A 60,948-nucleotide genomic window follows, 5' to 3' on the forward strand; every position below is an offset into this window, starting at 1 on the left:
TTTCTCAGCCGGAATAAAGAAATAAAACTTAAACATAAAAGGAAAGAGGGGGGGCTGACAGCCGGGGCCCACCCGTCAGCGACCCGGCCCGTCCCCTCCTCCTCTGTTTCGCCCGCGCCACGGCCATGGCCGGCGTGGCGGCCTGGTACCGCGGCGGCGGCGGCGTGCTCGCCGGTCGCGGCTTGCCGGCGGCGCGGCGCGGTCCGCCCGCGGCCCAAGCGGCCAGGCGAGGCCGGAGCCCGCGGCGGCGCGCTAGGGCGCGCGCGCAGTGCGGCTTGCGGCGGCGCAGGGGCTGGGCGGCGGCGGCGCGCGGCCGTTCCGGCCCGGCCGGCGGCGGAGGCGGCGCTAGGCGGCGGGGGTGGCGGCAGCGGCAGCTTGCGGCTGTGGGGCGCGCGACGGCGGCGCGCGGGGAGGCGCAGGGAGGGGCTGGCGCGGCGGCTCGCGGCGGCGCACGCGATTTTGAGCGGCGGCGCGGCGTAGGTGGCGGCGTCCCGGCCACTGCGGCGCAAGGCGGCGGCGGGAGCGGGCGGCGCTAGCACCAGGAAGTCCAGGCGGGGCTAGGGCGCGTGGAGGTGGCGCACATGGAGGAGCAGAGGTGGCTGGCGGCGTGCGCGCGCGACGGGCGGCGCGTTCGTGGCGGCGCGGCGGCGCTTCGACGGCGGCGGCCGCGGATTAGGGTGGGGAGAGGGTCGGGGAGCGAGAGCAGGTTGCGGGGAAGCTCACCGGGGATTCGTTTTGCGCGAAGGAAGGCCGGAAGGGGGTCGTCGACGGGAGGGGCGGAGCTCGGGGCGGAGCTTGACGAAGACAGCAATGGCGGACGGAGTTCTGCAGCTCGATTTCGGCCGGGGTAGAGCAAGGCCGCGCTCATGGAGGGATGGGCGAGCTTCTGGGCGAGGTGCAGTGGGTTGGAGCGCGAAGAATCGAAGCGGGGCGGTGAGCCGTGGCCGGTGCGACGAGCGACGGTGAGCTCTGCTCGACCTAGCTCCGAGCGAGCCGAGGATGGGGATGGAAGAGGAGGACGGGACGAGGCAGGAAGCTTCGAGGTCGTTCGCGAGGTGAAGAGCGGCGCTCAGACGCGATGGCCGACGCGTGGAAGCTCACCGCCGGCCACAGTCGCCGGTATGGCGTCGGGGCGTCACAGTGACGAGCACAGTGGAGACACTGTTCACTCGTTTAAATGATTTTAACGCGAGTTTGACCAGTTGAAACTCCCAATTTCATATGGGAACATGAAATTTGGCCAAAATAGAAGTTGTAGAGGATTAAAAGATCTACAACTTTCGTTTTGGGCGAAAATTGATTTGGAGCTCGGATCAAGGACAAAAACGAGATCGAACACAGCTAAGTAGATGTTTACTATGCAAACACGATTAGCGTTAACGACGAATTTGAGTCCACGATTAGTGAGTTAACGCTTGATTAGCGAGACGATTAACACAGGGGTGTTACAATGTATCTCATGAACTCGGTGTTTATGCCCGAGTTAGATAAGTTTGTCGTGGTTTTCATTGACGACATTCTTATATATTCCAAAAATGAAGAAGAACATGCTGAGCATCTTCGCATTGTTCTCCAGCGTCTTCGGGAACACGAGTTGTATGCCAAATTCACCAAGTGTGAGTTTTGGCTAAAGAAAGTTCCATTCCTGGGTCATGTTATATCAGAAGATGGAATTTCTGTTGACCCTAGTAAAATCCAAGATGTTTTGAATTGGGAAGCACCTACATCTGTTCCGGAAATTCGGAGTTTTCTTGGGCTAGCAGGATATTACCGGCGGTTTGTTCCGGATTTTTCAAAAATTGCTAAGCCCATGACTGAGTTGCTCAAGAAAGGGGTGAAATTTAATTGGAATGATAAATGTGATCAGTCTTTTCTGACCCTAAGGAAACTTCAGACATCTGCCCCTATCTTAGCCCAACCTGATATTACTCGACCCTTTGAGGTATATTGTGATGCATCAGGTACGGGTTTAGGTTGTGTCCTCATGCAAGACCGTCGAGTAATTGCTTATGCTTCCCGAGCACTCCGACGACATGAGGAAAATTATGCCACTCATGATTTAGAACTAGCAGCAGTGGTTCATGCTTTGAAGATCTGGCGTCATTATCTTCTGGGCAATCCTGTTCACATATATACGGACCATAAAAGTCTCAAGTATATTTTTACCCAGAATGAACTAAATCTACGCCAAAAGCGATGGTTGGAATTGATTAAGGATTATGATTTGGAGATTCACTATCACCCGGGTAAGGCCAATGTGGTAGCAGATGCTTTAAGCCGCAAGGCTCAGTGCAACTGCCTGTCTATTGTGCCTTTTAATGAGACCCTTTGTTATGAACTGGAAAAATTAAACTTGGGGATCATCACGCAAGGCAGTCTTGATAATTTAGTCCTTTCACCTACTCTTCGAGATCGGATTATTTCTGCTCAAAAACATAATGTCGGGATGGAAAAGATTCGCCAAAGACTTGCGGAAAATGACCCGGGGGTGAATTGTTTTCATTTAGATGAGGCTGGAATTCTATGGTTCAAGGATCGTTTGGTGGTACCTAAAGATTTAAAGCTCCAAAAATAAATTTTTGATGAAGCTCATCTCTCTAGGTATTCTATCCACCCGGGCAGCAATAAAATGTATCAAGATTTGAAGCAACGATTTTGGTGGACAAGAATGAAGCGGGAAATTGCTAAATATGTGTCTGAATGTGACACCTGTAGAAGGGTCAAAGCAAGCCATTTGAAAGCTGCAGGTCCTCTTCAACCTTTGAGTATTCCATCCTGGAAATGGGAGGACATCAGTATGTATTTCATAATCGGCTTACCCAAAACTTCCAAGGGGTATGACTCGATATGGGTTATTGTGGATCGCCTCACCAAGTCGGCCCATTTTCTACCGGTAAAGACCACACATACAGCGAAGCAATACGCTCAGCTGTATATGGACCGTATTGTGAGTCTTCATGGGATTCCAAAGACAATTATTTCGGACCGGGGCACTCAGTTCATTGCCCGGTTCTGGGAGCACTTTCACGCCGCTCTGGGCACTCAACTGATCCGTAGTTCGGCCTATCATCCTCAGACAGATGGTCAGACAGAGAGAATTAACCAGATTCTGGAGGATATGCTTAGAGCATGTACACTCACCTACAGTCAGAAGTGGGATGAATCTCTACCCTTAGCTGAGTTCGCTTATAATAATAGCTATCAAGAGAGCATCAGGATGGCTCCTTTTGAGGCGTTATATGGGCGAAGGTGTAGACCTCCATTGAATTGGTCAGAAGCCGGTGAAAGAAATATATTTGGCCCTAATATGGTCAGTGAGGCGGAAGAACAAGTCCGGGTTATACAGGAGAACTTGAAAATAGCTCAATCCCGGCAGAAAAGCTATGCGGACAAGAAACGTCAAGCGGTCTCGTTCTAAGTGGGAGATCATGTCTATTTACGGGTATCTCCGATGAGAGGAGTCCAACGGTTCGGTGTGAAGGGAAAGCTCGCCCCTCGCTATGTTGGGCCTTTTCCTATCATCGAGCGATGTGGGCCGGTAGCATATCGCCTGGAACTTCCTGCCCAATTATCCGCAGTTCATAATATCTTCCATGTCTCCCAACTCAGGAAATGCCTCCATGTTCCAAACAAAATAATGGACATAGAGAAGTTACAAGTGGAGCCCGATCTTGTCTATCCAGAGCATCCAGTGAAAATTGTTGATCACAAGACTCGGGTCACTCGAAATCAAACCAGCAATTTCTATAAAGTATAGTGGAGTAATCACTCAGAGCGAGAAGCTACCTGGGAAACGGAGGAATTTATTCAATCCAAATGTCCTGAGTTGCTCCAATTATACCAAGGTATATGAGTTTCCGACTTCCTTTCAATTCGGCACTTTTCTCCTAAATCTCGGGACGAGATTTCTTTTAGGGGGAAGGATTGTAACAATCCAAAAATTAGGGATTAAATGAAAATCAAACCTTACACGTGGACCCCACGTGTCAGTCTCTCTCCACCTCTCCCATACTTCTTCCTGTGCGCAACGGCCGCAGTAATGGAGGCGAGGCCTCCCGAAGCTCCCCGCCGTGCGTGTCGTCGTGGAGAGCGATCCCGTTTTTCCGGCCGGTGTCGTCGCCAAGTCGCCCACGACGTCTCCAGAGCTCGCCACCTGCCTTCACTCTCGTCGCGCTCCCGTTCGCCTCCTTCTCCTCCCTGAGCTCGCCATGGATCGCGTCTGAGCAGCGCGCGCTCGTCGACCGATTTCGCGAGTCACTCACCATGGAATTCAAATCCCTCGCAACCGAAGCTTCTCCATCTTCCTAGCTTCCTCCTCGACCTCTCCTTCGCGAGCCCCCTCGACCAGAGCACCGGGAATCCTCGATTTCGCGGCCGCCGGTCATCAGTGAGCTCAAGATCCACCTCGGCGTCGAGCTCCCTCGTCCAGTCATCATCTTCTCCACTTGACAGCTCAAATCGACCCTAGGTGAGCCACTGGTGCTCATGCTCTCCATGTTCCTTCGTGTTCACTAAGTTTCCGCGCTCGTTCCAAGCCTCGCTGCCGCCGGCCGAACTGAGTCGCCGCCGCCGCATGCGGAGCGCCCCGCTCGTGCCGCCCCCATCCACGTTAGCGCGAGCATAGGCATCGCCCGACCCCACTGAAGTTCACCCGCGCCGCTCCGCCGCCGCTAGGGCACCACCACCGCCTGGAACGGCGAGCGCCGCCGCCGCCGCGTCACTCCAGCGCCGCCGCCGCCGCGTCGCCCCCCTGCGCTGCCGCCGCCGCCGGCTATTCCGCTGCCCGGCGCCGCGCGCGCGCGGGGGCCCTGCCTGGGCCGCGGCTGCGCCCTGCTCGGGCCGCCGTTGGCCGCAGCCGCCGCGGGCCGTCGCCCCTGCGCCGGCGAATTATAAGAGGCAAATAATAATGTCTTTGCTAAGTCATATTTTGTTTTATAATAAATCATGCTCTAATTGATAATTTAGCTTCTAATTGTTCCTAGCACTTAGGGTTAAAGTTATTTATCACTATATTTGCACCCTTTTATGTAAATTGTTAATTTGTTAATTATCTTCTAATGGCAAATTCATGATTGCATTTACTCATTGTCTCATATGATGGCATTTACTCATTGTCTCATATGCATGCATATAGAATCCGCGACCGAGGAAGTCGTATACGAGGTGATCGCAGAGCCGCAGGAGCAGACGGAGCCAGCCCCGCAGGCGTTTCGTGACGACCCGGCCCAAAGCCCAGTGGACACTAGCTCTGAGCAACAGCCCGCAGGCAAGCCCCGGTGCATGTCCTAGTATTTTAAAATTATGACATCCATATATGTTGCTAGTACTTATGCATTACGTTTTAGGAGTTGATTTGAAACCTAGTTGCATGATCCGTAGTTTCTTGAGTTGTACTAGTATGTATAGGGCGATAGAAACGCTATGCTTAATAAGTATCGATAGAAGTCGAGTGACTGCTTGTCACTCGTGAGATATAGGATGTTTAGAAGACGAGTAATTTCCAGTTACTCGCGAGATATAAGTTATATGTATAGTTATGTTACAGTATCTGAGTTATTGAAAATGATATGGAATTGTGAGACCGGACGGGGAGTGATGATGTTTAGGTATGGCAGCAGGACAGGGTTCCTGGTTGTCTTAGCCCCGCCTGTGTCGATCAAGGACCGGTCGTTGTGGCAGTGCTGATCGGGGATTGAACTGTACTAACCTCATGCCGGGAGTAGGAGGTAGTCGAAACCGGTAAGCCGAGTACTGCCTTGCTTCGAAAGTACAGGAATCCGCACCCAACTCCTGGGGCGAGTCGAGTAGTCGCGGAGAATTGGGTTGCACATGTTTACTTTTGGTGGTCTCACGTTGAGCTCGGCTGACCATATGTCGTTGGGCTGGTTCCTATAGTTCGAGGCGGGGAGGGGAATGGTTGGCATGTATAGTCCGACGGGGCAAATACGTGCCGTGTTGGTTAGGTCCACCTTGCAAGGTTAAATCGGATCGATTCGCCGTGTCTCGCGGTTATGAGGGCCTTGATCTCTTTGTCGCCACGTAGAAATGTATTAGAAATATTAGGAATACATGATGGAACTATTTCGAATCATTATTGTAATGCTCCAACATGATTGTTTTAGTTAGGCCAACATTAGATGAGAGCCTCTCTACATAGAATATGTGAGCTAAAATATTGAAAGTAAGGATCCATCTTTAGACGCTTTTCTGCAATTAATCCACAGCCAGAAAGTCGTGCATGTCTAGATAGTGGGCTATGTATACCCATAGTCGGGTAAGTCTTGCGGAGTATTAGTATACTCAGGGTTGTGGCTCAAACTATTTCAGGTCAGGATGAGATAGACTTCTGTCCTTGTTGTGCTAAGTTCATCCAGCTTGGCGCGGATGGTTGGGAGGTGGCCGGACCAGATCCTTAGTCATTGCTAGTTTCCAAATCACACACCCGTGGGCTGAGTGTGTGATTCGATACGGCACTTCGTGTATTATAAACGTCAGGTTTCCTATATCGGGCTTTGTTTTAAAATAAAGTCGCCCTTGTATATTGTTTATGTAATTAAACCAGGGTTGTAGAATTTAATGTACTCTACTCGGTATTGTAATCGTATTTTCATGTACTCATCATGTTTGTACTGCCTGCGCTCACCTTCGAGTGGGACTACTGGTGTTTGTTTCGATCGGAATGTCGGTTTCGAAAGGACTGTCAAATTAAACCGTTAAGCCAAATGTGTCTGATGTGTTCAAATGATAGCCATTTAGCTTAATTTGAGTTTTAATTTGGCGGTTCTGTCACACGAGCGCGGTAAGGAATTATTATGCCGGCTGCCGGCCGGTCTCGATCTGCAGGACGGGGCCGAGAGGTTGTGCCGTGCACCATGCGTGAGGCAAAGGCGAGCTCCTCCGCGCGGTGACTTCGGTATCCAATTTGCTGCGCGCTGACGCAGACTGGACGTGCAGCCCGCGATGTGGTGTCGTTCTAAAACGAAGTTCCTTGTCCAGTCATCAGAAATCACGCAGTGTAGTGTCTGCATGCCATTGGTTGGATAACAGTGCTCCATATATACTTGCGTTCACTGCGAATGCCGTATGGCACGGTAAATCTGTAATTCTGCATGCATTGCCCTATTGCCCTCGTCTGCGTATATTAAAGCGAGATGCCTGATGGACGTCCAGACTCCAATATCATCTACTCCCTCCGTCCCAAAAAACCAAATCACTGTAGAATTCAAAATTTATATAAAAAACAAATCATCTTACCCTATTTAAAAAGCACATGTGCATACAACAATCAATTAGTACTAAATATAGGTAATAAATAGGGACAAACGTAGTAATTTTACCTTTCCGTTAATTTGTCCTAGAATTTCTAGGATGATTTGTTTTTAGGGATGGCGGGAGTATCTGGTACTATACAAATTATATGAGCTACTACATAGACATAATTTAGTAGTTAATATTTAATAGTCTGCAACTTATTCTCACGTAAAATGAACTAGTGAAGCTAGCAAGGTAGTAATAACTGACGGGATATCTCCATTAAAAATAAGGAAATACAAAAGCGATAAAAAACTAGGAATCATTTTCGTCATGTTTTCAGATTCCTTTTTCAAAAAACACAAAAATGAGTAAGTACAGTAAATGTATATAGAAAACAAAACTATACAACTTGTTCGGCCTGGTGTTCACCTTAGCCGCTTCTATAGTCTAAAAGCAAATATATTTTAGTTTTATCCAAAGTTTTTTTCTAATCTTATGGGAGCAAAACACAATAACAATTTAGCATCTGTAAAATAAAAAAATAGAAAAAAATCTCGACCGGGCTATGACAATCCCACCATATTTCATTAAGAGGATCCAACCAGCTTTCCGGTCAAGAAAACCTTCCGAACTCTAGCTGCGCCAACGAGCAGAATTTTTTTAACCCCAGCCAAATTCGTGAATTTGGACTCAGAATATGTGGAGTGCTATTAGTGCCACCTAACCAATTCACCTAGAAGCCCATTCGCAATATCAAACAAACAGATACGGAGTATATTTTATGGTGAATTTCTTAGATGGAATCAACGTAAAAAAAAGTTGGTTAAGAACAAAACTAAAACTATTACGGTTTAGAATTGAACGCATGTACTAGTGGCTACTGTTGAGTCTACTGGCACGACATATATATTAACAGGCTCACATGTGGAGGATGGTGTCACGGGAGGGCTCGTGAACGCACAGTGCAGGTCTGCTGAACCGTAGCAAACGACCAAAACATTAGATTCGATCGTCGTTTGTGTCGACGCTATTCCAACCAACATGCAAATGCATGCATGCATATGCATGGTCCCAGTGTCTAAATGTCCAATCACGTACCAGAAATCGTAGCACTCAGCTGATTGGCTATTTGGCTGACCCGGCAAGCTACGGAGAGAACAAAATCAAGCCAGGACACACACACACACAAACAGAGAGAGAGAGAGAGAGAGAGGTCCCTGAAGGCTGCAGCTAGAGAAGAGTACCATCAGGGCTGGAGAGAGACTGGGTCCACAGGGACACGGGAGCCCAGCCGCTGCCAGCCCTGTAACTACCAACGGTCATGGCGGGCCCCTCGGCTCCAGGATGGGGCCACGTGGGTGGGGCCTACCGGGGCCTGTCGGCGGTATCCGCGCAGCAACGTGGTGGGGCCGGCACGCGCTCACCCACCTGCTGCGCCGGGCAGCCCACCCCTACACCTACCCCGCGGCACCGCTGCTACGTGGCACAAGGGAGCGACGGTGCGGGCCCACTGTTCGCTCTGACGTTCCACGCCGGGTGCCGCCTCCCGCGCGCGCCCGGAAAAAAACTGCCAGATTTGGCACCACCGTTTCCTCCCGTGCATCATCACCCAGGGCGGCGGCCCTCAATCCCTTGCTCACTGTTGCCACGACGCGGCACATGCTCGGGCATAACCTGTCTCGTTACTTTTTTATTTTTTTTCGCCGGGGACAAGATTTCTGATACTAGTCACATGCGCCACAAGTTCCACCGCTGATACATAGTGGCATGAGCGTCGATATATTATAATTTATTTAGTTTGATAACACATTAAGGTTTTATAGTGCCGCGCCGCGCATAAATCCCCTAGCAAAAAACAAATTAAAGTGTGTACGGCACATTACTCTACACGACTACAAGTTTATTCTTGACAGCCAATCAGAATGCTAGCGATCCGGCCATGACTTGAGATTTTGGACGCGGACATCTTTACCTTTGGAAACTAGCGTGCAGAATATACGACGAGTGTACGGTGCCTCTTCGCTGATCAAAGAGCCGGATTTTTCTTGCCAAGTAATGTAATCTCTGAGCGCGACTGAAAAACAATCCAAATCGTGTGCTTTCCTGTAGTCAAAGATGAGAAGATCCGGACACACACACACACAAAGGTTTCGAGCTCGAAGAACCAAAACATAATGAGCGAAAAATTGGATCGGATTTTGCGGTTCTTTTTTTTGCAGTACCTCGACGTGACATGAGCGTGTGATAGAGAGCTAGAAGCAATGAATTCAGGTTCACAGTTTATAATACAACTTAAATCTATGCCTGATTTCTCAGAACGTCATCACCCTATGCCTCTATATATTATTCCTTGAGTTTTGCGGTGATTATTGATATTGAGCTGGTTAGTTTCATTCTAACCTTCTAGGATACTTTTGTAGCTCTTCAAGCTGGATCTAATAACCAGGTACGTATACATAGTGTGCAATTGACAAGCACAAACTACCTTGATTAATATTTGCACATTACTCCGTGCTCCTATTTAAAATTATTTAAATTTTAAGAAAAATGAATTTCAAAATTATTCTTGCTGAAGAATAGTTTGCACACACCCTCTCCACTTTTCCCCCTGCCTTGTGGAACTAATTAATTCGTTGCAGGGTGCTACTATAAATATCTAGATGAATAGTAAAATCTATGTATGACTATTTTTTTTTGTAAAACTCCTCCCAAGATATGCAGCCTGTTTGGCTGGGAAAAACTGGCTGGGCTGATTACATGCTCCAGCCAGCATGCAAGCCAGCCGGCCAGCCCTAGCCATCCGAACTGACTGATGATCATTAAGTTGTTGTACTAGCATGCAATCATTAACTAACTCTGTACACATTAGCTAGCTATTTCTAGTAAAACTCCTCTTCAACTTACAATACCTTATTAGCTTTTCGTGCGTGAAAATGACTAGAACAAAGAAACAAAAACGTCATAAACTGAAACGGTTGGGAGTAAGGCAATGTTATGGTGGATTTTATTCAACGTTGAATTTTTTTGGAACACCGTAGTACCAACACTGCTGGCTACTAGCCAATACTACAGCCCGAACGTTGGTCATGCATGGCAGCTAAGCACAAAATAATAAAGCGCGCGCATATCGGATAAGGTGCCTTTCGACACTAGCTAGAGGGCTTGCATCACCCGTTAACCAGAGCGCAAGGAGCTCTGCGTGAGCACGTACGATCACAAGTGAGAATGCATGCAGGAGTCAACAATAGGCATCTCTCTTTCTCTCTACTTTTGGCACAAAGGAGAGTCAACAAGGTGGACGCATGTACTCCCGTTCTCTGATTCTTTGCTCGCCACTATACGGATATAACGGATGGGTACAAGTGCACGGTGCCAGATTAGGTTGACAACCAAAAAAAAAAAAGAACGTACGTGGCCACCGAAAAGCTCGAATTCCTTTGGCCGGAAGAAAGTGTATTCTCTTTAAAGAATGTCTTGAAAAGAAAAGAAGGTAGAGCAATAAGAGATTGTTTTGATAAATGTCTCTTATGTACTCTCCATCAAGTAGAATTCATTTTTAGTTCGTTCAAAGTTGTGATAAGTCATACATGTTTAATTTGACCAACGTCGGATTAAGCATGTGTGTTATGGAATATTCAGATTTATTTCTAAATTTGATATGAGCCGATCCTGACATTTTTGTTTGGAAAAAGTATGAAATAACCCGCATGACGGGGTAAAGTTGGCATAGTGCTAATCCTGCATGGCGGGAGAAAGTTGTGATGACTCATGTGCTGGTTATCCCACATTGGGAGAAAAGTTTGGAGTAGTTTTGCTATTCTAGAATTGATCCGGCACTTCTATTGTGTCACAGTGATTAAGCACTCAATGAGTTTAAGAAGAATGGAAAGTTACATACGAACCTCAAGATGAGAAAGATGAGGAAAAAGTAATGCCATATCGAATAAAGGACTCTATTGAGTTCTCAAAGTAAAATGAATAAAAGGTATTCCCATACGAAGTAACAAATTACTTGATTCTGCATGTCGTAATCATGTGGATGAAGCAAGTAATAAAAGTTTCCTCATTCACAAAAGTTGTGAATAGTTTTCGAAATTGTGGCAGAAAAGTTCATGCCACATTTCGAGGGGGAGAAATGTGAGATAGTTAGAAAAATACTCCCCTGTAATGTGCATTGAAAGCAAGAAATGATCTATTAAAGAATGAATGTGACTGTCAGGGGGAGTACAACGATCACTATACTGATACCCCTATGAAAAAAAACAGCTAAATTCCAGCATTCATGCTGGACGACCCTCAAAGATAGTAAGATTGTGCTTACAGAGCACATATGAAGTTTTTAATAGATGGAACCCAAACAAAGAGATTTATTGATACGCCATCTTTATAAAAGATGGCAAAATCTGGGGGAGCACAATATGTAGAGATCTAAGACTTGAAGAGAAGTAGGAATGGTGTCCACTTCGATATTTCAAGAACAATAAGTTTCTCATATGTGCTGATGTTGTGTACAACACATGTTGTTAGCTCTTAAAGAAAATAAATAAAGTAAAGAAGGATCTTGTTATACAGGATCTCATTAGTCCATTGCCATTTGGCAAAAAGGAGCAACATCATCCCTATACAAAGTAAAGAAAATCACATGGACGTTGATTTCACCCCATTTGAGGAAGTCACAAGAATTCCATGGGTTAAGACCATGGAAAAAGAAATAATTCCTAAAAGAGCCATCACAGTAGGTTATGATGGACCTACAAACACAATGTGACTCCAGAGGGAATGTTGAAAAAAATAAAGCAAAACTTGTGACAAAAGTTTTAGTCAAAGAGAAGAAAGAACATACAAGATACCATAATAGTAAATTCATTTATGGATTGAAGGAAACCACGAGACGGTGGTATCTAAAGTTTAAATGAAACAATATGTTTTTTTTGGGTTTTTCCAAAAGATTGGGGAGGACAATAGCTTTTAAAGGAAAAGTAAAAGAATGGGAAATCTGATTTCCACATCTTAAATGAAGATAACATCCTACTTTCTAGTGGTGGTGTTAAAATATTGTTATAGATAAAGAATTCTTGTCCTCAAATTTTGATCTCGGTGATGGGTTTTCATTCTACGAATTGAAACTTATCGAGATAAAAGGAAGGGGTATTATGGTTACAACAAAGGCATACTTGGAAAAGATTCTAAAGAAATGAAGTATGCATATGAATAAACTTATGCCTGTTCCTATCGTCAAGGGTAATAGTTTTAGGAACCTTAGTGTTCCAGGAACCAATGTGAAATGGAAATAGTTCCAAATGCTTCAGCTGCTGGAAGTTTTATAGGCGCGCAAGTAAAGAACTTACCCTGACATATTTTGTGTATCCGGGTTATTTTGGCAAAAGTTCAATCCGGATATAGATCACTAGAATAAAATTGAGAATGTCGGCCTCATGCTAAGTTGGAAAGATCAAGTACTCTCAAAAGATTGTGAGTACAAAAGTAGAACATGTGAAATATGTAGCGAAATCCACAATTGTCGCTAACTTTCACATTTGGAGGTTTTGTGTGGAAAAGCTCCAAAACAAAGCAATTATGATCAATGTGATGCAAAGATATAGTCTAGCATGATACGAGGCCGAGGGACAGGCAAAATGGTAAGGGAACTTGTACCCGGAGTTGATAATGGTTGACAACAGCAATGACCATTAAAGTAGTTTGCTCCTATGACAACGAGTCAACTGTGGTGCCAAACACGTTGACACAAAGTTATACGTTGTAAAGGAGAAAGTTCGGAATCATGATTGAAATGGATTGTGAGTTTAAATGACAGAAAGTATTTGCGGATCCGCTTACTAAAGGCTTGCCGCCCAGTGTGTACAGAGAACACACAGTCGACATGGGTTTATGGTATAGCCTATGTTTTCCGGACGATAAAGGGCCAAAGTTAAAGTATCTATTTCAGAACCGAGAGGTGTATTGTAGCTGTTAAGTCCATCGGCTATTGACCGTGACGATGAGGCATGCTCATATGCACTAATCCGTGATGGAGTAGGTAGATAAAGAATCAAGAATGAAGAAAGTAAAAGATTGAGATAAGTTAAAATACGAGATGAGATCAAGGGGGAGAATGTTAGTGTTGATCTCCACCGTTTGGGCCCAACGGACCAAACGGGCCTTGACTCGCGCCCTGATCGGGGGCGCCCAGCCCGTGGAAGGCTGGTGGGCCCCGTCGCGCAGCACACATATAAAAGGAAGAGGTGGGGGTCTGTGGCATGTAGCCAAAAGATCGCCGCTCATTGCCCCACCAATGGTAACCCTAGCCGATCGGGGTTGTGCTGAAGCGACGGGAAGCGCCACCGGCCCGCCGTCGCTGCACCGCTCCTTCGTCGTCCGTCGCCCCTGCCCCACGCCGCCGCCGCCGCCGTCCTCGACTACTTCCACGGCGGCACTGTGAAAGACGGTGACGTTTTTCCTTCTGTAAAGCTCACTCCTACTCGATCTACTCCTAGATGTTTAAATAGAGTCTAACACGTTGGTCATGCATGGCAGCTAAGCACAAAATAATAAAACGCGCGCATATCGGATAAGGTGCCTTTCGACACTAGCTAGTGGGCTTGCATCACCCGTTAACCAGAGCGCAAGGAGCTCTGCGTGAGCACGTACGATCACAAGTGAGAATGCATGCAGGAGTCAACAATAGGCATCTCTCTTTCTCTCTACTTTTGGCACAAAGGAGAGTCAACAAGGTGGACGCACGTACTCCCGTTCTCTGATTCTTTGCTCGCCACTATACGGATATAACGGATGGGTACAAATGTACGGTGCCAGATTAGGTTGACAACCAAAAAAAAAAGAACGTACGTAGCCACCAAAAAAGCTCGAATTCCTTTGGCCGGAAGAAAGAATCAAAGAATCGAAATCGATCGTCGTCTGGTCCTGTCGGCACCCGTACGTGGCCACGCAACACGATTGGAGCAGCGAGGCGGGCGGGTTTGGGCGGCGCGCCGGGCTAGGGGCCATGATGGAACAAACCGCGCGAGTTCCAACCGAAACTAGCGACCCGTGGTCGCCCATGCATGCAAATAAGCGCAGAAGCGCTGTGGCGACGCGGTCCATATTCTTACGTGCAGCGGCTTGCATCGACGCGTACTACCGGCCGTCGTACCGCTAGCTTTGATAATAGCTTGATTGGTTGATGCTTCTTCCCTCCACCGTCCAAGGAATCGAGACCGGTTGTAGTTTAAGAGAAAGACGTAGGGTTGCTATATTTGATCCCAGCATCTGTTTGTTTAGCCATCTCGCTCGCACCTTTTCTTTTTGTTTGGCTAACACTTCCTCCTCCATCAATTCGAGATGAGACCCTTCTTCTTCGGCTTCATTATGTTAGGGTTCGGGGTTGAGTTGTTGACTAATTGAAGTTTATAGCGTGTGGCTAAAGGGAATGCCATCTATCGGCAGGTTAAAGGAGCATTGGTAGCTAGCAAGGAGAAAGAAAAAGTGGGTAGACCGTTAAATGTGTGCGCAGAGCGATTGAAAACTTGGGCGCGTAGGAATATATTGAGGCTAGGCCCTGTTTAGTTCCAAAAAATTTCCAATAATATCCGTCGTATCGAATCTTCGGACATATACATGAAGTTGTTCAAAAAAAGACATATGCATGGAGCATTACATGTAGTTGAAAAAAATAACTAATTACACAGTATAATTAGTTTATATGAGATGAATCTTTTAAACCTAATTAGTCTATAATTAAATATAAATTGTCAAATAACAACAAAATATGCTACAATATCAAAACCCAAACATTTTCGCGAACTAAAAGCATTTGGCCGGTTGCCCAGTTGACGTGTTGTCCAGACCGCAGGGGACGTCCATTCAGTGGCTTTGTCTGCCAGGGAGAAATGAATACCGTTTTGGTCCAGCAGAGTACGCCCACAAGCCCGGCATGTGCCTTGTCCCTGTGCTCCTAGAATTATTGGGGCCGGCACATCATTTATATCGTATCGAAAAAATAAGGTTTTCCCCCCACCTTAGCACGTACACTTCGACTTCTCACGCCATGCATGCAGAAAAGAGGAGAGAGAGAGAGAGAGAGAGAGAGAGAGAGAGAGAGAGAGAGAGAGAGAGAGAGAGAGAGAGAGAGAGAGAGAGAGAGAGAGATCATGCAGACCTGCAACGTGGAGCTATCTGTCTGGGCAAATGCAGCTACGCAGGCCATCTGAGCCGGCCGGCCACCGTGACGGGACGAGATACCAGTATGAGAGTAACCGCCAAACCGGCCGGGGGGCCCATCGATCGGCTGCTCCCATGAACAGCTAGGCAAACCTACGGCCCGATTAGGTGGTGGGGCTAAGGATAACGTGGATGCGGATGGTCATCGTCGTCGATCTCGACGTGTGAAAGGGGATAACGTAGGTTTAGTAACAATAATATCCACCATGGCCCATGGTGCGCAAGACGATTTAGGGCTCGGTCAGGATAATGATGACCTCAGCGCCATTGACTTTGGAAGGTAACGGTGGTGGTAGTACACGCTGTTTTGATCGGTGATGTGCTTATATTAATGAAGAAAGACGAGGGGAACTGTTCGTACGTGTTAGGTTTTATTGGCGGCGTAACCAGCATTTCAACTCATGGTTAGTTCAATTCAACTTGACATGCTCATTGGAACAAAACGTCTGTTGTGACTTTATCAATCTTTTGGTATATATGCTCGCAAAAAAGTCTTTTGGAATATATGCAGCTGATCCAATTTCTAGGAGACGTTGAATGTATGTACGTGTCTATGAGCGTTTTCGTATGTACTATATCTGTATTTCAAAAAAAAATGTGAGCAGCAAATAAATTCAGGATGACACCTTCGATGGATATATCTGACGGATGACTCCTGCCTGCTTGCAATTGTTGTCGGACTAGACGCGCTGACAGTAGTGAAACACTAGTGAAGACGTGAGAGAATCCTAATCATTCTTCTCAGTCGGTTTAAAACCATAGCTCCTCACCAAATCAAATCTATTTTTCTAGATTGTTATTGATGGACCGGTTTAAAATCATAGCGATCGAGCTAGCTTTGCAAATTGCAAATTATATAACGTAAAGCCTTTTGTAATAATCCGGGTTAGAGAAGACTAGCTACCTTTTTGATTTGGCGCCAACTTTCAAAATTCAAATGATGATCACTTTTTTTTTCCCCGATCATGGACAGAGCCATAACCACTTCGTTCTCCCGATGATCGCACTACCTACTTCGCTGTCAGCCTCACAGCAAAGAGGTTTCCGTGTGCTAATTAACTTCACTCAGAGGCGATCATGGCATCACTGACAAGCATATGTAGCGTGAAGAGCTATCTGCTTACTGAAAAAGATGTGTGAGAACCTGCAGATGACTGGGCCTCGTCATCGCGGGGTAGTGAGTGTCCGATTGATCAAAGAGTAGCATCAAAGCAAATCCGAGCTGTGAAACGGCTGGCGTATAGCTGATAGTAGGTAGCCGGCCTGTACGCGCCCGGATCACGAACGTACTCCTGCGTAAATTCGATCGATCGGGCCAGAGAATTCAACGAAAGAGATGGCCGGAACCCCACCGGATCACGACGTCGTTCTCGCGATCGACAGCGGAGCCGATCGAACAGCGCGGCACTGTTAGTCGGCAATACCATACCATCCATATGATAGGTAATTTATTTTTCTTCGCAAAAAAAGAGAGAAACAGATAATTCATTTCCAGGCCGGCCGGGGCCGCGCGACAGCTGAGCGTCTGAACGCCACACGGCTTGTCTGAATTCAGAAAAGAGGACAGTTGCACGTACTAGAAAGAGCTCAGAAACACAATGGCTGTGCTTTACTAGAATCTGATGCTCGCCTTGGGAACAAGCCTATAAATTGCACACTGATATGGTATGATTATTCGACGACTGCTATTTTATTACTTATTACCGGCTATTAGCTCATCAGTAGCAAGGGAATAATCGCTAGCTTTTGCGCTTAATTGTTAACGTTCGATCGATGATCAAATTAAAGCGAAAGCGCACGCAGCGTGTGACAGTCACTAGTGAGGAATATAACCTAAGCATTTCTTGTTAATGCCCGACAACCAGAAGACATTGGACTTCTCCAACAGGTCGCCGGGGGAACAGATTCGGTGCGTACACTGGGTCTTCCAAAGTCAAGAGACGGGGAAGCTTAATTGCTCCGATCCGTCATGCTAAATCTGAACGTACGGTTGCCAAGTGATGATGGCCCATCAATTATATATGAGAATAATATAATATTATATCTTACAGTTTGTGGCCAACTTTAGGTCTCACCGGTTATGTATTAGGTTGATTTTGTTTGTGGATATTTCACAGGTTCTCCACGGTCCTTCAGATGCAAATGAAGCTTTTGTTTTCGCTTTGAAACAGGGAGTGGGGCCTAATTTGACTAATAATTTAAGTGAGGAGGACGAGTTCAAATACAACACCGATCCACCATTTTGGATTAATTGCTGACTGAGCTTAATAATGACTACAGTAGCATATGAACGTACTGCTAGATAATTTAACAGAAGGAAAGAAATGTAATTTTTAGAGTATATAGAAGCATATGTATGGTGGCAAAGTTGGATGCAATCGTATCAGATAGATCACAACACAATCAATCCTATAAAATGGTTATGATTAAGGTCGGTAAGAAACGTCAATGCTCGAAAAAGATTTAGAAAAGGGCACGACAAGTCATCATCCTGTTTCATCCAAATTGCTCCTATTCGACGAAGAAGATTAATGGCAAAAAATGGAAATTTTTTGGGCTTGGCAAACTCTCTTGGCACTGATTGGATGACCCATATTATTTGCACAAAAATTTGACTATATATGGTGCCAACCTCTCCTACCGGCAATTTAAACTCTTGGATGAATTGGTAGCTAGTTCAAACTTCTATCCGTTTAAATTCTATTCAATGACCAAGAGTAGCATTCTTACTTTCTTAGCCTTTTACTGTACATTTTATTTTTATTTTTTGGGGTAAAAATAGTCCAAAGTTTTGAAACACAGGTACCGACTTAGAAGCACCAGATGCAGTAGGAAGCAAACCCAACTTTCAACCTGAACTTGCGGCCTTGAGCCCTGAGGGTGAGAGTGGTGACAAGTGTGGTCCAGTTGCTTAATTAGATTTGTCTGGATAAATTATACTACCGTACAAAAAAGCTTGTGTGTGTGTGTGGAGAGAGAGACCACTGGGGGGGGGGGGGGGTTTGCAAAATTTCCGCGGTGGCAGTTTGGGAGAGCCACAGGCGCACTACAGCCATGGTCGTCTCCTCTCCGAGCCTCCGAGGGCCGACGCCTATTTAACCCATCCCCCACCGCACTCCCAAAGACCCAACCCTCCCCTCGCCCCCAACCAAAAAAAAAAAACCCTTCCATCTCCCACCTCCGCCTCGGCAGGCACTGCCAATCACCTCTCCCCTCCCTTCCTCCTCGATCCCAAGGCGCGAGAGATCCGGGAACCCGCGACGACCGCGCGCACGAGCCGCTGCAGTGAGCGACCTCGCAACCCGCGCGCGCTTGAGGGGAGATCGAGCAGAAGGTGCTGGGACCCGACCGAGCCGAGGACTCGAGACCATGAAGTACGTGCTGGTGACCGGCGGCGTGGTGAGCGGGCTGGGGAAGGGCGTGACGGCCAGCAGCATCGGCGTCCTGCTCAAGGCCTGCGGCCTCCGCGTCACCTCCATCAAGATCGGTAAGCCCGCCGCCGCCGCAGTCCCAACTCCCACCCCCGTTCGTTTAATAAAAAAACCCAACCCCCGCGTTCTCCGGGCGGTTCGTTTCTGATTTCTCCCCGGTCAAAACGAAGAAAAAAAAGAGGAGTAACGTCCGCTTCGGCTCGCCTCGTAATGGCGGCCACGTGATCGCACAGGCCACGAACACCCGGCCTCCCCGTACAAAAGCCATCCAACTTTTTTTTTAAAAAAAGTCTTCATGCGTACGTGTGCCATTTCCGTTTGGTTGTTCAGCATAAACTAGTCGCTCCCATCTCTCTCGAGATCACAAATTGGGGTTTGCCTAGGGTGCCTGCGTTGCTAGGACTCCATTTCAAACATGGGTAGCAGCGGCATTTCCATCGTAATGGGGGCCATGATTTGGGTTTCTGATGGTCTACTGGTCTTGGATATAGGTGGATAAGGCTTAATCTCATGTGGCATCTTTGGGCACCTGTATCTTTCCCTGGTTTATAACCAATTTTTTTTCCTTCTTGTATTGTTGCTACTACCACTATTACCTTGTTGGCTTTCTTCCCTGCTTGTAGTCGTTGGCCGTGTTCTACAAAGCTGTTCTGTTTTTTCTTCCCGATGTCCAGCACCAATTAGCTAGCAATATTTGCGTAGTCGCCGGCCGCTCACTCTAGCTTTCCGTTTAAATAATCGCCCCATGTTTCGTTTTCCTTTGCAACCGCAATTACTCGTCGCTGCTTTGGTGAAGTGGGCATCTGATACTGTGCCAGCGTCACTGTCTCGGTTTCTTGGAGCACATGAACTTCTCAGTCGTGTAGTAGTTTTTTATTGGGGCAGTAATACAGGTCAAATTTGTCATCTCGTGCTCTGAAAATTTTGTCCTCACTTGGGAGTTTTGTCCCTTCATCCCGGCTAAGTGCTGTGCGCCTCTAAAAATTTCTCTGGGTGTGTTTAGATCCGCGAAAAGCTGGTAGAAAAAGTCACATCGGACACTGTAGCATTTTTTGTTTGTTTGTGGTAAATATTGTCCTACCAAGACCTAACTAGGCTCAAAAGATTCGTCTCGCAACGTACATCAAAACTATGCAATTAGTTTTTTATTTATCTACATTTAGTACTTCATGCATGGATCATTTCCTATATGTAATGTTTCGATGTGATTTTGATGTGATGGAAAATTTGAGGAGTTTCGAGGAAGTGAACACAGCCTCGATGTCTTGGCTCTAGGTTTACAGAACCATTTTCTATCCTGTCTCGTCACGTCCCAGCAGCTTCCCTTACTTGTTTTACTACAGGCTTCTCTGGTATCCGTATACGTGTCTTGTTTTACTGATGAAGTAACTTACAATCTTCTATGCCATTTTTTCTTTCGTACACGCACTGAGTTAATGCCGTCGAGAAGTTTTTTCTGTAGGGTGCTTGCAGGGGCGAAGCTGTGGTTCCCTGGTGCACATGCACCATGGTAAAAATTTATTTTTCTTAATAGATCACTAAATCTTACCATATAAAGTATACTAGCTTCCATCTTTGCAGTGAAGAGTGCACCAGGGTCAAATTGACCTTGGCTTCGCCACTGGGTGCTTGGGATATGATATCTGAATTTCTTTCCCTGTCGCTGGTGTGCAGATCCATACCTCAACACCGATGCAGGAACCATGTCTCCGTTCGAGCATGGTGAAGTGTTTGTTTTGGACGACGGTGGTGAGGTACGATTGACACTGCATACAAGTAGTTCTCTTCTAGTGCTCTGTAGTCTGTACACCAGTCGCCACCCCAGTTTTACATTAGACTATTGGAGATTCTAAGGCATCAATTTTTCTTAGACCAGTACAAAGTACACGCCAGCAGCTGCACGATAGTGCCACATATTGTCCTCTGTTTTAAAACTAGAACTGTCACGGACTGGTCTTCTGTACTAGCTCTTCATACAGTTGTCCTGCTAGGGTTGAAAACGGTCGGAAACGGTAATTATTCGGTAATCAGTTTTTGGTCGTTTTTCTTTGATTGCGAATAAATAGGATATAGAATCTTGTATACAAATTTGTATTCTTGTTTTGAGTATTGAGCTTGTAAAGATTCATAAAAGGTAAACCTCAAATTCATCCTATATTTTCTCAAATGATAGATATAAAATTCGGTATGGATTCGGAAACAAATTCGGTATTTTTTTCACTTTTTTTGTTGTAGGGAGCAAATAATGCATAAAATAATTTATGCAAAATTTTATTCTTATTTGTAATAATGTGCTTGATAATATAAGAAATGATCACCATCCAATTTTATACATATCTATTTTAAAATATTAAATTTGTTCTAACAGTTCAGATTACCACTTTCATCCCCTGCTGTCCATTCTTCTCACCTCCAACGTGTTAGAACTGTGCTATATTTCTGCAATGTTTCTTTGCTGGGCTAATGAGACTTCATTTGTTCCAACCCTTATTGTCAAAGGTGGACTTGGACCTTGGAAATTATGAACGGTTTCTGGACATCAAGTTGACTCGTGACAACAACATAACCACGGGAAAGATCTACCAGGTGATAGGAGTAAACAGTCCATAGTCCACACGAGATTTTGAGCTATCTTGCTAGTATATGTGCTAAAAGTTGGGGTTTATACTCACCTTGACATTTACAAACTGGGAATATTCGGTGATTTTTTCTTTTACAAAACACAGATTGGGTGCTTCTTTACCTGAATTTTTCATGGAGCCCACAAATCTTTTTCCATGTTGTTTCATTTACCTTAAGATCTGCTGCGCTTCAATAATACATGTGGACAATCATCTGGGCCTTAGTCGGTCACTCCTGTCTGGAACAAATGGTTGGTGGAAAGTACATCATGTTAATAGTGCACCAGTCATAGGCTTGGACTCATTGTAGAACTAGGTGCTTCCTTTACTGCTGCAAGTTCTTGCAGAGATTTACAAGCAGTTGAAATTCGCGCATGATGAATTTATCGTAAAATGGTCCCATAATGTTACTTAGAATAGGTAATGGAATCCTGGGACTAATATACAGTTTAAATGCGAAAGGGTAGCTATTGTCTATCACTATGTAGTTAGACAGCATTTAGAACTACTGGAGCATATATGCTTATATATATATACCTTGTATGAGATTGTCTTGGTTTCCTACTAATTGAACATAGTTTTCCTAGAATACAAAATAACTTCTATACTGATTGGTTTCTTAGTATAACCGGTAATAACTTCTTTACTAATGCTCATACTGCAGTCTGTTATTGACAAAGAACGAAGAGGAGATTACCTTGGAAAAACTGTTCAGGTGAGATCTGGTTATCAGAATATATGATTCAATGCATTCTGTAATAATAGAAAGGTGCCATTTTTTACACTGATGATCTCTTTATTAGGTTGTGCCACACATCACAGATGAAATACAAGAGTGGATTGAACATGTCGCAATGAATCCAGTTGATGGTACAGAGGAGCCAGCTGATGTCTGTGTCATAGAACTTGGTGGCACAATAGGTAAAAAGCCATTCTGTATCATTGCAGCCAATTATTTTGCAGTCGTAGCTTATTATTTTGCAAGAGTGGATTGAACAACATGTCGCAAAGTAGCTTATTATTTTGCTCAATCGTTCCCATAGCTGCAAGCATTCCGGTGCAGGAGATAAAATATTTTCGCCGCATAACAACAGTAGCATTCTTGATGCAGGAGACATTGAATCAACGTCTTTCATTGAAGCATTAGGCCAATTTTCATATCGTGTTGGTAAGGAAATTGCAAACTCCCATAATTTTCTTTTGTCTTTACATATGTTTTTGCATAAGGATGTTGCTTCAATGTTCATTTTGTTATTAAATTGCATAAGGATGTTGCTTCAATGTTCATTTTGTTATTAAAATCAATCTCCTACTGACGCGATTTCGTTAAATTTGTATGTCAGGGCCTGGAAACTTTTGCTTGGTGCATGTCAGTCTTGTTCCAGTTCTAAATGTAGTTGGTGAGCAGGTAAGTTTTCTACTGATTTGGAAGCACTATTGATACTTTATTTTTTGAAAAATATTATTACTTTCTGGAAACATTCTGATATTTTTCTTTACTGTCTAGAAAACGAAGCCTACCCAACATAGTGTCCGAGGACTAAGAGGACTTGGACTCCTTCCTGATATTTTGGCATGTCGCAGTACACAGGTATCGTCCAGAACTTGTCTCAGTATTTTCATTCGGTGCCTCCTCTGAATCATTCAATGCTGACAGTGGCTTTATATGCTCTTGTGCTTTTTGGCAGCCACTTGAAGAGCATGTGAAGGTGAAGCTTGCGCAATTTTGCCATGTCCCGGTAAAAAATTTGCATGTTCAAGAGTTCTACAAAGTTAGAATAATGCAACGCCAATGCTGACTTTTATTTTATTTGGCAGATACCAAATATCATTAATCTCCATGATGTCATGAATATTTGGCATATCCCTTTGTTGCTCAGGGTAGGTCGCATGAAATTAGTTATATGCATGACTGCCAAATTTTCATTTCGCATAGTTAACCATAAATGATTCTATTTTTTACAGGATCAGAAGGCCCATGAAGCTATTCTGAAGGTTTTAGACCTTCAGTGGTATGTCATTGGACCAAAGTACTATAAGCTCATCTGGATGGCTTTGTTTCTAGAATACTTACATGTATTATTTCTTCTTGCATGCAGTGTGGGAAACGTTCCTCGAGAACCAAAATTGGCCGAATGGACTGATAGAGCCAGCAAATGTGACAAATTGAAAACTCCAGTTAGTTTCTTGATCATTTGAGATTTTGAGCTGCTATTTATAAATACCAAATCGGCTACCTTAACTTATAACAACCAGCTTTTAATATTGTGGTGTAAATATTTTCAGGTTAGGATTGCTATGGTTGGAAAATATACTGGTCTATCGGATTCGTACTTGTCTGTTTTAAAGGTGACATTATGTTTCTATATCTTTGGCACAGATACAGTTCTGAACGAAATGTACAAATATGTTGGCCTTATCTTTTCCTCCCTTTTTGTCAGGCTCTTTTGCATGCATCAGTTGCTTTGAACAGGAAACTTGTGGTGGATTGGGTTCCTTCCTGTGATCTTGAAGATTCTACCGCAGAAGAGGTGAGTTTTATTTACGTTGACCAAATCAGTTCTGCTCTTCTATGTTAGAGAATTAACTGATAATTGGGGTCTTGTTTCATTTTCAGAGTCCTGATGCCTATGAAAAAGCATGGAAGTCGCTGAAGGTAAGCATAAAATTCATTCACTAGACATGCCTCTAGCCCAAAATACAGAGATCTGAATGAGTATTCCACCTCAGGGTGCAGATGGTGTGTTGGTTCCAGGAGGTTTCGGAGACAGAGGAGTCCAAGGGAAAATTTTGGCCGCAAAATATGCGCGTGAAAACAACGTTCCGTATCTGGGCATTTGCTTGGGCATGCAAATTGCAGTGATTGAATTTGCACGTTCTATCATGAAGTTGAATGGTGCTAACAGCACAGAATTCGATCCAACCACAAAAACACCATGTGTTATTTTCATGCCTGAGGTAATTTATTCGCTAGAGCTGCTGGTCTATTAGGTAATTCCTTTCTGTTGACAATTAGCGTGTGTTTAAGTGCCAATCATACCTGTGCTGCAGGGATCCAAAACCCATATGGGTGCAACAATGCGCCTGGGATCAAGGAGGACCTATTTTCAGGGCAATAAATGCAAATCCGCTAAGCTGTAAGAAGCATCCACATCTTCCAGCATTGATTTTGCTACAGTTTTACATCTGGTCCCTCTTCTATACCATTTTATTTACGAAAGAGATAGTGATTTGAATTCTGAACCGCCTTAGGTATGGCAACGCTAGCTATGTTGATGAAAGGCACCGCCACAGATACGAGGTGAATCCTGATATGGTCCCAGAATTTGAGAAGGCAGGGCTTTCTTTCGTTGGCAGAGATGAAAGCGGGAAACGAATGGAGGTATGATCGCAAACATTTTTCATCAAAATAATTAACGAATTGCTGTCCGCGATCTAATGTATTCGAATTACCACGTGCAGATTATTGAACTGCCAACTCATAGGTTTTTTGTCGGCGCACAATTTCATCCTGAATTCAAGTCAAGGCCTGGCAAACCATCTCCACTTTTCCTAGGTAAGACATCCTCAAAACCTCCACTTGAGTTGGCCTGAATAGGTGTTCTTTTCTTTTGAAAGAAATATAAACGCTTCAGCCATTATCGAAAACCTCTGTACGTTGGCAGGATTGATAGCAGCAGCATCGGGTCAGCTTGATCACCTGCTTCAACGCCCCTGCGGCGTTTTCAGTCCAACAGGCAGATGCAGCTGTTTTTCCAACGGAACTCAGAATCTTAAAGTGTACAAGAACGGGCACGTCATAAAGCCACTGAAGGGCCTGGTGAACGGGCACTATCCTGCAACCGGCAACGGCGCCATTCCCATCTAGCAGCACAACGGTGCAAGGCGCCAGGTTGTTTGAGATTTCCCTTCTACCGTTTCTGCTTGAATTTTTTTCCCCTTTCTCCCTTCGCGCGCGTTCTTCAATTCTACCAGTCCAACTAAAGAAAAGGGCTGTTTGCTCCAGCGACACGGCGAGCCGGTTCCGATGTTTTAAAGGAAGCATTTGGCATACAAGATGTCGCGTTGAGAGGCAAATTTAGCAGGTTACCTAGGGTTTGATTAGTAGTGGTTATCTGATATGCTGGCTTATTCTGTTTGTTCGTTTGTTTGCTAAGATTACAAGGGCCGGTGATGTGCAACTAGCTGAAGTGGAGCCTGCCATCTCGCCTGATTGTACATTGTAAAACAACTGCTACTCTCCATGTACTGTATCGATGGATGAGTATAAAAAAAAAGTTATGGGACCAACATGTTGTGTTCAGACCTATACTATATTTGCTGCTGGGGATGTGCAATTCAGTCTGGCTAAGTGGCTAACCAGCTGGCCTGAATCGTGTCTTGGTGCGACCGTACGAGTGTGCGGCCGCGCCCGCCTGGCCGGATGTAGGACCGAGAAATGCGATCAGAGATGGGTGAATGGGAGCCTTCGAAAAATTATCGCAATGAAAACTTTGGCTCTAGATTCAAGAGTGCATCCCAACCCCAGAGTTCTAGGCGTTATGTAGAGCAGCTACGAGGAAGCTACACTAACACAAAACTATCCTAGAAACAAACGTGATCGAACACGGAAGCAAACACACAAAGCAACGTAAGAAGTAAAGCACGGTATATACACCGGTTGAACCGACGTGCACAAGGGCACTGCGTCGGTCTAACCGGTGTACAGAGCCTGCAGCGATCAAAAGCAAACGCCGGTTGAACCGACGACGCAATTCAAATGGCGTCGGTTTAACCGACGATCAGACGTCGGATGATCCGACAAAATCACAGGCAGATGTCGGTGCAGTTGTCCAGAGGAGCAACAAAATGCACCAAAACACCCAATGAACACCGGTTAATCCGACGAAATTAAAACCCCATCACCGGTGCAGTTGTCCAGAGGGTTCACAACTCGAAACAGATGAACTCCGGTTGATCCGACGTTGACAGAAATCAATACGCCGGTCGAACGCCTAAAATTGCAGACCAATTAGCAACGCCGGTTAAACCGATGTCGATGGGAGCAAAAGCACCGGTGCATCTAGCAAGCAGCAGAAAACCCTAGAGGCAAGAACTTCAGTTCATCGGTTGAACCGATGATCACCTAGACAGGCGTCGGTTAAACCGATGATAAGACAAGATCAACACGTCGCAGAAGCTCTATTCTTGCTTGCGGCTTGATCAAGACTCAACGATACCCTGATCAAAATGAGTCTAAATCTCACCAAAATTTGCAGGTACGAACACAAAGACCTTGTGAACGTATCCACAAGAGGAATCGACGATTCACTCCATGATTTGAGAGGAATCGACGAAAACTCAAGCAAGAACGGGGTTTTCTCAAAACCAGAAACGCTCAAGAAATTCGATCCTAAGAAGCTCGTGAACTCTAGGAGATTAGCACTAGGTAAGAGGGCATGAATCCACGGCAAAAAGCTCTCAAGGCCACTGCGATCTCGGCACACAAAGACTCCACCACGAAATCAAGGCTTCATCACACAGAGCTCCAAAAGAACAAGAAACTGACCTTGATTTCAAACCCCGGAGGGTACAAGGAGGGATGGGCCTCCTTTCCCACGAAAATCTCCTTACAAGACTCAAGAATCCATCCCTAATTCTACCTTGGAGAAGGAGAGGGAGAAGAACAGGGAGAAGGAAGGAGAGGGCGCCAGGGACTTGTGCTTCTCTGTTTTGAGCGCCAGAGCATCCCAGGGAGGGGCGCCTCCCTTTTTACTAGCCAGGCCAGCTGCCCTCCCACTTTTCCTTTCCCTCCAAGCCATCCTCTAATGACTAGACTACCCCTAAGTGCTAGACTAAACTAGAAGGCCCTTAGGGGCAAAACTGGAAAAGATACAATGAAGTCCATCTGACGGCTGCGACGACTTGGAGTAGATTGCTTCGACCTGACGCAATTCCTCTGATGTCGCCACGCGTCCTTTTGGAATCTTCCGGGGGCAGTTTTGGGAAAACTGCCGAAACCGATTTCGGGTGCGGTTTTGGAGGAACCGCAAAACCTTCCCGCGTGATGTTTCCGGGCACACCCACCAAGCCCGATGTCACCACGTGTCCGACCTCCCGCCGGAACCCTAGTGCCTTCGTCATCCCTGACGCCATCGCCATCTCTCTCCGACTCGGCCGACGTCGACGCATCCCAGCCGTTGGTTTTTCCCGAGCTACCAACAAACTCCACGCCGTCCCGCCTTGGCACCAGGAGTGGATCGCCACGTGGCCCAGCAGTGGCCCAAGCATCTGGGCCGCCCTTCTCCACCGCACAGTCGTCCGGTCGGGCCTCCAGCGCCACCGCAAGGTCTCCTGCCTCCGCATGGTCGTCGAGCTCCCGCCACCGCAACGCCGCCGCATGGTACATCGGCACGCGCCACGCTCTTGTCCAAACCATCTCGCTGCCACCGCACCATCCGTGTACCTGCACACCACAGACCAAGAACTGGCACAATCTCCACAGAGTCGCGACTAAACGCCATTAGTCCACTCCACGTGTTGGCAATCACTCATCACACTAAGGAGCAGACCTCCACTGCCTCTCAATCTCCCCCTTGATGAGTGCATTGTCAACACCACACCCCACACGGGCACTGGTGAACACAAAGGATAACCAAAAAGAAATAGAAAACAAGAGAGAACTATCTCAGTGACCAAAAGCCAATAAAAGCAAGAAAAGATCACTTGAAGATAGCAGAGCCAAAAGAGTCAGCCCCTAAGACAAGGGCAACGGCTCGACGCACTGACTCCAAAACATGCTTGACCCCTCAAGAAAGAGGCAAGGCTCAACACAGCCAAGCATGTGCAAATCTGGTTCCTCCAGAAAGAGGCTAAGCTCAACGCAACCAGCAAAGAGCATGAAAAAGCTCAAAAACTCCCCCTGAAATGCAGCTCCCCCTCACTATGCAACTCTCCCCCGATGTGTGCACACTCAAAGTCTGAATCTCTCCCTGAGATCAAACAAACAAACTCTCCCCCTTTGGACAAGGATCAAGAAATTTCACCCTAACCCCTAAGGTGAGACAAAAAACAACATTCTCTCCCCCTTGTTGACAAGGCACACGTCAAGGAAACTCCCCCTGCCTAGATGCTCCCCCTGGAAATATGCCATGAAGTGCATGCGTGCCTAAAAGCTTCCAGGTACAGAACAAGAGCATTTGCAAGGGTCAAATCAGCACAGCATATGAGGGTGCATATACAAAGACAATGCATGAAGAAGCTCATAAGAATATATCTATACAGATCATGAGCAAGCATTTGTCATTTGTAAAAGAAAAGCATCACCATAAAGGACCTAGCATACTAGAAGGCAAGCAAGCATGCTAGAGCTAGCAAGAACATACAGGTGAGCTACCCAAACCATATCACAGCAACTGCCACTCAAGCAGCCTTGATACCAATTGAAAACTTTCAAATTTCGGTGCCAGGGGTTGAAAGCTTGCAAGCGCTTAACTTAACGAATGTGCCAAGCCTAGGTCAAGGACCATCAGAAGCTTAAGACACCACTCTCAGTCATCCACAGCCTTGTCCAAGTTCTCCAGAGGAGCAGTCTCGATACAAGAACAGTGGTGCAAGCAATCCCACCTGGATCTTTTCACTCAAAGCAACCCAAGATAAACCAATTTGTTGGACTTTTTGAAATTAGATACCAATTAAACTATTCCAACAGAAAAGAGGGCATCTTGTTGCATGTGAGAGCAAGGGACCTAGCCACTAAGCATGATCAAGATAGCATAAGCATACAAACCTACACATGCTAGTAGCAGACCCTGAAGGTGACCATGTTTTATGATTTTCAGAGAAGAAAATAGCTAAGCTCAGAGCCAATATACAACATATTCAAAGGAGCTAGCTACTCATGGTCAAAGCATATATACAACTCATAGCATAGCACAAGGCACAAGCAAATGCAGATATCATACATGAGAAGCTTAGTGCAAGTGTAATGCATGATGGTATGTACACAAAATGCAAGAAAAGCAAAAGAAAGAAAAACAAATCCTAAACTACAAAAATAACTACCCAACTCAAAATGGGTAGCACACGCCAAGCTCTCCCCGCAAGCGAGCATAGGTGGCTTGTTCTAGGGGCTTGGTCAAGATGTCGGCTACTTGATTTTCAGTGGACACATGGGTCAGCTCGACATCACCCTTCTCATAGTGATCTCTCAGAAAGTGGAACCTCACGTCTATATGCTTGGAGCGAGAGTGTAGGACGGGGTTCTTGGCTAAGCTTATGGCTGAAGTGCTGTCAATGAAAATGGGAACTCTGCCATAGGTTAGGCCATAATCACTGAGAGTGTGTCTCATCCAAAGGATCTGTGAACAACAACTAGCAGCAGCTATGTATTCGGCTTCTGTGGTGGAAAGGGCTACACTAGTTTGCTTGCGGGCAGACCAAGACACAAGAGAAGTTCCAAGAAACTGGCAAGTGCCTGAAGTCGACTTGCGATCAATCCGACACCCACCATGATCAGCATCAGAGAAGCCAACCAACGCAAGAGAAGAGGAAGAAGAGTACCATAAGCCAAACTCAGGAGTGTATCGAAGGTACCTGAAAATCCTCTTCACAGCGTTCCTGTGAGAAGTGCGCGGAAAAGCCTGGAACCTCGCGCAGAGACAGACCGCGAACTGGATGTCGGGTCTGGTGGCCGTCAAGTACAGGAGCGAGCCGATCATGCTCCTATACTCCTTCTGGTCCACAGCAACACCTTCAGTGTCCTCATCCAGCGCCGTAGAAGTGCTCATGGGAGTCGGCATGGGACTGAGGTCCCCGAAGTCGAACTTCTTGAGCATGTCCTTGGTGTACTTGGCCTGGTGGACGAAGGTGCCATCCCGGGTTTGCTTGATGTGCAACCCGAGGAAGAACTGAAGCTCACCCATTATAGACATCTCAAACTCCCTGCTCATGTCATCAGAAAAACTAGAAACAAGAGAGTGAGAGGAGCCACCAAAGATAATGTCATCCACGTAAATCTGAACCAACAGAAAATCAGCACCACGCCTGAGGAGAAACAAAGTCTTATCTACCGATCCCATGACAAACCCCTGTTTAAGCAAAAAGGCTCTCAATCTCGCATACCAGGCTCTAGGGGCTTGCTTCAGACCATACAAAGCCTTCTGAAGTTTGAAGACTCGGTCTGGAAACTTGGGACTCTCAAAGCCAGGAGGTTGCTTCACATAGACCTCCTCCTCTATAAACCCGTTCAAAAAGGCACTCTTAACATCCATCTGATACAGCTTGAACCCCTTCGAAGCTGCAAAGGCTAAAAAGATCCTGATGGCCTCTAAACGAGCTACAGGTGCAAAGGTCTCCTCATAATCTATCCCCTCCTGCTGGCTGTAACCCTGAGCTACTAACCTAGCCTTGTTCCTCACAACCATCCCATCCTCACCCTGTTTGTTCTTGAAAACCCATTTGGTACCTATAGGGTGACAATCTGGTGGAGGCTCTACAAGGACCCAGACTTGGTTTCACTCAAAGTTTTCTAGCTCCTCATGCATGGCATTGACCCAGTTAGAATCAGATAAAGCATGTCCAATATCTTTGGGCTCAAAGGAGGCAACAAACGCCGAATGAGCAAATCCAGAGATACTTGATACCTTGGACCTCGTGATTCGCTCGTTGAGGTCACCTAACATTTGTTGAGGTGGATGACGACGCTGAATATGTCGTGGTGCTTCTCTTGACGAAGTCGCCTCGCCGCCGCCCTCAACATGGGTCCCGGAGGAAGAACCTTGAGCTGGATGTGGATCGGCCGTAGTCGAAGCTGTGGGGAGCGGGCCGCCATCGTCGTCTGAACTCGAATCTCCAGGGAGTGGGCCTGCAGCCGGCGCAGGGACACCACCATCACCCTCAAAGGCCTCAGGCTCATCCTCATCCTCGAAGATGTCCTGCCCAAACTCATCATCACCTGCACACTCCAAAGAAGCAGACAAAGAAGGAGTGGACTCGTCGAAGGTTACATTACAAGTTTCGACGATCCGGTTAGTCTCAAGAATAAGAACACGATAGCCTCTGGATTGAAGAGCATAGCCAAGAAAAATGCCATCAGAGCTTCTAGACTCGAACTTATCAAGATTTCCCTCCTTCAGAACAAAGCATCTGCAACCAAAAGCACGCAGGTGGGACACTCTGGGCTGTCGACCAAACCGCAACTCATACGAAGTCTTTTTCATGAATGAGCGAAGGAAGATGCGGTTGGCAACATAGCATGCGGTGTTGATCGCTTCGGCCCAAAAACGCCTAGGAGTCCTATGCTCATCGAGCATCGTCCTGGCCATTTCCACTAAGGTCCGATTTTTGCGTTCAACCACGCCATTCTGTGGAGGAACATAAGGAGAGGAGTATTGGTGATCAAGACCAAAGTCACGACAGAAGTCATCAAAATGAGCGTTCTTAAATTCAGTTCCATTATCACTGCGGATAGCCCTCATGGCATGTGGAAGCTCGTTCTGTAACCTCAAAGCAAGATCACGAAAGTGCTGAAAAGTCTCATCCTTAGTCTCCAAGAAGAAAACCCAAGAGTACCGAGAGAAGTCGTCAACGATCACAAGAATGTACCACTTCCCACCGACAGAGCGCACGCGAGCAGGACCAACGGTGTCCATGTGAAGAAGCTCGCCAGGGTGCGATGTCATCACCTGATTTACAGGTGGGTGCGGAAGGGAAACCATCTTCCCGTGACGACACGGGTGACACACAAGGTCCTTGTCCATCTTCAGCTTGGGCAATCCTCGGATCAGACCAAGTGAGCTGAGCCTAACTAGTAGATCAAAGCTCAAGTGACCGAGTCTCCTATGCCACCTCCAGAGCTCAGAGGACTGACCAGTCACCAGACAGTGAGAAGTGCTCGAAGAAGATCCATAAAAGTCAATGCGAAACACACGACCAAAAGGAACAATGCCGCAAACAAAATCACCTCTGGAATCAAGAACACGCGAGCAACCTCTCTTAAAGCTCACCTCAAACCCATCATCAAGAAGTTGCGAGACAGAAAGCAAATTAAAACCAAGTTTGTCAACCAAGGCAACCTCTCTCAAGGTGAAGTTATTAGAAATCCGAATAGCGCCAACTCCACGTACCTTTCCTCTGCTGTTGTCCCCGAATGTGATATATTCCTTGATCGTCATCGGGGTGAGGCTGGAGAACCATCTGTGACTCCCGGTCATGTGGCGCGAACAACCGGAGTCCATGAGCCATATGTCCTCCAGGCCTCGAGTGTTCTGCTCAGTAGGAAGAAGAGCGGGCAAATGGCCCGACACTGGGGTTAGCACAGTAAGAAGCAAACCAGTGTCGTGCCATCTGCTCGAAAGCAGGGTAAGTATCCTCAAACGAAAACTGTGGCTGGCGATCACCACGCTGAGGAAAACGTGGTGCGCCTCCACCACCAAAGCCTCGGCCTCGCTGACCACCACCGAAGGCACGGTGTGGAACAGGGCCGGCGAAACCACCAATAGGAGCGCGGTAACCACCACCGCCTCCGCCTCCTCCACCTACACGACGTGGCCTGGCTTCCCGCCTCTGCCCACATCGAGCTGGAGTGTGTCCACCTGCAGACTGGTGGAACACCTCCAAAGCGCGCCCTCAGGCTGCCTGCGCTCAAACCTCAACCTCCGAAAGCAAAACTCTCCCAAGTGACCCTCTCTCTCGCACCACTCACACTGGTAAGGCTCTCTCCTGTGTGTAGGTTGTGGTGTAGAAGCTGGGGCTCTCTGAAGCACTCTGGGAGGCTGAGTCCTCACCTTGGGCTTAGGAGTAGGCTTGCCACTAGGAGGGAGTGTGTCCAGTCGGTTCCTGAGGTAGTTAGGTTTGTGAACCCATACTGGATTCTTGGGTGGAGCTCTGGGTGGCTCAGTCAGGATTCCATCCTTGACTGGTGCTGGCTTAGGAGCTGGTGCGGGCTTAGAAGCTGGTGGAGCTGTGGAAGAAGAAAGTTCACTCACTCTCGGCTCAAGCATCTCACCAATCTTGCCATAGGGTTGGACAAAGTCAGCAGGAGTGAAAGCAAACCCAACCCCAACACCATCAGGACGCTTGAACTGCTGAACCATCATGCCCAACTGAGGCTCGCGGGAGGACACCCAACTGAGAACCTCCCGAAGGTGGGAGTTCTCCTCCTCCAACCGGGTCCTGTCCTTCCGTGCCTCCTCAAGCTCAGAAATCAAGCTAGGGCACACAGTACAATCAGCAGAGAAAGAGCTAGGAACTGCAGACTTCTCAAACTTCCTCAAAGCAGCACTCTTCTCCTTAAGCTCTTCTCTAAGCGCTGGGCACTCCTTGCAAGCACCCAAGAGGGTAGGCAGGGACTTGAGCTCGTCCAAGGCCTTCTTGCCCTCCTCGAGCTTGAGCAAGTTCTCATCATACTTGCTCCTAAGCTCGGACAAGTCAGACATCAAGCCGATGCACTGACTGCACTCATCCTCCTCAATACAATCCTCCACTACGGGGGCAGACTGAGCAATCTCTAAAGCTAACTTAGCTTCCTTCAGCTCCTGTCTCAACGCCCTAAACTGCCTCTTAGCATCCTTAATGATCAAATCCTGATTATCTAAAGCAGTGTAAAGATCCTCCAACTCCTCAGGAGTGGGGTGCTCAGGACGTACCTCATAGCTAGGCTCTGGCTGAGGTGCAGGCGCTGCCGTAGTGGAAGGAGTCCCGTCGGTGTCGGAGTCGATGGCCATGGTGCAGAAACCGGCCGCCTTCCCAGCATGGAGGCAAAGACCGGTGAAGCCCTCCGTGGCCTTCTTCTTGGAGCTCCGCTTCTTCTCGCCGCGGTGGTGTGAGTCGGAGTCACTGGAGCTGGATGAGGATGAAGACGTCGAACTCTGGCTGGTGGAGGAGTGATCCTCGCTCTGGGCGACGAACGCCTGCTTGTCCTTGTACTTGCCGACGTTCTTCTTCTTTCGCTCGTGGTGCCGCTTGGAGCGTCCGCCATTCTTCTTGTGGGAGTGCCCACTCTTGTGCTTGTGGCGGTGCTCGCGGTACTCCTCGTGCCTGGAGCGGCCGTCATCATCCCTGGAACTCTTCTTCCTAGGGCACTCGGCGGCGAAGTGGCCGGTCTTGCCGCAGTTGAAGCAGGTCTTCGCTCGTGCTTGTCTGTTGTTGAAGGCACGCTGGAACTTGTGGATGATCAATGCAAGCTCCTCGCTCCCAAGCACCTCCAACTGCTCATCTGTCACAGACACAAGTGAAGACAAGCAAAAACCTCCAAGAGAGGAGTCAGGGTTAGCTCCAGAGTTGCCTACCAGGGCCATAGACTTGGAGGCGGAGGCATCAGCATGATTGCCTTCCATCTTAGCTCGAGAGAGCTTCTCCACCTCCGAAGCCTTGAGCTTACTGAACAGCTCATCCACAGTGAGGGTCTCATAGCTAGCAGACTCTATGATAGTCTGGACCTTCACCTCCCAGACCTTGCGATCAAGAGCATAGAGAAGCTTCATAGCCTTCTCATGATCGGAGTAGGCCTGGGTGCCCTGTGGCTGGTTCGCACGCACCTTGTTCACAATCGACTGAAAACGACTGAACATGGTGTCGATGCTCTCACCCGGCAACTGAGAAAAGTTCTCGTACTCCCGCCGGTGAGTCTCATACAGCCTCGACTTGACATGGTTGGTTCCTTCATGGAAATTGGCCAACCGTGTCCAGATCTCCCGAGCTGTGAGAAGGTCGCTGACACGATCGAACTCAGGACGAGAGAGACAGGCTATGAGAGCGTTGTACGCCTTGCTATTGACCTCATGTCTCCTAACCTGAAGCTCGGTCGTGCGGACCGCAAGGTTCACATAATCAGGGTCCACGCAAATCTCCCAGACCTCGGAACCTAGACTCAAAAGATAGGCACGCATGCGCACCTTCCAATAGTCGTAATCGGATCCATCGAAGATCGGGGGTTTGCCCGGTGAACCCATGGTCGCACAACGGTTTCGAACCGGAGAAGGCTATAGAGAAACTGTCCCGGCTCTGATACCAATTGTAGGACCGAGAAATGCGACCAGAGGGGGGGGTGAATGGGAGCCTTCGAAAAATTATCGCAATGAAAACTTTGGCTCTAGATTCAAGAGTGCATCCCAACCCCAGAGTTCTAGGCGTTGTGTAGAGCAGCTACGAGGAAGCTACACTAACACAAAACTATCCTAGAAACAAACGTGATCGAACACGGAAGCAAACACACAAAGCAGCGTAAGAAGTAAAGCACGGTATATACACCGGTTGAACCGACGTGCACAAGGGCACTACGTCGGTCTAACCGGTGTACAGAGCCTGCAGCGATCAAAAGCAAACGCCGGTTGAACCGACGACGCAATTCAAATGGCGTCGGTTTAACCGACGATCAGACGTCGGATGATCCGACAAAATCACAGGCAGATGTCGGTGCAGTTGTCCAGAGGAGCAACAAAATGCACCAAAACACCCAATGAACACCGGTTAATCCGACGAAATTAAATCCCCATCACCGGTGCAGTTGTCCAGAGGGTTCACAACTCGAAACAGATGAACTCCGGTTGATCCGACGTTGACAGAAATCAATACGCCGGTCGAACGCCTAAAATTGCAGACCAATTAGCAATGCCAGTTAAACCGATGTCGATGGGAGCAAAAGCACCGGTGCATCTAGCAAGCAGCAGAAAACCCTAGAGGCAAGAACTTCAGTTCACCGGTTGAACCGATGATCACCTAGACAGGCGTCGGTTAAACCGATGATAAGACAAGATCAACACGTCGCAGAAGCTCTATTCTTGCTTGCGGCTTGATTAAGACTCAACGATACCCTGATCAAAATGAGTCTAAATCTCACCAAAATTTGCAGGTACGAACACAAAGACCTTGTGAACGTATCCACAAGAGGAATCGACGATTCACTCCATGATTTGAGAGGAATCGACGAAAACTCAAGCAAGAGCGGGGTTTTCTCAAAACCAGAAACGCTCAAGAAATTCGATCCTAAGAAGCTCGTGAACTCTAGGAGATTAGCACTAGGTAAGAGGGCATGAATCCACGGCAAAAAGCTCTCAAGGCCACTGCGATCTCGGCACACAAAGACTCCACCACGAAATCAAGGCTTCATCACACAGAGCTCCAAAAGAACAAGAAACTGACCTTGATTTCAAACCCCGGAGGGCACAAGGAGGGATGGGCCTCCTTTCCCACGAAAATCTCCTTACAAGACTCAAGAATCCATCCCTAATTCTACCTTGGAGAAGGAGAGGGAGAAGAACAGGGAGAAGGAAGGAGAGGGCGCCAGGGACTTGTGCTTCTCTGTTCTGAGCGCCAGAGCAGCCCAGGGAGGGGCGCCTCCCTTTTTACTAGCCAGGCCAGCTGCCCTCCCACTTTTCCTTTCCCTCCAAGCCATCCTCTAATGACTAGACTACCCCTAAGTGCTAGACTAAACTAGAAGGCCCTTAGGGGCAAAACTGGAAAAGATACAATGAAGTCCATCTGACGGCTGCGACGACTTGGAGTAGATTGCTTCGACCTGACGCAATTCCTCTGATGTCGCCACGCGTCCTTTTGGAATCTTCCGGGGGCAGTTTTGGGAAAACTGCCGAAACCGAGTTCGGGTGCGGTTTTGGAGGAACCGCAAAACCTTCCCGCGCGATGTTTCCGGGCACACCCGCCAAGCCCGATGTCACCATGTGTCCGACCTCCCGCCGGAACCCTAGCGCCTTCGTCATCCCTGACGCCATCGCCATCTCTCTCCGACTCGGCCGACGTCGACGCATCCCAGCCGTTGGTTTTTCCCGAGCTACCAACAAACTCCACGCCGTCCCGCCTTGGCACCAGGAGTGGATCGCCACGCGGCCCAGCAGTGGCCCAAGCATCTGGGCCGCCCTTCTCCACCGCACAGTCGTCCGGTCGGGCCTCCAGCGCCACCGCAAGGTCTCCTACCTCCGCATGGTCGTCGAGCTCCCGCCACCGCAACGCCGCCGCATGGTACATCGGCACGCGCCACGCTCTTGTCCAAACCATCTCGCTGCCACCGCACCATCCGTGTACCTGCACACCACAGACCAAGAACTGGCACAATCTCCACAGAGTCGCGACTAAACGCCATTAGTCCACTCCACGTGTTGGCAATCACTCATCACACTAAGGAGCAGACCTCCACTGCCTCTCACCGGAGCTGAGATTACCAGCGATCTGCCCGGGCGATGGCTGGCGGGTTTCCGCGGCACCAGCAGTTCTGTTCTAACTCAGCTGACGAGTTGGGTTGCTGCCGCCCTACAGAGTCAAAGGCCGTCGCCGTCTGGACCGCCTCTGGGTTGCTGTTACGAGTTTACGACGGCCGGGCAGGTCAAATAGGTGCCAACTCGTTCCAAACACGATCACGAAACCGGGTACATACGAAGGGGCAATCAGAAACCATTTCGATCACACCGCAGACGTGATGAGGTCCCGGCTTCTCGCCTGTACAGCCGTGTTTTCGGCGTGGCCAGCCACGTGATTAGAGATGCTTGACTTCTCCGACCACGGTTACGAACAATGGGCCAACCACGTGACTAGCGATGCGTGAACCCTCCGATCACACGGTCAAGATGTATGGGCATGTTTGGTTTCCACCCAAACCTGTCATGTTAGGCATTTAGCCAAGCCAAATTTTGGACACACACATGGGCGGCCAAAGTTTCGGCCAACTTCCGCCACCAAAATGAGGAATTGGGTACTAAAACACGAAATCAAGAACTACAGGCACTGGAGGAATGCGGCAAACAAGTGGTAGAACCCATTCCAGCAACAAACACCAAACCGCAGATCAGGGAACAGCTAGAAATCATTCTGAATGGACACAAGTTCTTTATCTTTTATTGAAAATAATGGGCAATCAGGTACATGAGTTGCGTAATCGCGGAATCCAGGGCAATCTCAAATTGGTAATGATCTGTGACACTACTGAGGATATTCCCGTTCAGTTCAGGCCTTCAGGACTGGGGCGCCAAGGAAAGAAAATGGTGATGTATGAAAAATGACTCGAATCGTCGTCCAAGTAAGCATTGCAGCTTCAGCAAAGATTTCATAAGTTGGAGTTGGCCGCCAGCCTTGATCTGAGCTCATCAGCAACCGCGTCGATGAACTCTTCGGTGTTCAGGTAATGGCTCCTCGTGACACTGCAACAGACACCGGTGAGTATAAATTCCAGAACTGTATTTAGGCTGAAGATGCATGTGAATGGGGTTGTGAGACAGATAATGCAATCACATACTTTGAAGATCCATGAACAAGAAGGGCAAGGTCCTTGGTCATCTTCCCAGACTCAACAGCTCCAATGCAGGCAGCCTCAAGCTTCTGAGTGAAGTCAAGCAGTCTAGCATTGTCATCAAGCTTTGCCCTAAACAACACAAGGGGAAGGTTACAGCAACAATTGAAGAATGTGCAAAATTTGAAGGCCCAAATTGTGAATGAATCCTGAACTCACGCCTCCCAAAGCAGTACTAGAGCTGTAGCTAACAGTCATACCTGTGTGCAAGTCCTCTTGTCCACGCAAAGATTGAAGCAATGCTGTTCGTACTGGTTTCACCTCCTTTCTGGTGAACACGGTAATGACGGGTAACAGTACCATGGGCAGCTTCAGCTTCGATAGTCTTTCCATCAGGGCACACCTGGGATAAGGTTACATGAACCAGGTTAGCACCTTGTATTTACAAAAGTTACAACACTTGCGAAGTCTAGAAGCATCAGTGTAAAATACACTCATTTTCTTCTTCTAAGTTCTAACCAAATCAGAAACAGTATGCCTGATGAGCGAAGGGACATTTATCAGAAACAATGTACGAAAAGCAAATTTGGTGACCTACCAATACTGATGTCATCAAACCCAATGAGCCAAAACCTGCAAAAAAATCATGGGGTTAATACAACACAGGTTAACTAAGAACAAACATGTAGCAAGCAAAGCACTACTCAAAACTTGAGTCCAGATTGTAAAAGATGGCAGAAGGCAAATTATAACCTTGAGCTAAGAAATCGCTCTGCACATCTCCATCATAATTCTTGCAAGCCCAGACATACCCTCCTTCACTCTTAAGAGCGTATGCTACCATGTCATCGATAAGGCGGTGCTCATACCTAACAGCATCAAAGACAAAAATGAGAAAAAAAACTCTCAGGCTTCAGAAAATGTTAAAAGAGAGATGGAAGCTGGAATTATACCATATGCCGGCAGCCTCAAATTTGGATTTCCATCCAGCTTCATACACCTCCTGGAAAATGTCCTTGAACCTGTAAACAAATCAACTATACAAATAAGCATGCTGTGCTAAGGAAAAGGCACAATCAGTAAGAACTGAAAGTAATTTGACAAACAGGCTAGCAACACCCACACCTGCCATCATATTTCTTCAAAATTGTATTCTTGGTGCTAAGGTACAATGGCCATTTCTTCTCATAAGCAGTGGCCATGGAAGCCTCAGCAAAGGCATGGATGGACTACATAATTATACAGATGATAAGATGATGATTCACAAAAGGGGCACATGATATATGCCAAGTAATGCAATCACAGCAAATAACCGACTGTACCTCGTCAGTGTTGTACATGGACAATGCAACTCCTCCAGCACCAGTAAAGTTGAACACCTCCAGCTCGACTTGCTCTTCTTTTCCCTCTATTAATAGCAAAAACAAAGGACAACGTTCAAATTCTTCACATAAATCGCTCAACAAAAATAGGATGTTTTAGCAGGGAAAGCATTTCGTTGGTTCTCAAATGTAAGTAGCTGTAGACATACCAAAAACTAATTTAAGCTTGCCAGGTCCCTTGATAACAGCATCAGTTGCTCGGTACTGATCACCGAATGCATGCCTTCCAATGCAAATGGGTTTTGTCCACCCTGAATTTGGCAACAGTTTGGTTTAGAAGACTAAATTAGATAAACGAGTAGGAATACTTTTGTCTTTGCCTGATACCTGGAACAAGCCTGGGGATGTTTTTGCAGATGATTGGTTCTCTGAACACAGTGCCTAAAGGTAGTAAGCATAGGAATAGAACCGTCAGTTCCAAGGATTCTGGAAAAGGTTACCCTCACAGGCTGCACCAGCATCTTACCATTCAGAATGTTCCTAATCGTGCCATTCGGGCTCTTCCACATGGCCTTCAAGCCAAACTCCTTTACCCTTGCTTCGTCTGCCATGGATTTGATGCAACGTCAGTAAATCAGGAAGTCTAAACCATGGTTACCACGTGTCAGCAGAACAATAACCCAGATGTACCTGGTGTAATCGTGGCACACTTGATAGACACATTGTACCTACACAGAAACTGAGCATGAGCAATATAAAACATAGGTGCCCATTGAAGCAAAATGGTCAGCACCGCAACAGCAAAGGACTGAAGTAACAACCGACAAGTAACTGACTGAGTAGAAGTAAAACACTTAAAAATATTTAAATGGCTGATGAAAAAGATTAAAAGGTTGAATCGAATATGTATATTCCACCATGCAAGCTTTGTTTGACAACACCAAAAACGATTGCTGGATTGTATATAATAATATTGAGTAGCACAAAGGCTTTTTTTTTTCTTTGGTTCCCATTTCTCCCCGCTTTTTTTCCAAGTAATAGTAATGTGGAATTCTATATCTTACTTGAGTGTGGCCTCCGCAGCCTCCACTGTGACTTTATCATCAGTAGCATCACGGTGTGGAAGTCCAAGGTCAAAGTATTTGATGTCCAAGTCCAAGAACGGGAAGATCAGCTGCACGCAATTAATATCCGCAACAACCAGTGTAAGGGGAGGGGGCAAGTCTTCTCAAAGACCAACAGCGCTCGAAGCAAATCAGAGGGCGACGAATATGGAGTCAGATATGTTTCGATTACCTTGTCCTTGATAGATTTCCAGAACACCCTGGTCATCTCATCGCCTGTACACCAAGTTCAGCAAAAAAACGTGAGCGCCATGTTCCCGAAAGCAGACTAGTTGAATTAGTACGCGGTGTGGACCAGATTCCGGAAACTAAGCGAGCTCAGCATCTGATCCAAGTACGAAGGATCCACATCTAGCAGATCTAGGATATCTCCGGCGACGCTTCGACTAAAGCAAGCTCAGAACGATATGAAGAGAGGATGCGCAGCTCAAGGCGATGAGACCAGCAGATCTGTTGCGGGAAAAGGTGAGGGGGTCCTGCTTACCGTCCATCTCGACGACGGGGTTGGCGACCTTGATCTTGTTGAACGCCATGGCCGGCCTGGAGGGAGGGTACGGGGGCGGCGGAGCCGGCGAGCCAAGCGGCGCGGTCGGATTGGTGTTTGTCTTGGAGAGGAAGATGACGGAATGGGCCGGAGGATCGATGGAGGGTTTAAATGGAGGCACGGAGTGGGGCCCACCAGCCGACGTGGAGAGTTTTTTTTTTTCTTCTAGTCCTAGCCATCAAAATCGGCGTGCTGCCTACCAGAGTGTCGAGGAAAACTAAGATTCAAGAACAAGTGGGGTTTTCACTTTTGAGGATCAGATACTGTGGAGGACTAGATCAAAAACTTGCAGCAGTATGCAGAGGATTTATCTTTATTCTGAACGGGGATATTACTAGCAAGCTCAACATTTTTTCCGGGGGGGGCATGAGCTCATTTCTGATTCTCATGGTACTGTGTATTATGCCGCGGCTGGTTGCAGCCGAACAGCATGTTTGTAAGACGGTAAATTATGAAGCCACCTCACCTGAACATTAAAAATAATGTCAGGAATCTAAATCTAATATTCATCCACCAACCGCAACCACTTAAACAAGTTGCATGATAGAACTCGCAATATCTTATTGTCAAGTTGCCCGCACCATTACGGTACGATCTGCCTCATCCATCCTTAATATATTCTATGATTTTTGCCTTTGTTAAAAGATGAATAATGGAGAGCGGCAGGCGTCACTTCCTCACCTGCCGTCTCGTTTCGTTTGCTCACCAACTCCGGCGAGAAACGACGACGGGAGCGGGCAGCTGGCCGGCGGCCTCACGTGCCAAATCTTCCTCTGGTTTTTTCTTTCAAAAATAAAAAAGAATCTTCCTCTGGACGCGCACTTGGGCTTTCGCCGCTGATGGGCTTCTGGAGAATCAATCAGACGAGCCCATCCGGTTATTGCAGAGCCCATTGCGCAGCCGTCCCGGTCTCGGCCCATAGCTGCAAACCTATTTGCGACAGTAGCGCTGCCGGATCATGTCAGGAGGAGAAATGCAGTTCTCACGGAGATCGTGATTATATAAGGTCCCGTTTAGTTCGCGAAAAGTATGCGAAAAGTTACTATAGCACGTTTCATTGTTATTTGACAAATAATATTCAATCATTGACTAATTAGGTTTAAAAGATTCATCTCGTGCTAATTAGTTAGACTGTGTAATTAGTATTTTTTTCAATTTTATTTAATGTTTAATGTATGTGTGTAAAAATTCGATGTGATGGGTACTGTAGGAAAATTTTTGGGAAGTGAACAGGGACTAAGAAACTTTCTCACGATGTGAAAAATTTCAACATCACGAACGAATAAACTTTTGATTTTTTTGAACCCTCAGCATTTGGATCTCTCAAATCGGTTCGGCAGCAACGATAGAAACTTGAAGGTCACTCACAGCATCGAATCATCGACAGGCACAAAGCGAGAAAAAAAATTCAATAGACATCCACATGGTGATCCGATCATCCGACTGCAACGTCTGGATCCAAGAGCCGGCCGCCGCCGATAAAATACGCCGCCGCCACCACCCAGCCAAACCCTTGAGGCCTTGACCCTTTCCCTCGTGCCCGGTGCTTGGTTTCTCTTGCAATTTCCCCGCCTTGCCGCTTGGCTTGCCCGTATCCTTCCTTCCCCAGTTCCCGTCGTCCGTACGAGCAGGGGTTTTTTTTTCCAACCGGACACTCCAAATTGGAGCACTCCGGTTCCGGTAAACCGGACCGATTTCATCGGAAACCGGTAGAAACCGGTCAAATCCCAGTGCAAATTCAAATCGTCCGGCGCATTTGGGAACCGACCGGTTTGGCCGGTATACCGGTCGGTTTGACTGGTAACCGGTCAAATTCAATTTTTTTGGTTTAAATTCAAATGCCCGCAAAGTATACTAAATAAATGTTTGTATAACATATTTTAGTCTAAATGAACCCTCCAACCCTTTTTTTACTACTTTTACATTGTATTTGTATATTTTTGTATGCACATTTTTTTGTTCAACTTTAAATCCCCGCAAACTATACTAAATGAATGAATTTTTGAGAAAATTTGACACCATTAGATTTGTCGCACCTTGAAGTATTTTTAGGATTTTTTTGGATTTTTTCATTTTTTTTATTTAAATTTAAATTTTGAATTTGGACCGGTTTGGTACCGGCCCAAACCGGAACCGGGCCGGACCGGTTTGACCAACCGGTCAAACCGGACCGGTTCCCACCGGTTAGGTGAACCCTACCTACGAGGCTACCCGTGTGTTTGGTTGCGGGATGAATGGGTTGGGTTGGATCCAACCCGGATTTTTGGGGACGGAGCCGACCCATTTATTGTTTGGTTGTACTTCTGATTTTGGGGACGGAGTGAAACCATTTCATGTTTGGTTGAAGGAATTGGGAATACGGGTTGGATGGCATGATAACACCGTTAATAAGGATCTCACTTGCCACCAATGGACCCACCTGTCAATCTCTCACTTTTTTCTTTTTCTTTTTATTTTCTCTCTCTCCCTTATCTTCTTCTCAACCCGACGGGAGGGGGGCGCCTCCCGCCGCCGGCCTTCCGCCACCGGCCACGCTGCGCGGCCCCCGACGGCCTGCGCCCGGCCCCCCGCCGCCGCCGCGGCCGGCCCGCCTCCTCTGCTTGCCGACCCCGCCTCCTCCGCCTTGCCCTGCGGCCGCTGCCGTGGCCGACCCGGCCTTGGCCTTGGCTCGCTCCGGGAGGGCGCCGGGTGGCCGGCCCGGCCTCCTCCGCCCGCCGCCACCACGGCCGGCCCCACCTCCTTCGCCCTCCGCCGCGGCCGGCCCGCCTCCTCTGCTTGCCGCCGCGGCCCGTCGACGTTGCCCCGGCCTCCTCCGCCCGTCGCCTTCGCCGTGGTCGTCGCCCCGCCCGTCACCCAGTCGTCCGCCCGTCACGGAACCCAGACGGAGGAAACAGGGTTGGACTCGTCCACTCGATTTTGGCGGACGAGTCCGACCCGGATCTTAGCCGAATATTTCCCTCCGGGTCGGACTTAGCCCCCTCCAACCTCCATCCAAACATCAGTAAAAGGGTTCAATCCGTCCGGGCTGGACCCTACCATTCAACCAAACACACGGTACGAGTCGCACGACCCGAACGGCTCCCAGTCCCAGCTCCTCGGGTCTCCCCCCTCTCGTGCTCCGCCGGGCCTGCGCGTTCGTCGCCCGTCGCCTCCGTTTCAATTCACCCACGCCCACCTCCCGCCGGGCGGACGCCACGCCAGCCCACTCCCCTCCAGATCTCCGCCCGCCGGCGCGCGGGCCGGCTCGGTTGGACTCGGTCGTCGCGCTCGGGGCGAGCGTAGGTGTCGGCGGTGATGCGGTGGGGCGGCGCGCTGCTCCTGGTGGCCGTCCTCGCCGTGGCCGCCGTGGCAAAGGTGAGCCCGGACCCCGGATTTTTCTGCTCTAGTCTGCCCCCGTTCCCTCCCGCGTTGTTTGGCCGTGGCCAGATGGTGAGCTGCACTGCTGCTCACGCGATCTGGGGCGTGTGCTAACCACAGCAGTTCCAGTTGCCTTAGGTGTTTGTCTCTGAGGAGACTTCTGCTTAATCGGATTTGAATGGTTTCGAAGCGCGTATGTAGACCGAGCGTGATTTGGCACTGAGGCATCCTCCATTAGCTGACAAAAGCTGGACTAACTTTGATCTAGCGTTTTCATCAACACAAATACACTATGTAGATGAGGTTGGTGTAGAAAATCCATGTGTCCAGATCAAATAGCCATTGCTTTTGCTTTCACTGATCCCGAATAAGTTCCCAATTCTCGGCACGATTCTGCAAATTCAAATAGCCACTGAGAATTCTGATAGCCTCAGGTGCTGCGAGTCCAATGCCGAAACACATGTACGCCGCACTCAGTTTCAGATAGGCAAAGTACACGCGTCAGTTGTCCATTTGACTAAACTGGTGCTGCAATTTTTGGTTTTCAATGTGACACGTTTTCCCTCTGGATCCAGGAAAGTGCTGATACACTACCAGTTGAAACAAACGGTGATGGCTCTACTGCACAGTCTGGTGTTGAGAATTCAGAACACCATGATGAGACAAATCCTAATGAAGAGCATATAACCCACGAGAAAGGAGGAGTCAAGAATGATACAAGTGAGAGAAATAAGAAGGATAATTCAACAGAAGAAATCAGCATCAGAAGAGATGACTCAGTACAGCAGCCAAAGGACAAAGATAGCAGCACAATAAAATCTTCACAAGCAAAAGATTTCCTGCAAGATCCTCTTATCATGGAGTGTGATCCATCACATAGATGTATCATTGAAAATAAGAAATTCATCGCCTGCTTAAAAGTTCCTGGAGAAGGTGATCCAACCCCCCCCCCCCCCCCCCCCCCCCCCCCCCCCCCCCCCCCCCCCTCCCCCCACACCCACCCACCCCAGATGTTTAGTATTCTCCCTTATTTGTCATTGCAAACTAATCTTCTTGACTGAAACTTCTTTAACTTAGGGCTGGTTGGTATTGTGTTATCTCAGTTACTAATACCGTTTCCATTGTATACAACTTGATGTTCTAAAACTGTCATTTCCACTTTGCACTTGCATCTGTCCAAGAACTCATATGCAAGACCCTAGGAGAAATATTTCCAATTCAAGCATTGCAAACAAATTCCCAAAGAAGCCTCAAATCTGAAGGCCAAATACTTATGTCCAGCTAAAATTTAGCATCCAAGCAGTATTTGAACAATTATAGTTGAGTTTGCTGCCAATAACTTTTGAACTTTTTTACAAATTCATGTTTCATTTACAACACCCGTCACCTTATTTACTCCCAATAGGATTTTTTTAAAAAAAACATATTTATTCTCTATATGTGTTCTGGTGTTTGTTTCATATTTTAGTCTGGTTGTGTTCCTTCTTTAAAACTCTGACTATGCTCAACTTGTTATTGTTGGAACCAGATTCGCTAGCTCTATCACTTCTGATGGACAACAAAGGCATGGACCCACTTGATGTTAGTATCACAGCTCCAGATTATGTGTCTTTAGCTGAAGATACTGTCCATGTTGAAGCAAATGATCATCATGAGGTATAAGCAACTATACCATTGGGCTTTCTTGTCTTAATATGTCCATATGTTGTCAACAATACATATTTAAGTTGCACTAGCTTATGTATTTTTATAAAGCTATTGTTTTGCTATCAACTTTTAGTGACACATGCTGTTGGTTCGAGTGTCTTCAAATGTTCTGCTAAGCCTTTGTCTTCTGCTCCTTTTTATCGTTTTTATTTAGACACAGGTGAGCGTCTCCATCAGTGACGCTGCAAACAACACGGCAATAGTCCTCAAAGTTGCTGGTGAATCCTGTGCTGTTAACATTCACAGTGCAATCGCAAGGGAAGCTGGCCGAGTCATAAGAGTGCCGCTTACCTCAACATACACGCTGGTGCCTGTCTTTCTTCTCCTTGCTGTGGTGGGAGTGTGCATCAAGCTTCGGAGGATGCGCAAGCAAGATGGTGGCCCTCCATTCCAGATCGACATAGTAGAACTACCGGTTTCAATTGGAGGCAAGAAAGAACCCGATCAATCCAATAAGTGGGACGGCAACTGGGGAGATGACTGGGATGATGAGGAAGCGCCGATGACACCATCCAAACCTATCCCAAACCCATCGTCCAAAGGTCTCGCTCCAAGGAGATCTACAAAAGATGGCTGGAAAGATTAGTTAACAAAAAGATGCCAGTTGGAGGAGCATTGTGGAAATAGTTCCAATGCCTATACTAAATTTTTGTCTTCCTTTTAAGGAAATCTAGTTCTGTTTTCCTTCTGATTAGATATATGTAGGGTACTATATCAGAGAGACAGAGACTGCATTACATTGATGCCACGCAGAAAATTTTGTAAAAGCTCTTGTGCCGATTTAAGTTACTGGTGAATATAGTTTTTCTCAGGTGCACTTCTATTCTTCTTTGAGGTTCTAGTTGTATTGCAAGATTTCACAAAACTTACGGAAATTCTGCAAAGTTCTTGTGAAATTTATACGTTTTAGATTAGACTTGTGGTTCTTTGTGGAGAGCTGCCACACTATTGGGTGTCGGCCCATCTATGCTTTAGCCCATAAGTACAAAGTTGACTTCACGAAGTGAAGGGATGTGGCTGAACCTCCAAACTTACATGGGCCCTGGGCCTCAAACCATTGAGAATATAACTCTGGCTCCTTACTTCCATTGTAGTTTTACAATTCCTCTAAACCTCTCTAGAGCCCTGCGCCCAATCCCCATGGCTAGCCCCGGCGGCGCCGCGCTCCAGCGGCACGCGGCCGTGGCCGTCCTTCGCGCGGCGGCCGCCGCTGGAGACCTATCCAAGGGAAAGGCGCTCCACGCCCGGATCATCACAGCCGCTAATTTCGACGTCGTCCTGCACAACAACCTCATCTCATTCTACGCCAAGTGCGGCCAGGTCGGGGTCGCTCGCAAAGTGTTCGACGCAATGCCCTTCCGGAACGCCGTGTCCGGAAATCTCCTCATGTCCGGATATGCTTCCTCAGGGCGCCATAAGGATTCGCTTGCCCTGCTCAGGGTGGTTGACTTTGGCCTGAATGAGTATGTTCTATCTGCAGCAGTGGCAGCATGCACCCATATCCGGAGCTATGATATGGGGAGGCAGTGCCATGCGTATGCTGTTAAGGCTGGTCTGGCAGAACAAGCTTACGTTTGCAATGCAGTGCTGCATATGTACTGTCAGTGTGCTCATATGGAGGATGCAGTGAAGGTATTCCAGAATGTGTCTGGTTTTGATGAATTCGCGTTCAACTCAATGATGAATGGGTTTCTTGATCGGGGGCAATTGGATGGTTCGGTTAGGATTGTGAAAGCTATGGTGGGTGAAGTTGAGAAATGGGATCATGTGTCGTATGTTGCAGTTCTTGGGCATTGTGCTAGCATGAAGGACTTGGTACTTGGTGGTCAGGTGCATGCCCAAACTTTCAAGAGGAGGCTTGAACTGAATGTGTTTGTGGGGAGTGCACTTGTTGATATGTATGGGAAATGTGACCGTGCCCATGATGCTCAATGCGCATTCGATGTCTTGCCAGAAAAGAATGTTGTTTCTTGGACAGCTGTTATGACTGCTTACACTCGAAATGAGCTGTATGAAGATGCATTGCAATTGTTCTTGGACATGGAGATGGAAGAAGTTAAGCCAAACGAATTCACTTATGCTGTGGCTGTCCATAGCTGTGCTGGTCTTGCAGCCTTGAGAAATGGTAATGCCCTTAGTGCCTGTGCTTTGAAGACTGGGCACTGGGTCCATTTGGTAGTTGGTAATGCCCTCATGAACATGTACTCAAAGAGTGGCAGCATCGAAGATGCATGGAGAGTCTTTGTTTCCATGCCATTATGTGATGTGGTCTCTTGGAATTTGATCATCACAGGCTATGCGCATCATGGCCTTGCAAGGGAAGCAATGGAAACATTTCATTCTATGCTCTCTGCAGGAGAAGTCCCATCTTATGTAACTTTCATTGGAGTGTTGTCAGCTTGTGCTCAATTGGGTCTTGTTGATGAAGGATTCTACTACTTGAATATTATGATGAAGGAAGTTGGAGTTACACCTGGAAAGGAACATTATACTTGTATGGTTGGTTTGTTATGCAGAGCTGGACGTCTAGATGAGGCTGAGCGGTTCATAGTGAATAATTGCATTGGCACAGATGTTGTTGCATGGCGATCGCTGCTAAGTTCATGCCAGGTATATAGAAATTATGGCCTGGGTCATCGTGTAGCTGAACAGATTCTTCAATTGAAGCCCAACGATATTGGAACCTATGTTTTGCTTTCTAACATGTATGCAAAAGCCAACCGATGGGATGGCGTTGTGAAGGTTCGGAAGCAGATGAGAGAGAGGGGAGTTAGGAAGGAACCTGGTGTTAGTTGGATTCAAGTGGGAAGTGATGTTCATGTTTTCGCATCGGAAGACAAGGTGCATCCACAGATGGACCAGATCACCGTAAAACTTGAAGAGCTGATCGACCAGATAAAAGCGATTGGATATGTTCCAAACTTTGCTGTGGTCCTACATGATATTGAGGATGAACAAAAAGAAGAGCACCTTATGTATCACAGTGAGAAATTGGCTCTAGCCTTCGGCCTTATTCACACACCTAAGGGAGCAACGATCCGCATTATGAAAAACCTCAGGATATGTGATGATTGTCATGTTGCTATCAAACTCATATCAGTTGTCACTGGCAGAAAAATAGTTGTAAGGGATGCCGTTCGATTTCATTGTATAGATGGTGGGGTTTGCTCATGTGATGATTATTGGTGATTTGTGGTACAACTGTCTTGATAACATGTGCCTGTTGAGTTAGGTTGGTGAAGTACGACGGTAGCCAGACTTGTGCTCAAATTCCTGAGTATTCTCACTTATTTTTTACTATCCTATACTAGAGCTCCAAGAATCGGCGAAAGCTAAGGGGATCGGGTCCCTGTAGCTACAGTTAAATCACTGACATGCGGACCCTACCACAAAAGCAGCCCTTCTAGAATTCTCTGGAGTCTCCAATTCGTTCATTGCTCGCACGCGTTCGCCGCCCCCTCTTCTCTCCGCTGTGCTGAATTCCATGCCCTATCTCCTGCAAGCCTTTGATCCGATCTCCGACATCCTCCGGGTCACTCCAGATGTACTGACACCTGCCTCTCCCTTCTGCTCCCTCGCCTCTGGTAACCCTTCGGTATATATTGATTACTTATCTTTTATTCATTAATTCTAGATCTACTAAGGTGCTGTTTTACTTTCTAACTCATTTCTGTCCATTGAATCTACCTATGTGTTTGCAATTAATAAATCTCTATTCTCCTTTTTCTGCACTTTTTTGCTATAAGCCTGTGTGTTCTTCCTATTATGTCCAATTCCATTCTTTATAACTATAAATAGCTTTTTCTTTTTAGTTTATAATGATGCTGTTTCTTTGAGAGAAATCCTTTGTGTCTGTTTCTTACTGACAAGCTTCAGCCTACTACTTAGATCATATATCCTAGCTCTTAGCAATGCAGCCACTACTCACCATGGCCAATTGCATTTTCTGTTCCAATGTGCATGTTACGTTTGCAAATTTGGACTCAGCAAGAATTTTTTTGTTTTGTTTCCAGTAGCTTATGGTACAGCCATTTTGTCAGACTAAATGAACTTAACTTTTCTGCTTATGATATTTCTTCTCATATATCAGATGGTTGAGGCTAAATTCATGAAGTTACTGGACAACTCAAAGATTCTTTTGAGGGAAAAGTGGCTTTATTGTATTGTTGATGATTTTGTGACAAAGCAACTTCCTCACAATGACATGGAGTCCGAGTCTGTTATATGCTCTGGAGCACAAGGGAGACAGAGCTTTGACTTCAACTCAAGGTTACTAATCATCAGAACTCTTCTACTATCCAAAGTATTTTTTTTAATCTTGAATACCCAGAAGTGTGAGTTTCCTTCGGTTTGTGCAACAGGAGAGCTGGCACATGGTTTGCGGTTCTTGGATGCAGTGGTGTCACAGAGCTTCATAGCCTCCGATGACATTCTTGAGCTACATAAGAAATTCCTTTGACTCTCTGGTGGGAATGGATTAACCAGATCTTCGAGCTTGATGATTTTGTACATGCTGCTCAAAGGAGTAGGTCAATTGATTCAGACTTAAATAACATAACTATCATGCTAATTGTTTTTTTATCTGAAATTCTGTATGGAGAAAATAAAAAATATAGTTGTTGACCTTGGCTTGCATCAATTTATTTTGGCAGTTTTGTACAGCATGTTTACCATAAGACATCCTGCTTTGGCACGTTATTGGTAGAGTTCGGCACTTCTGCAATGCGGCACTGTTTACCTTTCTGTCCAGCTCTAGTGCTATAAATATAGTAATGCTATGCAGATTTTTTTTTGAAGAGTTTAGTTTTCCATTCTTAACCTGCCTTTCGAATTGCTGTTCCTGTAGATACTGTGGTGTCTTCCAATGCCATCAGTGCAGCTTCGGAAGAAATTATATCATTTTAATGAAGTGGACATTATAACACCATCACAGAAGCTGTTGGCCAGCAAATTTTCATGCAATGTGGTACCAGGGAACCAGGGACAAGCCTTCTGCTGACTGGTACGCCTCTTCCTACAAGTGACCTTTTATTTGTATTCTGCTCAGCAGCGAACTTGTTGTTAGTTGTAGCCCAACCAACCAAGGTCTCAGGCCTAACTCAACCTAAAAGACTAGCCTTATGGGTGAGGACTGCCCCACCTTATATGTTGTGGTCCCCCACCATCAATTTCCGATGTGGACTAAATCTAACACTTGTAGTGACATGTTGCATGTTACCTTGACTTAGGTCCCAATTGTAGTGGAAAGAGTTATATTTTTAGAGTGCTCAGAGATTTGTGACCCACAGTCTCTGGGAAAGTTACCAAGCCCTCAGAAGGAATGTTTCATGTTCCTCAGCATTTGTACACCAGCCTGGGTCATATACCCTCTCTCAAGAGAGAAAGCAGAGTTGAAAGTTCTTTTGGTACACAAATCTGGTAGGCGCCATTTACTTTCTGAAATATCTACCTGTTGAATAATAAAGAACTATGTGTCTGAGCAAATATTATAACTAGCCAGAAGGTCAACTTGTCAAAAGTATCCAATTATTTCTTATTCGTCCTGATAACTGGAAACTTTATGCCTCTATGGTAATACAGGTAACAAGTCTAGCGCTTCAGTCCTGTTGGATGATCACCTGGAGAAAATTCTGTATGATGTCTGGCTGGTCTATCTTCTAGAAAGAGAAAGGTGGGATTCTACTCCAAACTGGGAAGATGTTCTGTCGCTAGGAGAACAAGAAAGGCTTGGGATGGTCAGTTAGTGTTTAGCTGGAAGACCACCTTTTTTATTCATTTCCATTTTGTACTTTTTAAGTTAATTGAAAGTAACTCATGTGTTGTATGTGTTTTTTTCAGGCTCGTTTGTTTTTTCATCATCCTAAATTTGGTATTCTCGAAGAATGCATCATGTGCGTGTTCTGTCATAGTGCTCTTTTGACTTTACCATTTACCTTTTTTTCCTTTGATGATCAATTACCATATTTCCTGGCAGTGCTACAAGTGTTGATGTCGAAGAGCATTTGTACAGGGTAGCAACTAATATGAGCATATCTGTGATCACTGATCACTTCCTCACAAGTGTTTGGATAATCACCACAATAACATAAAACTCCTGATGCCGTGACAGTTTCCTTCAGTGAACTGTTCTTTTCTCTCTCTTTTTTGTTCTTGGAAAGACGGTGAAATGTTCATTTACGTTAATTTATCCTTCAAAGTTCGCGTCTCTCTCATCGAAACTTTACCATGTTTACAGAGGCCCGCTCTTATACCCTTACATGCCTTGGAGCTGAAGCTCATCGATTTTTTTCCAGAATGGGGGAGACCGATATTTCATTACTCAGGAACAATGAAATTACAGTTTTTAGCGAGTCTGGTTCAAGAGTTGTATAAAAGCTAGCAGCCTTATTCTTGAAAGATACTCTGCTTAGCAAATTATATCCACGGGCAAGGCAATAAATAATGTTGATTCCCTTCAAAAAAAATGTCCTTGCACCACTGTGTAAAAACGGCTGGCTGCAAGTAACAATAAAGCCCTTCTGCAAGAAAGAAAAGATCTCCCCCATTCTGCAATCAGTATTTGGTTTACGTTCAGTGCCTAAACATTTGTGCTCATGAACTCTGTAGCAAAAAATTAACAAACGTTTGCAGGGCCCATCCGGGTTCGAACCGGAGACCTATTGATCTGCAGTCAATTGCTCTACCACTGAGCTATGGACCCTTGTACGCTAGTTTGCAACTAGAACATGTTATATAATTTTAGTACGTTACAACAACGATTGGCTTTCTCCCCGACTCCCCCCCACCGGTTTGGGATCCCCTCGTTGCTACATGATGGAGTACCTCGTCTATGATGATAATTCAACTAGCAACTGCAATGGGTTGCATGAAAACGAATCAACCAGCCTAATTACAATAAAAACAAATCTTATGCATGGTTGAAACTTGAAAACGAATCAACAACCAGCTTAATTACAATTACAATAAAAACGAAAATACGAGTGAGCTCAGCTGGCCCAAATCTTTGAAAAGTCCTAACTGTTAGCCAGCTACTAACATCTAGCCCTATATCTTTGAAAGGCGAGAGGCTATGGCTACGTGGGTAGAGATGCAAGTGGGTACCCAATGATATTTTACGGGTCAACTAAATAATTATGATCGCATGTCATCCTAGTTCATTTCTCTTCCTAAATTGATTACGCGTATACCATTCTAGTTCATTTTATCAAAATTTTGGGTCGATCCAATAACTCAAAATAAATATAACTTGCATCCCTATATGTGGGTGCTGATCCTTGTGCTAGCCAAGGCACCTTGAAAAAGCAAATCTCTAATGGAACACTTAAAACAAATTATTATGCAAATAATGGCATAATTGGATAGTGTATGTGCCTAAGCATAAAGTATCTTGCTAACCAAGGCATCCTGTTACGGATGGAAAAAATGCTATAACATTTAACAGCTACATACTCATTATTGAGAGAACGTAAGCAAAGTGGTACACTCTAATATGGGTACAGAGGCAGTGTTTAGATGTAGGGGTAAAATTTTTGAAAGAGAATCTTGCTATTTCGGAGTACTAAATGAAGTCTATTTATAAAACTTTTTGCATAGATGGGTTGTAAATCGCGAGACGAATCTAACAAGCCTAATTAATCCATGATTAGCGGATGGTAACTGTAGCATCATTGTTGCAAATTATGGATTAAGTAGGTTCATTAGATTCGTCTCGCGATTTATCATCCATTCGTGTTAAAAGTTTCATAAATAGACTTTATTTAATACTCTATGCATGTGTCCAAACATGTGATGTTGATTTTTTTCCCAAAACTTTTTGGCATCTAAACACGGCCAGACTGCAGTAAGTTGCGACAGTTCTTTCAAAAATTGTGTAATATCCAACTTCTCCATAGCTATTACTCTTGCTTAATCAGCACCCAAGGATGTAGCTTAACGTTCCTATGAAAATTGAGAAATGTAAACAATCACTTTACTGCATAGTAGACTTGTAAATGTTGAAGCATGCTTACAGATTATGACAATCACTTTACGGAAAGTGATGCATCAATGCATCACTACTGTTTATTAATCTAGCCGAACAGAGTGAGTAAGGAATCGACAAATAACTATTAAAATCGTATCAACACAAAAGTATGGTTCTAACCCTTTAAAAAAAAGTATGGTTCTAACCATCATGTTCTGGCACATAATATTTATAATATTTAGTGGATAAGAAATAATGTTAAAACGAAATGGCCAAATCTTCTTAGATACTTTTTTTTTGCGAGGATAGATACTGTTGTTATTACACCGTCCGTTTTGCTGTTGTTATTCAAAACTCAAATCCCTTTGCAATACGGAAAAAGGAAGTAGTAGCATAATCTGATTTGATACAAGTGACCAGCTGTTGGTTTTCTAAAGATCCCTAATTTTAAGTTTATTCCATGCTTCGATTGGATCTCAATGGTACAGCACAACGGCGACTGGTGGCAAGATCCACAAGATTGAGAATCCGGCCTCTTTTTCGAAAAAAAAGAGAGCCCAGCCTGCAACTGGGGGCCACTGCCCAGCGTCACGGAGCCCTGAGCGGACGCCTAAACCCCATGGCACCGCCGCCCCGCTGCCTCCCCTGATGGCGGCCGCCTCCACCTCCCCCCATTCCGCCGCCGCCGCCACCCACGTCGACGACCTCCACAGATTCCTCCGCAGCGGTCTCCGCACCCACGACGCCGTCCTCCGCACCCACGCCTTCCTCCTTCGCCGCGACCTCCTCCTTGGCCACCCCGTCCCCGCCGGCCTCCTCCTCACCGCCTCCGCCTGCTCCGCGGCCTCGCCGCCCGCCCACCTCCTGAGGCTCCTTCTCCGTCACCTGCCCCCTCCGCTCCCGCTCTTCTCGATCGACGCCGCCCTCCGCGCCCTCGCCCCGCGCATCCCCTTCTCCGCGCTCCTCTCCCTCTTCGCGGCCCTCCTCCGCTCGCACCACCCCCTCTTCCCCGACCGCTTCTCCTTCCCGCCTCTCCTCTCCGCCGCCGCATCCGCGTCCCCGCGTGTCCACCTCCCCTCCGCTCTCGCCCTCCACGCGCAGGTCCTCCGCCGCGGCCTCCTCTTCTCGCCGCCGCCCCACGCCGCTAACGCACTCCTCCACTTCTACGCAGCTGCCGGGCGTCTCCCATCTGCCCGCCACCTGTTCGACGAAATGCCGTTCCGGGACATAGCGTCCTTGAACACCATGATGACAGCATATGCTGGCGCGCCGGGTGGCATTGATGACGCACGGCAGCTGTTTGATAGAATGCTCCTGAGAAATGTTGTGTCTTGGAACGTCATGGTTAATGGATACGTGAAGGCGAAGCGGCCGGAGCAAGCGCTGGAGGTGGTCAGGTGGATGGCTGAGGTAGGGGTGAGGGGTACAGCAACAACAATGGTAGGGGCAGCCACAGCTTGCTCCAGGTTGGGGAGGTTGCGGACTGGGAGGGAGGTGCATTGTGCGTTCTTGCGCCGTTTTGAGGATGATAACCTGTTGGTTTGGACCACATTGGTTGATATGTATGCCAAGTGCCGGAGGGTCTTGGCCGCAAGGAAGGTGTTTGATCGGCTCAGCATGAGGAACCTGGTATGCTGGAATGCAATGATCATCGGGCATTGTGTTTACGGAGAGCCTTATGATGGGATCAAGCTGTTCCATGAGATGATTGGGCCAGGTGGGTTCAGATTTCCAACATTTCTTCTACAGACAGCAACATACTGCTACATTTGCATTTTTTTTATTTTTCTCACACCTGAACTGCCTTTTCAGGTAAGGTGCAACCAGATGGGGTCACTCTCATCGGTGTTCTCTGCGCCTGTGCGCGTTTAGGTCTCTTGGATGATGGGAAGGCATATTTTGAGCAGATGAGGACCATGTACAACCTCAAACCGACATTTGCTCACTATTGGTGCATGGCCAATCTGTATGGAAAGGTTGGGCTTCCAGAAGAAGCTGAGGACCTTTTACAGAGTGTACCGGAGGATCTGAAGTCCCGGGCATTGGGTGGCTTACTTGGGCTGTGCCGGTTCCGGGGGGAGTGGGCAACTGGGGAACGGATTGCCCTCAGGTTGATTGAGCTGGAACCAAGCAACAATGCTCACTATGCACTGCTTTGCAGTGTCTATGCCGCTGCGGGAAGATGGCAAGATGCTCACGGGGTGAAGGCTATCATGAAGGAAAGAGATGAGAGGTTCAGCCCTGGACATCGTCTCTCAAACTTAAATGAGATTGTCCATGAATACAGAGTTAGGGAGAGGCAACCTGAGAGTCAGGAGATGTATGCTGTCCTAGATGAGTTGGCATCAAGGCTGAGAATAGATTGCAGATGGAATGAGCAAAGTTAATCTGGAATAGAATAGCTCAGATGCACCAACGGATCATCTTGGACTGGCATAGTTTTGAATGAGCAGCTTCACAGGGCTAAGCGAGACAATTTGATGAAGTGTATCTTCAGATGTAACTCTTTGTGCAAAACCACTTGTGAGTATGTTGCTACAGAAGAGAAACATTTAGGGGTGGTAATTTTACACATGCTGAAACATGGGCAACCTTGTGTGCTTGTGTGACTGACCTGCAAAGCAAGCATGCTGTCCTGAAAGGGAGCCCTCTTGGCATCGAGAAGAATGAGGTCTTGACTCTTGAGATGTCGACTAACTAACTGCAAGCGTGCCAAGGAAACCGCAAGCTGGGTGTGCTAAGATTGGAGGAAACAGGGCAGGATGGGTGGTCATAACCTTATTGCTTGAACATCTAATTGCCTGTGGTGATTAAGGGATGGTACAGCTACGGGTTTTTTTTCTGCCTTTTGTTTTTGTCTCATTGCCATTTGCATGTAGAGATTCAGTCTTTTGACAATTTTGCAGCTGGAGCTTAGTACTGTTATGTGGTGTAGGCCTGATGAATGCCATTTTGAGCTATTGGTGGTTGTAGGAGAAAAGATAGATTGTAGAGAATGAATAATTAGACACACACTGATTCATCGCATTTGTGTTACACTGCTGGACAAGTCAAATAATTGACTAATAGTTTTGTTTTGAAAATAATTCTGGGGGTGAAAGGGTGCCAAAGGTCCATTCTCCTGTGCTGTGCTTGTGCGAGCAGGAACATTGAAGGAGATATTGCACCAGGCAGAAGACGCGAGCTGGACCCACAGGACAGAACAGACGGCTAACAAGAAAACCAGCCAATGGTGCTGATTTGTGGGCACGCCTACAGCTATACTTGTGGGGCCCAGCCCGCCCCTCCTCGCGAAACAGCAGTGCCCTTGTTTCGTCAGCGAGTGGAGGGGCGGTTCTTGCTCTGGCTCCGCCACGAGCAGCACGGCGGTGGCGACCTCACCCTCGCTCAAGTTCATCTACAGTCCTAAGTCGCTCAGCTCTCTGAGAAGACCCAGCCCTGTGCCGGTAATCCTCCCTCTGCTTTGCCTTTCACCTTGCTTGCTTGCTTCAGTCTCCACGCGCAGCGTGGGCAGTGGTGCTATGGTGATTTCTTTCTCGTTACTGCAGCGGGTGCAAGTGCATTGCGCCTGCCCTGTTTTGCTTCGATTTTTGTTTTGGTCTGCCTTCAAGCAGAATTAGCTAATTGATCGGGTTGCAATCTGGTGCTGTGCTGCGGGCCTGCTTGTGTGGGGCTTCCTTCATTTCGTCTTGGTGCGTCATGTCATGGAGGGAGGGGTTTAGGCGTCTAGCTTCTGATGTGGCTACCAGTAGCACATTGATTTTGTGCCCTCCCCTTTGGCATGAGTTGACCAATGTTGGAGTGTCTGTTGGTATCTGCTGCTCCTGCGCTACTTAATTAGGAATCGCACTTTGGATTTCCTTCTTGCCTGCCTGCATACTGTTAAGCTAGCTGTTTTTCTCTGTGGTTTAGACCACTTATTTGTGCCACATCCTATGCTCCTACTTGACAGGGGATGAATAATTAATTGGATACACACCCCATTCTTGATAAGGGATAAAACAATAAATTCATTCTGGCCTAACTGGTTGCTGATGCATCCTATGTTCTATTCTGCGCCAGTTACATCATCTAAACCCTTTCTGCTAGATGTATATATGCATCCATGTGAATTCTTGCCCCTGATGGTCTCCCTTTATGCCTTGTGTTTGCACAGATATGTTGCATGGAGTAGTACAGCTGGGCAGGGAGCTCACATTGTTGGAGAGGGACCTCTTCTCCAGGGCCTACAATAGTGTTGTTGATGAAAAGTGTGCGGTGTGGCATATTCTTTCATCTGTTCAGCTTGAGCAGGGGGCAAAAGGTAACCAGATAGCCGAGAAGGCAGCTTAGAGAGTTCCGGTTAAAGGTAGATGGCTGAATACTTTCCATAAGAAAGGAAATAGCTCAACCACTTACTATGTAACTAGCACCTCTTTTGTTGTGCAACTGCTGCTGTAATCCTGGAATAAATTTTATGTTCCAGATATTTTAATTTCAAACTCAAATTTACTCCTCAGCAAGAAACTTTGTTGTTTTGATCTTATCATTTCATGGTCTCCATATAAATTAGATGTGACATGAACTCCACTTCTTATTTCTATCTGCTGCTCTTTTCCATGATCTGTGAACAATATAACTACGGGCGGTGCAGCATAGCGTGCCTATCCGCCTAGTAATTTACTCAATGTTCAGATAGGTCTGCAAAGTAGCACTCCTGACAACAGGTTTTGGACAAATGCAGTTGTACAACTTATCGAATTTGTGAGAACTTGATTAGCATAGAAAGGATATTCAGTGTCAGCAACTCACTTGACAGAATAGAGCTATAAAGACCAGATGTACTTGTAAATATATAGGTGGAGTTTATCAAAGTGATGATTGTCAGGGACTTACAGTGCAAATTTATTGATAATATGAGGCCTTTGAGTCAGTTTAGTGAAGCATGGTGTTATGGCTGTTGTTGGGATTGAGATCGTGAGGGAGCGAGAGACGGCGATTGCTATCGAGATACAGTACCCGCGGTGCTACAGTACCGCGCGGGTACTGTTCACGAGATGGTGGTGCGAGGGCGAGAGAGCCGAGAGCGGCGGCTAGGGTGTTGGGCGCCGAGAACACCGGCTGCGGGGCTTCGCCCACGGCCGGCAAGAGGGAAGGGATTTTCTTTTAATTTTTTGCTTGAATAGATTGATACATCTCCTCTCCTTATATAAAGAGGTTTACTTGACCCCTAAGCAAGCGGCTAATTAACCCTAATGGGCTAAGGCCCAATAGGCCCTTGACTCCTCTAACAGACAGGTATCGCCACCGGAAATTAGTCGCAACAGCGACCAGCGGAGACGTCCTCGTGGCGGCAGGTGACGGAACGTGATGGCGCTAGGCGATGTGCCTCCGCCGATGAGAAGGAGGAAAGCGCCTCCCTTATCGCTGCTGTAGAATTGGAGTTCGCTACCTAGCGCGCGCTTGAAGACAACGTCGAGTTGGCGGTTGGTGGCCTTCCGACGGGACAAGGACGCGCCCCCATTTGCCGAGGTCGCGCCCCCAATTGCCGAGGTCGATCACTGTCAAAGCCGCCTCTTGCATCTCCAAGCGCATCTTCTGCAGCCGACGCCGCGCTAGGAGGCCGCGTGCTGCAGCCTGCAGCCGCACCGCTGCAAACCCATGGCAAGCATCCTCCCATGCAAACGCCTTCTTCCCGAGCTATGGCAAGGCTACTGCTGCAGGGACGACTGGATGCCAGCAGCGCGCTGCAACCGGCAGCGGCGGCGCCGCTGCCTGGGTGCCATCTACGCCCCCGTAGAAGATGCCCTCGCCGTGCTGCTGTGGAGGCACGGGGCTAGGGGCGGTGAACGATGGGAAGGCGGCCGCGAACCTTGACTCCAACAAGGTCAGGCGGGCCTCCATGCGCGCCTCCATGTCGCCCATGCTGCTCAGCAGCTTGGTCATCAGGGCGGCCAGACCCTCCATGGTTGGCGGCGGTGGCGGCGGCTCAGACTTGTCGTCGCCTGGCATATCTGATACCAGATTGTTATGGCTGTTGTTGGGATTGAGATCGTGAGGGAGCAAGAGGCGGTGATTGCTATCGTGCTATAGTACCCACGGTGCTACAGTACTGCGCCGGTACTGTTCACGAGATGGCGGCTGCGAGGGCGAGAGGGCGGCGGCTAGGGTGTTGGGCGCCGGGAACGCCGGCCGCGGAGCTTCGCCCACGGCC

The 60,948-nt window shown here is 47.0% G+C and overlaps 5 protein-coding genes and 1 non-coding gene across 16 annotated transcripts; 4 read left to right on the forward strand and 2 right to left on the reverse strand.

Moving 5' to 3' along the window:
- The first annotated feature begins 18,590 nt into the window (after positions 1-18,590).
- Positions 18,591-25,815, forward strand: LOC120697780 (CTP synthase-like). 7 transcript variants are annotated; one of them, XM_039981107.1, is made up of 22 exons: positions 18,592-18,958; positions 20,365-20,412; positions 20,577-20,656; positions 21,402-21,488; positions 22,188-22,238; positions 22,327-22,444; positions 22,587-22,691; positions 22,867-22,931; positions 23,031-23,114; positions 23,212-23,262; positions 23,342-23,404; positions 23,489-23,535; positions 23,623-23,701; positions 23,810-23,872; positions 23,965-24,054; positions 24,141-24,179; positions 24,254-24,481; positions 24,575-24,660; positions 24,776-24,905; positions 24,986-25,079; positions 25,189-25,415; positions 25,530-25,815. In XM_039981107.1, the coding sequence occupies exons 1-21, from the start codon at positions 18,841-18,843 to the stop codon at positions 25,389-25,391; spliced, it is 1,929 nt and encodes a 642-aa protein (XP_039837041.1). In that variant the 5' UTR covers positions 18,592-18,840; the 3' UTR covers positions 25,392-25,415; positions 25,530-25,815. The 7 variants fall into 7 exon arrangements, with proteins under 7 accessions (XP_039837045.1, XP_039837041.1, XP_039837040.1 ...); XM_039981106.1 differs by having other exon boundaries at positions 25,189-25,813; XM_039981108.1 differs by having other exon boundaries at positions 22,635-22,691; positions 25,189-25,813.
- Positions 25,816-38,315: 12,500 nt separating this feature from the next.
- Positions 38,316-41,838, reverse strand: LOC120697781 (isocitrate dehydrogenase [NADP]-like). The gene is made up of 15 exons (XM_039981114.1): positions 41,669-41,838; positions 41,357-41,400; positions 41,125-41,234; positions 40,751-40,788; positions 40,587-40,664; positions 40,448-40,501; positions 40,270-40,371; positions 40,061-40,146; positions 39,864-39,967; positions 39,692-39,760; positions 39,492-39,607; positions 39,337-39,371; positions 38,999-39,141; positions 38,745-38,870; positions 38,316-38,649 (listed from the first exon to the last, which is right to left on the reverse strand). Exons 1-15 carry the CDS (start codon positions 41,715-41,717, stop codon positions 38,556-38,558), a joined length of 1,248 nt encoding a protein of 415 aa, XP_039837048.1. The 5' UTR covers positions 41,718-41,838; the 3' UTR covers positions 38,316-38,555.
- A 2,942-nt stretch (positions 41,839-44,780) lies between these two features.
- On the forward strand, positions 44,781-47,618 carry LOC120697782. 2 transcript variants are annotated; one of them, XM_039981116.1, is made up of 4 exons: positions 44,781-45,082; positions 45,661-46,018; positions 46,614-46,741; positions 46,953-47,618. In XM_039981116.1, exons 1-4 carry the CDS (start codon positions 45,023-45,025, stop codon positions 47,376-47,378), a joined length of 972 nt encoding a protein of 323 aa, XP_039837050.1. In that variant the 5' UTR covers positions 44,781-45,022; the 3' UTR covers positions 47,379-47,618. The 2 variants fall into 2 exon arrangements, with proteins under 2 accessions (XP_039837050.1, XP_039837049.1); XM_039981115.1 differs by having other exon boundaries at positions 44,786-45,082; positions 46,947-47,452.
- Positions 47,619-47,905: 287 nt separating this feature from the next.
- On the forward strand, positions 47,906-53,087 carry LOC120697783 (pentatricopeptide repeat-containing protein At5g39680-like). Of its 3 annotated transcripts, none has more exons than XM_039981118.1 (6): positions 47,906-50,387; positions 50,883-51,061; positions 51,154-51,317; positions 51,639-51,794; positions 52,373-52,527; positions 52,631-53,087. In XM_039981118.1, the coding sequence occupies exon 1, from the start codon at positions 47,933-47,935 to the stop codon at positions 49,979-49,981; it is 2,049 nt and encodes a 682-aa protein (XP_039837052.1). In that variant the 5' UTR covers positions 47,906-47,932; the 3' UTR covers positions 49,982-50,387; positions 50,883-51,061; positions 51,154-51,317; positions 51,639-51,794; positions 52,373-52,527; positions 52,631-53,087. The 3 variants fall into 3 exon arrangements, with proteins under 3 accessions (XP_039837052.1, XP_039837051.1, XP_039837053.1); XM_039981117.1 differs by having other exon boundaries at positions 47,906-50,376; XM_039981119.1 differs by having other exon boundaries at positions 47,906-50,376; positions 52,373-52,463.
- A 333-nt stretch (positions 53,088-53,420) lies between these two features.
- TRNAC-GCA lies at positions 53,421-53,492 on the reverse strand. The gene has a single exon. It is a non-coding gene; the product is annotated as a tRNA-Cys (tRNA).
- A 1,838-nt stretch (positions 53,493-55,330) lies between these two features.
- LOC120697784 (pentatricopeptide repeat-containing protein At3g51320-like) lies at positions 55,331-59,253 on the forward strand. 2 transcript variants are annotated; one of them, XM_039981122.1, is made up of 4 exons: positions 55,331-56,472; positions 56,568-57,587; positions 57,857-58,201; positions 58,912-59,253. In XM_039981122.1, the coding sequence occupies exons 1-2, from the start codon at positions 55,404-55,406 to the stop codon at positions 57,140-57,142; spliced, it is 1,644 nt and encodes a 547-aa protein (XP_039837056.1). In that variant the 5' UTR covers positions 55,331-55,403; the 3' UTR covers positions 57,143-57,587; positions 57,857-58,201; positions 58,912-59,253. The 2 variants fall into 2 exon arrangements, with proteins under 2 accessions (XP_039837056.1, XP_039837054.1); XM_039981120.1 differs by having other exon boundaries at positions 56,568-58,201.
- Positions 59,254-60,948: the final 1,695 nt, after the last annotated feature.

This window comes from Panicum virgatum, chromosome 3K, assembly GCF_016808335.1.
Source record: "Panicum virgatum strain AP13 chromosome 3K, P.virgatum_v5, whole genome shotgun sequence".
NCBI classification, from domain to species: Eukaryota; Viridiplantae; Streptophyta; class Magnoliopsida; order Poales; family Poaceae; genus Panicum; species Panicum virgatum.

Coding starts and splice junctions, on each gene's coding strand:
- LOC120697780 (XM_039981107.1), top strand. CDS start 18,841: ATGAAGTACGTGCTGGTGACCGGCGGCGTGGTGAGCGGGCTGGGGAAG. Junction 22,239..22,326: donor ACCTTGGAAAAACTGTTCAG/GTGAGATCTGGT, acceptor TCTCTTTATTAG/GTTGTGCCACACATCACAGA. Junction 24,180..24,253: donor AAGCATGGAAGTCGCTGAAG/GTAAGCATAAAA, acceptor ATTCCACCTCAG/GGTGCAGATGGTGTGTTGGT.
- LOC120697781 (XM_039981114.1), bottom strand. CDS start 41,717: ATGGCGTTCAACAAGATCAAGGTCGCCAACCCCGTCGTCGAGATGGAC. Junction 41,235..41,356: donor GGAAATCTATCAAGGACAAG/GTAATCGAAACA, acceptor AATTGCGTGCAG/CTGATCTTCCCGTTCTTGGA. Junction 40,502..40,586: donor GATTAGGAACATTCTGAATG/GTAAGATGCTGG, acceptor TACTACCTTTAG/GCACTGTGTTCAGAGAACCA.
- LOC120697782 (XM_039981115.1), top strand. CDS start 45,023: ATGCGGTGGGGCGGCGCGCTGCTCCTGGTGGCCGTCCTCGCCGTGGCC. Junction 45,083..45,660: donor CCGTGGCCGCCGTGGCAAAG/GTGAGCCCGGAC, acceptor CTCTGGATCCAG/GAAAGTGCTGATACACTACC. Junction 46,742..46,946: donor AAGCAAATGATCATCATGAG/GTATAAGCAACT, acceptor GTTTTTATTTAG/ACACAGGTGAGCGTCTCCAT.
- LOC120697783 (XM_039981118.1), top strand. CDS start 47,933: ATGGCTAGCCCCGGCGGCGCCGCGCTCCAGCGGCACGCGGCCGTGGCC.
- LOC120697784 (XM_039981120.1), top strand. CDS start 55,404: ATGGCGGCCGCCTCCACCTCCCCCCATTCCGCCGCCGCCGCCACCCAC. Junction 56,473..56,567: donor CCATGAGATGATTGGGCCAG/GTGGGTTCAGAT, acceptor CTGCCTTTTCAG/GTAAGGTGCAACCAGATGGG.